This window comes from Melospiza georgiana, chromosome 3 (genome assembly GCF_028018845.1).
Source record: "Melospiza georgiana isolate bMelGeo1 chromosome 3, bMelGeo1.pri, whole genome shotgun sequence".
Lineage (NCBI taxonomy): Eukaryota > Metazoa > Chordata > Aves > Passeriformes > Passerellidae > Melospiza > Melospiza georgiana.
In genome coordinates this window covers 79,622,356-79,687,953 of record NC_080432.1, presented here as the reverse complement: position 1 = coordinate 79,687,953, position 65,598 = coordinate 79,622,356, and the positions used below count along the sequence as shown (strand labels likewise).

At 39.3% G+C, this 65,598-nt stretch overlaps 1 protein-coding gene across 1 annotated transcript; it reads right to left on the bottom strand.

The window, feature by feature from the left end:
* Positions 1 to 31,679: 31,679 nt before the first annotated feature.
* HDAC2 (histone deacetylase 2) lies at positions 31,680 to 55,604 on the bottom strand. The gene is made up of 14 exons (XM_058021044.1): positions 55,414 to 55,604; positions 48,112 to 48,224; positions 47,657 to 47,774; positions 46,701 to 46,775; positions 46,257 to 46,395; positions 44,365 to 44,506; positions 39,983 to 40,075; positions 39,776 to 39,884; positions 38,213 to 38,353; positions 36,258 to 36,366; positions 34,040 to 34,170; positions 33,001 to 33,156; positions 32,210 to 32,267; positions 31,680 to 32,008 (listed from the first exon to the last, which is right to left on the bottom strand). The coding sequence occupies exons 1-14, from the start codon at positions 55,463 to 55,465 to the stop codon at positions 31,978 to 31,980; spliced, it is 1,467 nt and encodes a 488-aa protein (XP_057877027.1). The 5' UTR covers positions 55,466 to 55,604; the 3' UTR covers positions 31,680 to 31,977.
* Between the last annotated feature and the right edge of the window lie 9,994 nt (positions 55,605 to 65,598).

The following is a 65,598-nucleotide window of genomic DNA, read 5'->3' as shown; positions in this document are numbered from 1 at the left end:
AGAGTGACAGAGAGACAGATTAAGTAGAGAAAAATATCACCCCTCCATGGATCCTGACAGCATCCATTTGGTCCTCTTCTTCTGATCTTCCCCGCTGTGAGGGTCCGAGCTTTACCAAAGTGATGGCTGCAGTCTAGATCCAGTGAAAGAAGCCCGCAAAGCACAGCGTCCACTCAGTTTACATTTGCTCAGGTACCTCCTTGGTGGTCTATTGTGTGAGTCATTAACTTTTAACAGTCCAGTCTCTCACAGATATAGATATATAACCCTGTTTGTCTTGCAGGAGATGACTATTGGCATATGGCGCAAGTGAGCATCAAGCATAACTTTGAAAACCAGTATTAAGCATGGCTGCAAACATTTTGGTGAAGGGTGGCAATTGTATTTGTAACTGTTAGCACAGAAAGTGGTGAAGGTATTCGCCACGCCACTGGTGCATTTAAGTCCATTAAAATCATGGCCTTATGCAATGCCAGAGTCTCCTCATCGTTTGTACACAACAAAGGTTGTATTTATAAATTTGCCCTGTGTGTTGTTTCACTGGGTTGCCAGTTTCACCATGTCAGTTATACAGTCCATGGTGAGAGCAGAGCTTTACTGTGTGAAGCAAACTTTTCATCTCTACTGAAGAATGTGAGGTGGGGATGCTCCCTTGCATCAGTCCCAGGAAGGGTTGAAGGGGGATGCAAGTGCCCAGGGTCCTGCACCCTCATGTTGTGTAGTCATGAGGACAGACAGGGATGTGAAGACACCAACAGCCACACCAACACTGACATGCACTGCAGGAGCTGCTTTGGTGGCTACAGGAGGTGAGGCTCCAGCTGCCCTGGACGAGTCTTCTCCTGGGCACCACCCCAGCCATGAGTTACAGCCCAAGGTTCCCCCAGCTGCACACCAGATCGTGCAGCTCTGGGTGGTGACTGCTCTTGGACTCTGCTCAGAAAAACCTCCTCGGGGATGCTGAGTGCTGCCAGCAGTGTAATGCAGTCTGGCTCCTTGCAGTTGGGGAGCGAAGTCAGCTGGATTTTGGCCAAGCCTTTCATAGGAGCCCAGTAGGGGAGTAAGGGTTCCCTCTGCAGAAACATTCTCTGTGGCTTGCTTGTAACTTGATCTACAGCTGTCAAGAGTGAATGTTGCCTATACTTACCAAGTTTCATAAAATAGCATGTATAAGGATGTCCCTTGTTAAGGAACACCCATTAAGTGCATTAAATAATGGAATGAATCACAATTCTTAGGCAGAGAGCATTACACTAAATCCCTAGCATAAAATATTTTGAGTACTAATTGATTTTATCTTGCTGTGCTTTACTCAGCTTTTGCTGTGATGGCCTGAAATAAACAGCAAGGCATCAATTTTGCCCACTGTCAAACCCAAATTCTGCGTGTTTGTTTCATGGGACCCATCTAAGTGACTTCAGTGCCAGTGCACAGAGCTACTTCATGTGACAGGAGCAAGAGCTTGTTCTCATCTACCTCACTGTGGTGGTAAACACTGACTTAAATGCAGCTAATGATACAAATAATGGACAGACTAGTTTGCTCTTCCTTAACTTGTTCAGGTAATAAAACTCATTTCCAAGCTCTAAAGGCGTCAGTGAACATTCAGAAGAGTTGATTTATCAGTAACAGGCAGCCAAAGCCTTCTGTATCCCTTTCAAACAAATATTCCTTCACAAAATTAAATAAGTATATGAACTGCTATGGAATATGTCTGTACAAAGAAAACCACAGGTCATAAGATAGTTTCTGCTGATTTTTCTCCTTTACCCCTTCAGATTTTCTCTGTTGTCAGCAATTTTAAACCTTAAAAAAAAAACCCTCATAAGATTATAAATAATCCAGAAAACTTCACTACAGCTTCTAATTTTTACCAAACTGACCATACAAATTGTCTAGCATGGAAGTGAAACAGCTGCATTGCAAATGTCATGTCATGCTATTGTACAAAATAGGAAGCATTATCAGAAACAGATTTTAGTCTCCTTTCAACTAAATTTTTTTTTTTCTCCAAAATTTGTGTTCTTCTGTTTATGAATTCAATGAAGCACCTTTGGTAATTAGTTATATGTGTTCAAACCAAAAGGCAAAACCTGTGAGAATAGCATTACCCTAGTGTGCTATGCTAGCCTTTTATATGGGAAAAGCTGTCTCTGTCTTCTTGAGATGTTTCCATTTTGACTTTCAAAAACCACCAAACACAATTATTTTAAACAATAAAGCACTTCAGACATATTTCAAACAGGGAAACTATTAAATTAAAATTCTCAGAATCGCAGGTCATTTTTTGAAGTGTAGATCATTAAATTTAATTGTCCCTTACAAGAACTGGGCAAATCAACCTCCTAGGATTTAAAAAAAAAGATCCAGCTGCTGTGCTTGAGGAAGATATAACTATTCCCATTATTTATTTTTTATTGCACAGCAGTAAAGTATTCTGTGTAGTATTTTAGACAACTGTATTAAATATAACACTCTCTGACCATTTCTGAAATAGAGACGCTGTCATTTTCTTTCAAAATAATTTAAGCAATGTAGACCTGAGTTAATAGAAAAATTTTTCAGGATCATAACACCTATAATAATTATCTTTCACAGAACCAGTATTTTATTTCATAAGGGCTTTGTAGCTGACGTGCTCAGCACAACAAAAGGAGTTGGTGAGAGGTTTCAAAGACACTGTGAGCAAAAGAAGAGCCACTGTCAGCAACCCATCAGGTGAGCAATCCCTGGCTACTGCAGGGTTTGTGTCCCCCTCACGGTGGGGTCTGCCCAGCTGCTCACTGGATTGCTGCTCCAGCAAGGGTATCACCCCTCCAGAAATGAACTTTTCTCACAAATTCAATCTTAGACTGACACACACAAGACCCCCTGCACAGTATTTGGGTTGCCCTAGGAAAAACAGCTGCCCGCAGCTTTTTACATCATTCTTCAGAAAGGCTCTGCCTCTTTGTACTTGCAGTAGGTTAGCAGTCCCATGCACAATCCCTGGCCTACTATCCTGATTTTTTTAACACCCCCACATCTCATAGGGCTAGAGAGGAAAAAGAAGGATCCCAAAGTTTCCCTGTTATCCACAGAGAATAGAGAAAAATACTTATGTGATACTTAGTGCCTGACCCCTCTCAGCAGGGTCAGTGGAGTGGTGAAAAAGCCTTTGCTGTAGTAAAGAACGGGGCAGACCCCACCTCCTGGGCACTCAGGGTTAGCCCTGCTCCTGGGAGCACAGTGCTCTCAGGATGTGAGGTGATCAGCCTGGGGCTGAGGGTTCAAAAAGCAAAAGGCCTCTGCATGTCCCGGTGTCAAGGTGAGCTCTAGCCCTGAAGAGCAGAGCGCTGCCTTCTGACCCAGCATGGTGTGCTCAAATGCCTCTTTGCCCTTCCTCTTCCTCAAGTGATCAGCCTCCTTACTTCGGCCCCTAGGCATGGGTGGCAGAGGCTGGGGGTAAAAGGGGTGAGCATGGGGGGATTACATTGGAGGATCTGTACCTAGCCCACAGGAAAAACAGCTATTTGACTCCTGCTTCTACTACATCTCAATGCCTCCTCAAAGACCACCCTTCACCCATGAGTTATCTGATCTCAGAGACAAATTCCACATTCCCAGCTTTTTTCCCTCCTTTGACCCCTCCTAGGTCAGTGCTTGGAAGCAGCTCCTCTCCACCCAGTTTGTAAGCCCACCCCAATGTCTATGGCAAGTGACCATGTTCTAGAGGCAGGGCATGAAAAGGTGGTGTCTTCAATCTGCATGGGATAAAAGGGAGGGATAGACCTAAGGGCCTTCCCAAACAGCAGTTAGTCCCGAGGAGACACACTGTGAAATGCAAAAATACTCTATTGTTGTCAAGTGCAAACAAATTTTATTGGCCTCACACAGAGAGGCTGCTGGCAAGGAGTAAGCTCTGAAAGCTAGTCCATGCTTCATAGCCTTTCAGGGACTGTCTTCCCCACTGGGACACTAAAAGAAGAGAAAATATGTATGCACAAGCCAGGCTTTCCAACTAGTCTCAGCCTACACTGCAATGTTCACAACCAGGAAATATTTCCAGATAGGCCACCCTTGTTTATTGGGGCCATTTGGATACCCTTGGAGTCCAAGCAGATTAAATGCATGTGGAGATCCTTCTCAGGCCATGGCATAGCTGGGTTACTCTGAGAAAAGCAAACATAACACCAGCAGGCTATGTTCTGGCTTGACCCATAAAAACACCTGAAAGACAGCAAGGCCCCCATCCTTCTGAGGACCACACATCCTTAGAAACAGAGTAAACAAAGGCAAGTGCCAATAGCCCTTCCCACCATGCAGTTCTGAGGCACAAACCCAGACAATAGGCTGTCTGTCCATACACTCATTAAAAAGCATCTGTTATTTCAGGCTATAAAAACACAGACAGGGCACTCTGCTCCTGGAGATGAAAGCAGGCAGAAGGCAGGAAGAAAAGAACTTTATATCCCACAGTGATCCTCTAGCACCCTTCTTCTGACCTCCACACCCACAAGCTCCTCTGTTCCTCAGGGCTACTGGTTCCTCTGCTCCGAAGCAGGGGCACACACTGCCAGCATTCAGGAAGCTGCAGCCTCTCCCAGCAGTGCCTGCAGCACCACAGACACTCCCACTGCTTGGCAGCTCCAAAGGGAACATGCTGGGAATCTCTGGCAGGGTAAGCCCTCCTCCTCATAGCAAAGCTTTGGCACTCTGCCCTCAAAACACCCCTCTTACCAGCCCCATCCTCCCCCCCTAGATACCAAGGGGTCACAATATTCCCACTTAACCCAGAGTGGCCTGGAGGAAGTGATTGTAGACGCATGTAACACCTACAACAGCTCTGCAGGCAACATGTGAATTGCTCGGTGTGAAAGAAAGTGAACAGGCAAGGTCTGAGCTGCTCCTACTCTTGCTCTGTTCATTCAACTGAAATGGGAATAGCTAGAAAGGATAGCACAGAAATGTTTTTGAGGGATAGCATAAAGACAGCTTGTCCCTCTCTACATATTGTGTGACCTAGAAAGGAAAGAGAAGCGAGTCCTTTCTTTGGCTGTTGCAATTATACAGCTTGAAGCAGTCAGGCTGTCTACCTTCCTGCAGGAGATGTGACAGCTCCCAGCGCCAGAGAGCTGCATTCCTCCACTTTGAAGAGCAGATTTATAATCCATGAGCTGCAAAATCTAAAGGGAGTCATAAAGGTTTTCTCAAATAATAAAAAAGGAAACAACCGCTACAGTCTCAATTATGGAGCCTTCGATCTGTTTTTAGCATTTTCACATGAAAAAAAACATCAGCTGAAGCAGAAAAAGATGACATGGGCCAGATGTTTACATGCATTATAGAAGATTTCTGTCACTGCCCAGGATCAGGCTGTCTTGGGCTTCAGCACATGCAGCCTTTGGTCAGGGAGGATTCCTCTTGCTTCTTCCTCACCACACCCTCAACAGAGCCAGTGTGGCAAAGCCAGGCTGGAGCTGCAGCCAGCCACTTCAAAGGAGCCAGCCTCACTCAGAACTTGCCTCTGGTGGCCCAAAACAAGGAAGAGCCCAAAGACATCCGTTTTACCTTTCTTCCTTAACTGCTCCATTTTGTACAAGTCACATTAATGGATCTCTTTGAGTTCAGCCTACAGTTTTCTTCTTAGAAATAATGGAATTGCAGTTTTAATTTTTTCCTTCCAAAACAGTGTTGAAAATTCATCAGAGAGTCACAAAATCTTCTCTCAATCTGTTTTCCTTGTAAGGGCAAAAGGCTTTTAAAAAATGGGAGCTGAAATGTAAGAACTGGAAACATTCTGGCTGAAACTAGCATCTCATTATTAGAGTACATGCGCAGTGTGAGGGCCTCCCAAAGCTCGTTTATTTGAGTGTTTAGCCTACCTTTTAAATTAATGACATGACAGACTTTTAGCTCGACCTTTTCTTAGTGATCAGACTAGAGATTTATATCTTGATTTTCCTAATAAAAAGATGACTGTAGGGAAATTCTTCCAGCCTCATCATATGCATAAGGTACAAAGTAAGCATTGCTCTTTGCCCTGCTCCACCATTCCATGGGATCAAGCTCCTCTTTGGTCCCTGAAGATTTCTGTCCCTCTCCTCCCCAGAACTTGCATGGAGAGAATGGACAGTGAGAAAAGACAGGTCCTTCCAGCTGGCTCCCTGCTGTTCCTTCCTCAAGGCACGTGAAATACACAAAACTCCAACAGCTTCACCATCTGCCCTGACTGCCCACAGCCAGAGAGGAGAGCTGCAGTAACCCAGACACTGAGACCCTGTCAGGGAGGCACAGCTGTGTGGATAGCCAGAACTTTCCACACAAAACCACGTGTGATTTCTCCAAACAGCACACACACAGAGTCCACAGAGACACCCCATACAAGCTTCTTGCCCAAATCCTGCGTGTCAGGAACACTGTTCTTCACAACTGTGATTTGTCCAGGAAAATTAGATAGAAATATTAATAAATCTCAAATAGTAAACAAGGCATCTTAAATTGTACCTAAACAAACATTCTTTTTTTTTTCCTGGAAATACTATAGTTCTACTACAGACTCCTTATCAAGAGCTCAATCAAAAGAAGTAAAAGGACAATATATTTCTATTTTCTGCTTTCCCAGCTTGTCAGCTGTTTTCTTTTTATTAGCTTAGACAATTTTGCTTGACCTGAAAACTAGTCCCAGCAGCCTGCCATTCCAGGACTACCTCCATTGCAGCTGGTTTTAGGTACTCATTTGATCGGGGAAGAGGAAAGTAATTAAATCTTTAAGTATTTATTCCCAGCTGCTACCAAGAGCCTGTCTTTGTCATTTAAGCTAAAAGGAAGCAGCCACAAATTAAATCTGCCTTTCCAGAGGAAGAAGACTAGACTTTCATGACAACTGCTTGCAGTCTTCATAAGAAAAACCTAAAAAATAATGTACCATCTGGGTGTTCATCTATAATATAAGGCCTGGTAAGTCTGTAGTACAGTGGGGATAAAGTGTGTGTGTGGTCCCTGGGTAAGCCTTCTTAAATGGAGATGTGTCTAGGATTCGAAAGATGAAATGTAATATCCTAAAATTTGTATGGCTAAAGAAGAAAACATAGATGTAGCTGCCTTGTAGATATTTTCCAACCTCAATGGGACCTAGAAATGTTTTTTGGGCATTTCTACAGAACCTATTGTTACATGCAGGTATGATACAACCTCTCTGTGGCCTGTTCCCCCCCTGGAAGTTGGAAGTGGTCTCTTTTCCCCATGGTGGAGTGTTTGCTGGGCTGGTTTCCTGTTGGTGGCTTTATGAATGCAGCATGTTGGCTGGTCTGTGTGTCTGCAGCGATGGCTTGAGGCTGTCCTTCGTGTGTGTCCCCTGCAGCTGTTAAACTGATGGCTTTAACACAATGCTGAGCAAAGGGGAGGAGAGCCCTCCAAAGTGTTTGTTGTGCAACCCTACAGTGAAGGAAATGAGGTTCTCTGGTTTCTCCTGCCCAACACCTCAAGAGGGAACGGATCCTGTCTTTGCAGTTGTTCTGTGCATAAGGAAAGCCTGTCTCTCCCTATGAACAGTCCACTCTCCACAGATCCACCGAGACAGAGCAACCTGATTTTCTGCCTTTTGTTACACTTCATTGCTGTGGATGTCTCTCAGGGGGCAGTGCTCAGGAACATCTTAATTCTTTTGGTGTCAGTGACTGTGCCTCACCTCTCAGGCTGTCCCTGCACAGGACCAAACTAATACAAGAATACAAGGAAAAGCATAATAGAGATTCTTATGTATTCAGGCAACTTTACCTGCTTATAATCTCCTCTCCTCTCTCCAGATGTTATTTTCATCCTTGCATGTACTTCTGCTGTGAGTTTCTTCCCGCTGAAATAGATCCTCTCAAACTTGGGATCTTAAGGGATAAATTTGCTGATATTTGTGGAAGTTGTGGGGCTGAAACTGGTGCTGGGTTGGCTCCATGCTGCCAAGCCGCTGCATTCCCCACCCAGCAGCCAGAAGAGCTCCAACCAACCCTGCATCCCAGGGAAGATTACCACCCTCCCCATTCCATTGGGAGTATAATATTTTTTGATATGTAGCCAGAAAGGAGAGCCTGAGCCCTAAGAGTGTGAGAGGGACTGTACTATTCCCTTCACACTTAACCTCAGCTGTGTTATCTAATTACTATTTCACTCACATAACACTGTTTATTAGACTGGGGCTGAGTAGATGCAACTAAAATAAAAATTTGGCTCTTATTAAATTCTTTCTGCAGTCAAGAGAGATAGTTTGTGGTCCCAGAGGATTGAGAAGGAATGATCATGGAAACAAAAGAGTAAAGCTGGGTCATAAAATAGCCCAAAAAACTTCTATAGTTTTTCTTGGGTCATTCAAGGACAGGAGGATGATGTGCATAAAGAAAAATTGATAGAGACCTAGATAAAAGAAAGAGGGAATTTAGTCCAACCTGCATCTCAAACTTGTTGTCCTGGGAGCAAATTGCAAATGTATGTAGTCTAAACCTCTATTTGTTTTGATTGAAATGTTTGCACAACTCACTGTAACAAAATGCACCTTTGTGTAACTCTGCAAATGAGTTCTCAATTTTTTTCTCTGTTGCTACTTTAACCTCATTACTTCTGTCCTGTTTTCATTAACTAATGGTAGGAATTTGATTGTAGCCTGTTTTTTCAGTCTCTCTTAAAAAAATTCAACAATCCTGTTCACTCCTGCTTCACCCATCAAGGTAAACCTTCATTATGAGGCAATTAAGGTTGCTCAAGCAATATGCCACCACAACAATAACTGAAAGGAGGGACCTCTCCAGGTCACCCTGTCCCCATAGGTGTTGGCTTGTTTTCTCTGGAGCACCTCATCTGCATCCGCTGCTCAGAAGTTGCAGGCTTTCTGCAAGACCTGAAGTTTTTCAAACTTCAGCAAATGGCATTGTCTGTAATGATAAAATTGTGAGGTTTTGGATAGAAATGGCTTCCAGGTTCACTGAAAAGCTAAAGCCTGTCTCACTGGCAACAGAGGTCTGCCTTTGCTAATGGACCTGAGTGGCTGTGCTGGTGAGTGCCGTGAAAATCCCATGGGATGAAGAGGAATAGAGGAACAGCTTTTTATACAGAGTATTTGTTCATTTGGGGTGTCAATTAGTGTAGCACTCTGGCTGCTTCAGGCTGAAAGAGAAATGGGCTAACTGCTTTCACTACTGGGGTGGCCAAACACCTCCTTCAGCAATGGTTTTGTAGAACATTTGTACATTTAAAATTTACCTTGCCTCTGGCTGTTTGGCAAATTCCATGGTGGAAACCAGAAGTCCATAAAAAAGAGAATTTTACAGGAAAAACCCCATGTGTATTAGATAGGTCTTTTTATTTTATATATTTAAGAGATTTATTACTTCTTCTGGGAACATTTGGTGGCTACAGAAAGTTGTATTTCTCTAGTTATCTACCTCAGCATAATTTATCTGGGTAATTAATTTTGGGGGGCTATAGAGCCCCTTGGGGAGCCTCTGCTTTTGCTGTTGGGCACATGAATAATGATATCTTATCTTCAGCTTTGGACTAAGGTGCCTAAAGAAGGACCTTCCACAGAACAGGAGTACTAAAGTCCAGTTCTGGAGCTACTGCTAAAGATGACCAAGTTTAAGACATAGTCCTGTTTCCCAGTTCCAGTTGTTTTACAGGTCTGCATCCTAGCCTCAGACTTGCTTTTGTGGATGTGATTCTCTGAGCTCCCAGGGACCATATACAGACGTCTGAAATTCCTCCTAAAGCCATATTTTCTCGTGGCAGTGTTGAGCTCTCAGATGCCTTTTGTTGGCAAGATACTGCAAGCTCAGGTCAAGGCTGGAATTGAAGTCCCCGAGTAAGGCTCTGGTGGCTCTCTGTACAAGGTTCTTACTACCTTAAGAGAAGGGAGGGGAGCCTAGAAGTTAGGGCACTACATGACCCTACATCAATATATTACCTTCTTTTTTGCCAGATGTCTAATAAAATAGTCTGTGGAATGATATCCTCATAGATCAGTTTTAAAATTAAATGAAAATCTCATGTTCTAAAGAAGAAAAATGCTGATCTATTACCTACTACTGCAGAAATAAGAACCACACAGTGTTATAGCTAGGGCATATATATATGAGACTCTGTATCAGAAGAATTCTAGATTCAGCAAAAAAACCCCAAAAATAGATATTGCTGGAAACACTTTGAGTGTTCCCAAAGAAAAATACTTTCATAATTATACTTTATCTAAATCCTGTCAGTCAGAGAAGAATAATTTTCAAGGTAGGGTAAAATACTGATCTGCATGAGCTGTTTCTGATTCCCTCTTGTCCCCCGAGAAGCACAGGTAATACACAATTACAGGTACTCTTCCATGCTGAAAGTTCAGTGTTAGATTACTGGTGGAGAAAGTGGGGAAAAAACCAAACAGACTTTTGCAAGACTCACATGGTGAAACTAGAGTCAACTGAAATACTTCCAGTCTTTGCAGACGTTTTCCTTCTGGAGCACTATTGTTACAAGCAGTGTATTTTAGTTTACCAAAAGGCAGATTGTTTGCCTTTCCCTTTTAAAAATATGCTCAGATTTTTTTCTTCCATTTGCAATTCCTAGTTGCATATTTTGCTGTGTTCTTTTTTAGCTGCTACTTTATTGTTAAGCCTAAAAGACTAGAAATTATCAACCACAAGATAAAATTGTGTTAGTATTGATCAGGTCAGCCTGTCTATTTAAAACAGACCAAATGGGCTGTAAGGGACATCTCTGCCACTCTGATAATCAGAAGCTTCTGTAAACAAAATTATTTTTGCTATAACTATCAAAACATTAATTCAGGAAAGCTGGAACTGAATAAGTGGAGTTAACCTGTATTTGCCCTCCTCTTTACACATACATATATTTACAGAAAGTTTCTGTCTCTTCTGGTTGTGAAGATAACCTTTCAAGTATAAACTGAGAGGAATGCTGGCTTGAGTCTGGAGCCAAACACATGGAAACAATAACACTAGACATAAGCTGCCTTCATTCATCTCAGTGGGATTCTAGCAATGAAGTCTCCTTGTGACAATGTAAAAGCCAGACCTGTTAACTCTTTCAGTGCTACATTTTGGTAGTGGAAAATTTCATGTTGCTGATGTATCCATCACAGCCTAATTGCATTTTCCTTTGAAAAGATATGCAATGTAATATGACTATGTATTTGAAATATGTACATAACCCATCTCTATTTTTGTCTTGACCAAACTGTACTTTGACTGTTTTTATAGCTGATGTTCCGAAGATCAGATTCTGCTCTGTACAAAATGAGAAATAAAATCCTTTCTTGAATAAGTTTTCTTTTTCAAGAAATGTTTTTTTCCCCAAGGTTTTCATTTTGTTTTCTTTTTTCCCTTCCCTCTCACCCAAAAGGCAGCTGTGGCTGAGCAATCCAAAGACTAAACTTAAACCATCTTAAAAGCATATGGACAGATCATCTGCCCAATGTCTGTCTGCCCCCTGTTTTTATGCAGAAAGCAGTGTGTCAGTTCCTACAGAGGGTGAACATGGTGTGCTCATTCTATCAGCAAGCAGGCTTGGTCAAAGGAAGACTTACAGGCTTCACTAACAGGATCTGCAGGATCTGATATCAGTCTGCCTTAAACCCTGCTGGCTAGGGCCTTTGGCTGCAGTTACCAAGCTGGGAAAAGTGAAGTGTGACAAACCTCGAGGCTGAGCAGGAAGCTCCTATGTCAGAAGAGAAATGTAGGTCAATGTGCTTTGCAGAAGAAAATCTCTGCTTTCAATTAAGTGCATCACAAGAAGAAGCAACTGTCAATTGTCCCATCTCTGCTGCTCCCAAGCAGGCATCTGCTCTTGCCCTCTCTCTGCCACAACTGGCAGCAAGGGCCATGGTAGGAGTCAGTAGTGGTTCTCCTTATCACCTTGCTCCAGTTTGTATTGAGACTGACAGGAAAGAAATGTATTTACTAATATTATCATTTAATGTTATTTACTTTCTGTTGCTATCTCTGTCCTCCTTCCTCTGTCCCTTGCTAGGGAAACAAAGTTAAAAGAGAACCTGATAGCATCACTCCAAGGACTGGGCTGGGTAAGAACATCAGAGTGATACAAGAACTTGGAATAGTTAATGCTACAGCAGGACAAAAAAATGCACCCTGGATTTCTAAACTATACTGACTCCTTAATGGTGAGGAATCAATCCTGTATAGTGTTTTGCAGTTTGTTCCTAAGAAATCCTTAATAATCTTTTGTTTCTTTCTTGGCTATTTGTTCCAGTTGCATAAAATGTTCCATCCAACTCAGTCCCACTGGAAAATGAGGAGAGGTTTGGGTTTTTTATTTCAGTGGATTTGTGATCAAGCTTATAATTGAGATAAAGACTATATGAAAATTGTCTGAGCAAAAGTATTGACTTTTGCTAAACCCCATGAAGCTGAACAAGTTGTCATAAGAATAAGAAAATTTGAAGTTTCTTAGTCTTATCAGAGATGTCTGGTACAATAGGTCTTGTTTCCAAAATCTGTGAGTGAGTTTTTTAGAAATTTTTATTCGGGAAAACTGCATTTTCTCCTCATCAAACTGTTTAACATAATTCCTAAATGATTATACATAAATGTTGTGGCATCCTCTTTCTCCAGCTGTAAGCCGCTGTATTTCAGAAAGTGTTTAGGTCTGTAGCAAGCATTTATAGAAGAAGTTTACTTTCTTAGAAGTATCACTTATCTAATTGTTTTTCCAAGCATGAAACATAATCATGATCATTGTTTAGTTCTGGGTTTGTGTTTTTGTGAAGGCTGCTGTTGGTGGGCCTGAAGGAGGTTCTTCACTTTGGGAGATTTAGAAGATTTCCCCTTCTCTTCTTTTGGCTTTCAGCCTTGATACATTACCTGCTGAAGATACACCCCTGAATCCAGTTTAGCATGCTGCTTTAAAAAGTGAATATCTGGATGGCTGGGGAAGACCAGGGAGGTTGGAATGGGGTGTGATGCCTTCCTACACTCAGGCGAGTAAAATCCTAACCCTCCAGCAAGCCACTGAGAGCTCTTATCTACATGAGGGCTCTTCAGCACCTGGTGTGAAATATGTAAGATGTGCTCAGCCTAACTCTCAGGGGAAACCTGTTTCTCTGAGAAACACATGCTCCTTCTCACCCCCTCACTCAAGACAGATGGGCAGGGGGACGGAAGGTTTTACTTCCAGCTGTGATTTCTGTTTGGGAGTCTGACGGGTGGGTCATCCTCTTCTTGGGCTGCCAGGGGGCTGACTGCTCACATGCAAACCCCCACAGAGGAGCAGCACCTTTATGGAATAAGCTGAAGCACCTCAAGGTTGTTGAGCACAGCCTGTTGGAAGCAGAACACAGGTATACTGATGCACAATATGGACTTGTATCTGTTGTTTTCTTTCAACTATCTCCTTGGTAGAGAACAGAAATTGTAATTTCACAAACATTAAAACCACATTGTTCATTCAAATAGGTAAATGCAGGCACAAATACCAATCCTAGTGGCACAGACTTACTAGCTTTGCACCATGTATAAACACAGTTTCTTACATTTGCAAGTAATATTGAATCCCCTGTGCTCCAGTTCCACTACTATAATTACCACTATACACCTGGATAGAATGCCAGTGCTGACACTGTTGGAAAGGTTCAGGTCTGTTAAGCTGTCAATCAGTAAGTGATTTTCTCATCAATCCTGGGCGCTGCTGTAAAGAGCCAGATCAATGGGTTTGTTCCATTTCAATTTTCTTTTGTTTTGTACTTTCTCAAATCTTTTAATGGCTTATAGGAAGTTAAACTACAAACTTGTCCATCTAAAATGTGTACTATAATAATGCAGTCCTGGCTCAAATAACCATCTTCAGTTTGATTGTGCTGGGAGAGCAGCATATGTGTACACACATAAATGCACGTTTATGGATGACTAAAATCTCATCCATAATACTGGTTTTACAATTGCTGTGATGGGAATAACAAAAACTCCTACGTCCCTCTAGACCTTTAAATGAGGAGAATGCAACAATGTGGTGTTTTCCTTCCCTATCTCCACCCTTGCTTGCAAATGTGATTTGTCTTCAGCAGCAAATCACTTACCACTTTGTCTGGAAGAAATTTAAAGCTCTGGAAGTTTCAGGGTTTTTTTTTATTTCACAAGGATGAACATCTGAGGGAAGTACCTTACCTTCCCACATAACCAGGTTTGGCTAAATTAATTTCTTCTTCCTCTCTCCAGCTTAGTTGCTTGGGTTTCTGTCCTTTCTCCAGCACTGACGTCGATATTTTTACCCTGAAACCCAAGCTCTTGTGGTTGAATGATCATTACTCTTTTGTTTGTATATACATTAATTTGTGATTCTCTTGAGCATTTTTTCATGCTCATAATTTTGGTCTCTCTCACTATTGGGGCTTTCAACTAATGCATTGCAAAGAAACAGTATTACCTCAGACTAAAAGAACTGGGGTCTACAAATCCCCCAGGCCACTAGATGCTCCCTTAGCAAAACTGAATTAAACAAAATTGTATTTCATAGGGTCAATGTTTGTTAGCTCAAGGCCTGGTCATTACACAGTATAGGAACAGCCATTCATTCTTATAATTCTGGGCAGAAAAGAGGATTTTGTTAACTGAACCACCTTGGAAAAGGATATCTTGACTGTGTTTCTGCATATTTTCTTCTCTGCAGTATCCGTGCCTTGGTGCTGCCCACCTGGTGAACCTGGTTATCTCACATCAAAACTAGCAGACAGCACAGAGCAGTTCCTGGGGCTGCTGTGCATGTGTGTGGTGATGCACAAGCAGAAAGTGCTCTGATGCAGGACATGGTGATAGTCCTGGGACAGCCTTGGGAACACTTGGGTCCTCTCATGAGAATGCTGCGAGCTCACAAGGCTGGTGGCAATGCTTGAGGGGTGTTTTTCTCCCGTAGGTACAGCACTAGAGGAAACTGGGAGAACAAAAATATTATAGAGGCAGGTTGTTTACTTTCAACCCATTTATGGTTTGCTTCTCTGAGCTGCTCTGCTAAACACTGGTTTTACCACCTTGAAACACTGCTGTAAAAGTCAAAAGCTCTGTTGCATGGTTAAAAACTAACCTCCCTGTCCCTGCACCCTGGTTATGGCATTGCTGCAGCTAAGGGAGAGAGCAGGAGCAGGACTGAGGGCAGTGTGCTTGGGGCACCCTGGCTGCCTGGCTGACAGCCCAAAAGCTGCCCACAGCTGGGCTGCCTGTGTGTGCCTGAGAGCACCTGGGGGCACCTGGCGGGGTGCAAGGGGGTTTTGACACGGGGAGTCCCACCAGTGCTGGGGATGACTTCACCTGTGCATGGGACCAGGCTTACCCAGGCAGAATCCTTGGTGTGAAAGGAAAACATACTCTTATTTTTGTGTTGTTTTGTTTTAGTTAGAGAGCACTTTGGAAAGGTGACGCTCCTTTAGTCACCCTGAGTTGTCTCTTTGAGTTCCTGGCACTCTGCTGGGGACAAGCACATCCACTGAATGCATGTTGCTTTGCAGATGGATTGCTGCCCACCAGAGTGTGTTGGGGGACACCTGAGGGAGAAGAGTGGCTCCAGGACCTTCTGCAGACATTACTGCCACGGGTAATATTCCCTTCCTCATGAAATTAAAAGCAGATAGATGTAGAAATGGGGTGCAATATATTAACTGCAGTTTTTCATAGCAAACAGGCACTTCCAACCCCTTGTGTTAATGATGAATTGTGAGTGAGTGTCTTCAATTTACAGGGCAGACCTTGGCTGTGTGGATATGGCTGGGATTAATGAAAAAGCGTTGGCAATCCAGAGGTTGGTCAGCTGCAATACACACATCCTGGGACTCAAAAGTAGCTGGGCTTTGATCCAGAAGCTTATATCTCTCTCCCTGTGACAAACAGAATGAGGACACACTAATGGAGGAGACTTTAGTCTGCCTCAGACTTCTTCATTTTCAGCTAAATCAGAGGCACACACAGTTTGAAATGCCAAAGTAAGTAAAACTTCATAGTTACTGCTATCTTTAAAATTCTCTTCTCATATCTTTGCAGAGATAGGGAATGTTTCCTGTCACCTCCATGCAGACAGCTTTTATGTAGGGGAAAAAAGTTAAAGAAGCAGTAAAAATAATCCTCTGTTGGGATCTGCATACAACATAGTTTGTGACTACAGTTTAAACTTTTATTTTTTTCTGTTTACATAAGTAAAAGGAGAACTGTGACAAGCTCTTTAAAGCATGAATATTGTATGCTCCTGGGATTCTGTAAAGACCTATTGAAGTTGTAAGCTTTTCTCCAAGCTCAGTATTATTCCATAAAGACTAAAGACTATGGATGGCATTCTTGTTACTGAGGGGAGAAGCTGTGATAATCTATTACGTTTTCTCATTTTGAAAAGAAAATAGTGAATCAATTCTGTTACATCTTTGGATCAGTTTGAAAGCTTGTCAATGGTAATGGCTCTTTCCTTGTAGTTGTGTGCCCAAGCACATTATAATGTCAAATAACAGGCAGTGGACTTCAAAGATGTTCTTCTAGATTTAAGAAGTATAGAAGTGTATAAGAAGTGGATTTTGCTTATTAAATTTAATACCAATAAATCAGTAGCTCCTCATCCAGTATCATATGTCGCCCTTGGTTTATGTTTAAAGATCTCCATACATAATTTGATCACTGCCTTTATGAGGTGTGAAAGCCTGCTTTTGAATTCAACACTCGTAGAGTTTAAATGCTCAGCCTTGTCAATGCACATGGCTCACCACTGCAGTCCCTGTTTGGCAGATGAGACAATCACAGTCCATGTGGCCACAGGCACAGGTAAATTCAACAGCTCACTGAGAGCCTGGTGGCTTCAGAGCTCACCAGGGCAACTTGGATTTCAACCTTACCCCCAAAGAAACCCTACAGTGTTTAGTAGACTAGCATAAAAGGGAGGAAATAAATCTATTCCAGCTCTAATGAGAGAGCTGAAATCAACATCCACCTTGCCAAATTTAAAGGTTTGAAACACCTAAATACTGGCATGATACAGGGAAGTTGTGACTTGTTTCTCACTCCTTTTTTGGGGAATAATTTTACTCTGAACATCCCTAGAAAGTGGAACCTAGATAGGGTAATGGTTTTTCCAAGGCATAGGTTTATGGTTATCATTAAGCTACTCAGCAGTGCTGAATGCTGGGCAATTCTGCCTCAGCAGAAATGGGGTAGTTAGGATTTATTTTTTTTCTGGAATAAATTTAGGAATTGAAACTTAAACCAACTATTTATATACAAAGAAGCAGAATGGTAATTTTTGCAAATGCTCATCTCAGTTTCCCATCTTGCAGAAATACGTGCAGCAGTTTAATGCATGTGGCCTCAACAGAGTTCCCTGCTCAGCCTCAAAAATGGGGCTACTCACGTCTCAGCAATCAGCTGTATTCCTGCAGAACACACTGCCAGGTGTTCAGGGTCACTGTGCCAGACTGTCCTGAGGGAAGGAGACAAAACGTAAGGGGACAGAGCTAGAACGACCATGGTGCCAAACTTTTCATCTTTTAAAATATGTTTGGTTTCAGGACATTCACCCATAATAGGTGCCTGAATTAACAGACCTGCTACCCTACATATTCAGGGGTTAAATCCTTAGAACAGATTGCTAAAACATGTTTTTCATTTGGCCTTAATTATGCAGGAAGGTCAATGTAATCATAGTTATTATTTACACATCTCCTGGCATCTGCTCAAATCTATCTTTTTTGCTACTTCCTGGAAGAAGTTAAAGTATTTTAATTTCTTGGTAGGGTGATGTTGTGTTAGTACATTCAGTAAGAATGGATGTTCAGGTTGCTGCCAGTGCTGTTTTGGATACGTGTATTGCTGAAGCATCCCTTACTGTAAGTACCATTTACCCTCCCATCCCAAAAATTAGTAGCCTACTTCCAGAAGTACCACTCTACTATTGCACTCCTATGAAAAGCATGATAATGAACCAAATACTTCTTTTGCAGTTACTGTTTTCCAGACCTTAAGAGGAGGATGAGATTTACACTTGACCTCTTCCCCTTTCTTTGGCTAGAAAAACAGCATGATCTATTTCAGCATTATAAACCCCAAAGTCCCATTGCACTGACAAATATTAAATCCATCCCATAATTTATCATTAGGATAAATGAATGCAGTTTAAGCAGATCTTGGAAGACTATTCAGGATTCTCCTGGAGAGCTGATTTCAAAGGAGTTCTGCCCTTCCACTGATAGTCCTGTCTATTTCTACAAGGTGGTTAATTTCAAGTGTAACTGTAAAAGTATCTACCTATCCATAAAAACATTCCTTTCCCTCTACAAGGAAAGACCTTTTGCTGGCATAGATTTTCAGCTCTCAAATCATGAGATTACATAACATCTAGAAATCATGTCATATTTATGAACATGCCTCCCTTCCGCTCCAGAGGCAGGCCGGGTCGACAGCATCTGGAGGGCTGGTGGATTTGTATGCAGTTAAAAAAGACAGCAAGGCAGCAACCTGGAAATGAGGTGCAGCTGCACAGATATCCCCATATAGCCACTACCCCGATACCCACATCTTGCATATAATACTGCATTATATTTGCCCTTGGGCAGATCCTCATATGACAAATGTGTCCAATTCTTAACTGAGAGAACAGAAAAAGGAATGATCCCAGAACTGAGATAAGTGTACAGTCTTCAGCACCAGAACTAGGATGGTTCACAGGTGTTCTTGGGTTTTGTTTTTTGATCTTTTTAAAACATCCAAAGCATATTTTTCCTTGACAATAGAAATTATAAAAGCAGTACTCAACACTAATTCAAGTTTACTTCTACATTCAACGTTTACTTAAAGGTAGTTATGTTGTTGGAAAGAATTTTTAAAAAGAAAAGATTTTTCAAATTATATATTTGATTATTCTGCATAGTTTTAGCTTTTGGAAGTGCTCAAAATGGTTTCAGTTGATACTAAGTGACATATTTTGGGAATAAGATCTGAAAAACTTAATCTTATTCTAACTCTGAATGACCTAGTTTACAGCTGGAACCAGGATTAAAAAAAAAAGTTAAAAATCTGGAAACAGTTGACAAGTTTAAGAGCTTAAGTGAGGACTATGAGAGTAGATAAGTCGAGCATGTCATGGTACCAACAATGAGAAATGTAGAGCAGTTTTGCTGTGTGCAGAGGACTGAAATCTGTAACTTGTAGCATGTCTAAACAGTCCACTTGAAAAAGCAAATGAAAGGTTTGCTGAGATAGCAGAAAGCCTGAAAAGAATTGGCTCCAAAGCAGGAAGAAACTGCAAAGTGTTTTCGATTTTATGAAGAAAAATGAAAGAAAACCGAAAACGTTTTGAAACACAGAATTCTGGGCTCTGTTCTTTAACTGAGAATTATCAACAGAGATACTGGAAAGCTGCATTTGCAACATGTGGTGTGTTCTGCAAATTATTATCAGGCAGAAATCATCACATAAAGAAACATGCATTCATATGTGAAGCACTTTCACAGCAATGGAAAGTGTTTCATGTATGAATGTGTTTCACGTATCCTTTTCCTCTCAAGAACAAACACTATAACAACAAAAAGAAACAAAATTGTGAAGATCATCAGTTGGCCTAAAAATTAAAGCTCCCATTTTATGGCTACCATTTTATTTCATAAAAGCAAACTTCCTCCTGCCAACACGGATGAAGTGGTGGAGAATTGTACAACTTCTCCACTAAGTCTCTTATTCCAAGCTCAGTGAGTGAACTTGATCAAGGATGTGCTGCTTCAGTAGTGCCACAGCATGGCTATCAGAACAGATGTATTTGTGTGTGTACACACAGACACACACACAAACAGAGCTATATGAAGCTACAGAAAACTTGGTGTCCTCCAAAAATGTACAAATCCTCTTTTCCCATGCAAGGCTGTAGAAGGTAATAAGCACCATGTGCTAAGTTACCAGGCTATAAAAAAGGATATTGTGGGCTTTTGGCACAGATCAACAGAGAGCCTCAGGTAGATTGGTAAAGCACTGAATGCCAAGGGTTTAGAAAATCAAAACCTCCAGCCAACAGAGAAAAAAAAGAAGAAAGAAAGGGGTATTTTTTAGGATTGTGCCAGGACCTTAGGATTTGCTAACATAAATTGATTTTGAAGAGGGAAAAACGTGTTTTCTGAATAGAAGGAAAAGTTATATGTAGGACTTCGGTATTTTGAAAGCCTTCAGTTATTTGCCAAGCCTGGAATGAGAAGAGAACCCACCAGTAATGCAAAGAATTATGTTGTCCATAGATATCCATGTGAAGTGCTAGCATAAAATCACATATGGATCATTCTTTCTTAAAACAGAGGGTATAGTTTTCTCTAGGCTGAGGAGCATTTCTTCAGTACCTACCTAGATCAAGTTTGTGTGTAAAATAGACTAAAGATGAGCTTGAGGTGTTCTTCACAACCAACACACATTTGCACCCTTACAGCCTTGTTTCAGTACAACAAGAAAATATTACCTGTACATGCAAGCTCTTGCAGGCACTGAGTGTTTTCTGGGAAAAAAACAGTCCCATGAGAGCATCTCATAAGATATTTGCATCCAAATACAGTCTTGTGTTAAGAAAGATCTTATTTTGCTAGAAAAAAGAGCAGGTTATTGCACATTCCACTAAACAAGACCATTGATGATGGATTGGTAAGATAATTAAAGCTTTTATCCAGGCCTTTAAAACCCTGATCTACTGTAGCCTACAGAGAAACAGTGAGTACAAAGATTCTCACTGAATCCAAGATCAAGCGGTCTCAGACACCCACAGGATTTTCACATGGAAGAAAAAGTTTTCATGGAATAATCCTGAGCTAATACACAGAGGCCAGAAGTGACACCTAGAACGAAATGCACCTGATGGAGCTGAGTTAGTGCCCAATGCATGGGGGGAGGGAACCAAAGGCACTCAGCCCATGTGTGTAGCAGAGTATTGCCCCCTGAGAGTTCTGAACAATGCAGCTTCACTGTCTTCTGTGGAAAACAGCACACCCACACTCTGCTACCAAAGTGAAGACCTGTGTATTTGAGGGTAATAAATAGCTATTTAGTGAGCAGATGTATCAATATATTTGAACAGTCTGTAGCAACAGAATGGTTTCAACAGGCCTTCTGAACAGTCTGTAGCAACAGAATGGTTTCAACAGGCCTGATGTCAGTATGGCTGGGTTTATAAGCATCAGCTGAGAATTTTCCATAATGACTGTCATTCAATGCACTTAACCACAACTTCCCAAATGAGGTATTTCCTCATCATGTCTGTTTGACCTTTTAAAAGATGTGTCTCTGCAGTTTCTGTATTACACAGACACTTAATTTTGAATTATTTGTCCCTTTTTCATGGATAATTACTTTGAAATATTGTGATCAGTTAATGCAGAACATCCTGTATGTTAAAGTAATACATATGCCCTTAGGGTGAATTCAACCTGAGCATCAGATTGGTAAGATAATTGGCAGATGCTTTAATTGAATTGTTCCTCTGTCTTAATACTACATGAGGTTTATAATTTTCTGTTCTTTTTTTTTTTTTTTTCAAAAAAGTGTTTTCTTCACCATAGCCATTCCTAGGATGAAAAATGAAAAGCAGACTATTGAGTTTATCAACAGAGTTTCTACAACAATTTTCAGAAACTGATTTTTAAAAGTGTCTGTTTAAGCTTGTTAAGACTTATCATTCTGATTTCAAACATGAACTGAAGGATCCTACCAGCTGTGCAATGGAGAGCCAACAGAGATGTGCAGCTACAGCACTGCATGGGGACAGTGTTTTTTCAGCTAAATACAGATCAGCCTGATGCAGAACATGGTTCTGCATCAAACAAGTCCTGTCCTTCAGCAGAACTTAATTCAGGGGAACATGATCCAATATGATTATGCTGCACCTAGCTCCAAATATAGCTCAGGAATTCCTCATCCTCACTCTAGAATGAGATGCTTATGCGCCCTAAATTTTTTTTCTTGAACTCGAGACTCTTTAGTAACTACAGGTTTCCAGTCCTATCCCTTCTCAACATCTAGTTTTTTACTTTTTTAAAATTCAAAACTTGAGTACCTACTTTCAGAAGGTCCAAAGTAAAGAAATTGAAGGGAAAAGAAGCATCTCTTTGTATCTCCCCAGGAGAGCTTGAGAAATATTTCAAAAACAAACATCAGCTTTTATTAAGGCCTCCTTTAAGAAACTCTGTGTTTAGTGGGCATCCAGTGGAATTGCCTCACTTGTATCACAGAAAAGTTGGGAACAACACTTCAGAATCTTCATTCCTCTGAGCAATCAAAATTGAGGTACAGTCATGCTAAAATTCACAACACTTAGATCCAGTTTACCCATGTAATCCTCAGCTACCCCATGCAGAGCACAGTTTCTTGTCTGCTGAACAGAAAGGAGTAGTTTACCTGAAATAAATATACATAGTTAAAAAGAGAAAGTCTTAATTCTTTTTTAGTAGATTTTCATAGGGAATTATTTCACTAGAGCATCCCAAAGGATGGATCCAAAGCACACAAATAGATTGCCATACCACTTTAGCTCTTTTGGTCTGCTAGTTTAATATGAGTTTTCCAGAAGACTTTGGGTCATGGAGAGAAGAGTTCAGTTTGTCTGTACCAGACTTTTTAAAATCTCCAAAATGCATTCCTACTCCTGTGTATAGTGTGTTTCCATTTCAAGAAAATGACAGTGGGACAGTGGGCTGGAAGTGCTGCTTTTTTTTTAATTTTTTTTATAATGAGGGTGAAGTTAACAAGAACTGATTTATTTCTCAGTATGCTTTCTCAGTTTTTGAGCATCTTGGAAAGGAAAAGGTCAGCATGAATGTATGTGTTGCTAATATTTTTTACCCAGTGCAATGCATGCTCTTTCAATGTCTGTCATGTCATGTGTGCAGCTATTTTCCCTGGATCTTTATCTATTTTCTGCTTCAGATCACAAAAAGGACACGCAGTGGTGGTATGAAAACTTAAGGGCTGGGATGGAAGGGAAAATAAAACAGTAAAAGAATGTCTTCAATTTGCACTGGCTTAGTGCTTACTAACTGTTGCCTCTGATTTTATCAGTAAGAGGAAGCAATAGAGGTCAGTTCAGAAGGGCTCATTCAGAAGTACACAAAGTGCCAGTTTATCCAAAGTTCTACAAAGAAACAATTTAAAGAAGGGACTTTACATTGATAAGTAAATAGTTCTGCATAGTCTCCACAACTATTACATTTGGATTTTATGATGAATCAGGAAAAACTGAGCAGTAAAAGTAGGGATAGGGAAAAAAACACCATAAAAGCAGCTGTAAGAAGCCTAGGACAATAAACATTTGAAGAACATATCCAAGTATCTTTGGCACTCACACACTGAACACCCCACCCCTTGCAGAATTCACCAAGCTGAGAAACTCCAAAAGAATTTACAAACAAACCCTCCATCCTCAACAAAACTTCAGGCAGAAGTGAAACAGTAAACAGGATTACATGTAGGAGCAGGACCACAAGTTTGTGTTTGTAACAGCTCTTCAGCTCCTTACAGGTGATGTGCAGCATCATTTCCCTGATTTACCACCTGGAGAACTGACAAAATGAAAAAGAGCTGAAATACTGAGAAGATCAAACAAGACAAATTATTTTGCAGTAGACCTCTTTTTTTTTTTTTTTTTTTTTTTTCCCTTTATGAAGTAGGTAAGGTTTTACCCTGATAAAGTAGTCATGTTTTTATCGCAGATTTGACAAGATGCCCTTGCTAGAGCAGCGGCCTAGGAACTCAGTGGGAGTTAAACAACAAATGTTCAAGTCTGCTTTAAAATGGAAATAATAAATTGGAAAGGAGAAAATCCTTTTAAAAATCAGGTAGTATTTTCCAGTAGTATTATTAAGAAGGACTCATTTACTCCCTATTTGAACATTAATACTGAAAAGACTGACCACCTTCAGTATGGCATAGCTCCATAACACTTTTAAACTGATGTAATTTGTACCCTGGGAAGTGAGCCCTACGTGTAACAAGGAGAAGGAACACCAAAGAGAAACTATTAAGGTTTTCTTTCAGTACTGGTACCACATTAGGTAACCTTTGCCTCTTCCCATTTACCATCCTCGCTACAGTGGTGGCAGCCTTTAAGAGAATGAGCGCACAGAACCTTTTTGCTGGGTCCTTCCAAGTCCCAGAACAATTTTCCAAAGCAGCTTATTATGTCACCTTTGACTGCGTTACTGGCACAGGCTGAGGAAGTGTAAGGGCAAGAAAAAGAGCAGAAATAAAGAACACAGTGCTGGAGCTGACACTATGGAGATGAATGCACTCATCCAGTGCTCTCAGTCTCTGGGACTGGGGTCTTATTCCAGCAGGGTGAGATGGGGATACTCTGAACATATTTTAGCCTTGAGAAACACACTTCAAATTCCTTAAACAGGGCAACAGTGATTTTAATGACCGTTCAGGAGTTCAGGAAAAAGACTGCAGGATTTTACCACATATTTTCTGAGCTTCTTTGCAAAGAAATCAGAAGTATGTCAGTTAAGTGCTTGGTAATGAGGCTTTTGGCTCTGTTCTTTTGCTGAACGGTTTCTCTAGGGCCTTGCACATCTTTTATATGAGCTGTGTTTAGATTAACAAAGAACTATCACATGCAGGCAGCCCTTGTTTACGGCATTTCATTGCAAAGGAGCAGAGCTGACTGAGGTCATACCTCCTCTGTTTGTCCTGGAGGGCAATGTCCCCACCAGGGCGAGAGCCTCCCATATAACTTCCTGCACAGGGAGGAGGGAAGAGGTGGAGCCCCTGATTCCTCTTTTGCAGGCTCCCATCCCCTCAGAGGCAGCAGTTCATGCTTCCCAGAAATGACTCCAGGTTCTGGTTGGGCACAAAAAGCTGCTCATGTCCACAGGCTCAAACAGCACAAGGACTACACACAGAACTAAGCTGCTCTCTGCTCTATAAAGAGAAGTGATCCACCAAAAGAAAGGGAACAGAGGAGTGCGCCCTCCCCAGCCTGCAACATCTGAAACTCTGTAAACATCTTTACCCAAAGGCCCTTCTTGCAGGGTTCTGTGCTCCTGGTAGCCAGGAAATCCCATGGTTGGGCTTGCACAGGCAGGACTCGCTTGTATTTAAGCAAGCAGAGATGAGATTGCTGCAGGGGAGAAGGAGGCAACACTGGTGGAGTGAGATCTCCAGGACTAAAAGTGAAAGTCCCATTGTTGCACCCTCTGATAAGACCAGCAGCAGCAAGATTTCCTTTCTATTTCCTTTCTATCCTGCATAACTCAGCCTTAACTGAATTAACTGTTTCAGTGTTAACATTGGAGTTCAATGCCTGCTGCTGGAACTCATTCGGGCAGCACTGTTACACTTATACACAAGCTCAGCCTACCTGAGACCTAATTCTAAATTAAACCCAAGCTGAACTCTGTCCTGGCAAGACTGCTGCTGAGAGCTGAGCGAGGTCGTTTCAAGGCAGTTTCAAGGCAGCGTGTTGGAAGAGACGCGCCTTTGTTTGCGGTGTGTCTCAGTGCTTGTCCCTGCAGGAGCTGCCCCAGCCATCCATCAAGGTTTGTGTCACTCTGGGCTTCAAAGAGCCCGAGCAGCCGTGCTGTCGTGCCCTGCTGCTCCTCTGTGGCGTGCCCAGGCCTGCTCAGCACACGCTGCCAATGGGCCCGGTGGGGACAAGCCAAGGCCTGCGCTGCAGCTCTCCTCGCCCGCCTTCCGGAGACAGCTTGGCAATCTGAGCAAGGAAAACAAACAGCAAACTCCTACCACAGGGGATTCGTAACAGTACTGGAAATACTTCTGGTGTTTAAAATAGGAATTTGTAAAGGAATTTTTCATGTCATCGTGTAGACAAGATTTACCTTGATAAGCAAATATGTAATAGATAATCATTGTTGCTGTCACATAAAGGCTTAACTCATGCTCCAAAATTTCAGTTCATCAATTTAGCAACTACAAGATGTCAGGCTCTCCATAGTAACGTTCATTTGGGGATATTAATTTGCAGAAATGCTGTTCATCTGCCTCTCAACGCCAAATCCCAAGCAGCTCTTCCCCTTTAGGAACTCAAAATAACTCATAGTTTGAATTTACCTCATGTTTTAAGCCTTAAGGCACCATTCATCTGAGAACAGGAAATACTAGTAAGGTAAACAGAACAGAAAACACTTTTGTCAGACTTTACAGATATCAGGGGTTGGATTTTTCCTTTCTGCAAGCCTATTTCTCTCTAATACAACAAACATAGCTTTAGGCAGAGGCATGTAGAATGGTTTCCAAACTAAATAATTTCAGAGGTTATGTGAGCCTTAGAAATGTCTCTCAAATGCAGTCCAGGCTAAGCAACACCTGCCTGCGAAAAGCAAACAAGAGAAAGTCTAAATTAGGCTGAACAGAGACCTGGATTACTCCCCTTGGACTGCTTCTGAAAGCTGAGCAAGTGCAAGTGCAAGTGCACTTCCCTCAGGGCTGCAGAGAAGCACAGCCTTGCTGGGGTGCCACTTCATCCCATAAGTCAAGCACAATTCCTTACTTCTGCAAAATACCAAGCTCTGACTGTTTTTGCTCTGTGTGTGCATGGTGTCATGGACTCCTGCTGGTTGTGGATAGAGAGATTGAGCATCTGTGTATTATTCCCATGTTGCTAATGGTTTAGACCAACACTTGGTTTGAGGAAAATCTACCATCTTTAGTGGTTTTTATGTTTCTCTCAGGTGGAAGAAGCATGTAAAATTCTGCAAGGCAATTCTAGAAACATTCTGCTTTTTTCTTTAGGAAAAAAAAATTAAAAAAGGAGACAAAAGGCTTTTTTAATGTTCAGGTGCATAGCACAATTTTTTGGACTGGTAACACATGTATCTGCAGTTACAGAAGCACTGGCTATTCATGGATTCCTTTCGTGGTATCACTCACTGAACAGAGAATGAAAAAACGCTGCCAAAAATAGCAGGGGAAGGGGATGAAGGAGGGAAGGGAAACAACACAAAAGCCCTGCACAGTAAGTAGGGAGACATGGCCCTTTCACTCACATAATGAAAAGGTTAACATGAAGACTATTAGCACAGAAAGGTTCAATTTAAAAATCCATGGTGTTTAAGTATTGTTCTTCCAATCTCAGCTGTCAGAAATCTCCCTCATAATTACATTCTCCACAGAAAGGTACTAAGCAGAAACTTTAGAAGTATGTTGCTATTGTGTTTGAAAACCTTCCTGACCAAATGAGGTCTCAGTCTGCCACACAACAGCATGGCTTTCTGACTCATAACCCTTCTCTGATCATAACTAACTCTGATCTTCCCTCCACTCCAAGCCCAAATGTCGATTTCTCTGTCTTCAATTGCTCACTAGCCTGAAAAAGACTGCTTTTAAAATACTGAGTCTATTTTGTTCTAGGCTTAATACAGCAGCACGATACAATCCGCAATGATACAGATTTTTTCTCTCCACTAGCCAAGTCTCTGGGGCATTTTATGGAATCAAATATTGCTAAAAGAGCATCACATAAAGAAAGTTTTAAAAATAGATTTAAAAAACAGAAGAACAATTCAGCATATGCATTACCCATGTGGAGATGGTTTGGCAAATGTGACATGGAATTACTTAAAGTTTGCCCACACCTTTTTTCTTTTCTTTCTTTTTTGGGGGGCTTTTTTTTTTTTGGTTTTTTTTTTTTTTTTTCTTTTGGTTGGTTGATTGGTTAGGTTTTTGGTTATTTCTACTTATGGCAACATGACCATAGAAAACATTAGTCCTAGACTGTTATTAATACAAGTTTGTAATCTAGGAAGTTATTCTTTATTTCTGCCTGCTGGTATCCAGCTGAAATAGGTTGTTTTTTGCCAGGTCATCTGTCTAAAATGAATGCCATTTCAAAGAGGTGGTATTTTCTAAGGTAAGATGGAAAGAATGAACTCTTCACTAAATTTACTGCTGAGCATGGTATATAACATATTTTAAAAAATAAGCTCATATAATTCCCTGTTGTGTGTACTCTTCCAGAGATGATATGACTAAACAAAATGACACAAGTGAGGCAGAAAAAGAGATAAAGATTTTGAAGGTTTCTTTTTTCCTAGCAAAAAGTAGCAAACCTCTCACTTAGAAGACAGCATTTTCAAATGGCTGCATCCATTAATACTTTTAGTTAGCTAAAGAAACATTTTCAAAAGTGAAAAGTTATCTCATTAAAAAATTAACAGAGAGCTGGCTAAATCAAGACACAGCCATAGAGGGGGAAGAGAGTGCAGCTACCCTCTTGCCATGGGATGGGGAATTTGGTGGGGCTGAGGAAACAAGGGTGATGGCTGCATTTCACCAAATCCCCCCCTCTGCAAATATATCATTCATGTTAGTGCTTCAACCATATCCAAGCACAGATGTTTACATTGCATTTACAATTCTATTTGTTGAAGTCAACTTTTATACATTTGGAGTGAATTATAATATGACCAAATATGGTCACACATTAATCTCCATGTTCTATGTCTTCACCTCACAAGTAGATAATTATTACAATTACCCTTAAAAAAAATCCCATGGTTGAGAACTATATTGATAATAGGGACTTTTTTCTGCTGATATTTTCTAGATATTATCTTACAGGCTGTATGTTTGCAACATCTATTAACCATAAATTACAACCCTTTCTAATATGGTTCATTTACAGATTTCTAAATCACATTGAAAACCTGGCTAAGAACAGCCACATCAGCCATCTTCAACCACTAGCATAGATATATGTACACAAGTAAGCAATTCTATGCTCTGAGCAAAAGAAATTCTGAATTCACTTTCAGTTTTTTCTTTCCTCCCCACACATTCATGTTCCCAAAATGCAACTCATCAAAAGAATGTGAAGCTGCAAGCACATGAATTGTATTTTCTGTGGGGCTTGCAAACACATAAAAGCAAACCATGTTATAAATTCAACTTTTTTTGGCCACAATTACAAGTTCATTTTGAAGAAGATTTGCTAAAAAGGAATGACTTGGGTCTGAATCCATGGTTCAGTCATGAAAAGGAAAATGCAGCAATTCTTCCTCAAGATTGTTAAGATCAAAAGCATCTCTGAAGTTCTAGGTGCTCAAAGGGGGCATATATGATTCACTGAAAGATTAAATAAGTTAATTTTCACAGCAAGCATTCAATCCTCTGCCCAAACATTCTTCCCCAATACTCACAGAGGTCAGGCATAGACCATGACCCTTTTACAGCACACAAAGGTTGCAGAGGGAATGTTCAAAATATTAGATAAAGCACCTTTCCTCTTGGAGTGGGTTGTATTTTTTTGGTGGTTTTATTTGGGGTTTTTTTGAGGGGGAGCAATATGTTTGGTTTTGTTTGTTTTGTGTGTGTGTTTTTGGGTTTCTTGGTCTGCTTCTTTGGGTTCTTTTTCAGAAAAAGTGAGCTGAGAAGTAGCATAAGACAAGAGGAAGGCAAACAGACCATTTGGCCAGAGCATGGTCCTACAGCATTTGCACCTTATGTACTTCCATTCAAATGAAACAAAGAAGCAACACTTCATCACATGGGTATGTCTGAAGAGGTTCTCAGTCTAACAGAAACATGTCATAGAGTCCACTGCCACCAAGTCTAATCCATACAAAACTCCCCACTGTTTTGTCCTCTTAAATACCATACAAATTCTACTCTCAGTCTTCATTTCCAACAGAACCAGCAATTAATCCACAAATTATTTAAAACTGACAGCATCTTAAATTACAAAGAATTGCCATCCTTTTCTAAACTTCAGACAAAAGGGGAACAAACACCTGAAGCAGGAAATTAAATATTAATTTTTGTAGAACTGAATTGTAAGTATTCTCTGTAGTCATATTTAGGAACAAGTTAGCATAATACTTAAATCACTGGGAAAATGTACTTTTTAAAAGATCATGCAAATAGCAGGGAATCACCTGTCAGCTACACCAAACTGCAGTAAAATTTTAAATGTGATTTTCCTTTAGAGTATGACAAACCCTAACGGGAGTCTTATGGGTACTTTCCTGGAAGAAAGAACATAGCAACATGGGTGTTGAAAAAACTTTTTATATCTCTCCCTACATGTTTAAGAATATAACCCTTATTAAGTTTACCTAAGCACCCAAATTAAATGTTAAGAAAGATCCAAGACTAAAAAAACCAGAAACCAAAGCATATACTAAAAAGGCATTAAGAAAATAAAACTTTCTTCCTCACACAATATTGAAAAAACATCTGAAAGACAACTCAGTCAGTGGTCACAGCCAGCATGGCTTCATGGCAGGAAAGTGCTGCTTATCAAACCTGATTCCTTTTCACAAGGTAACCCATCTGGCTGATCAAGGGAATCCAGCTGATGTAATATTTTTTAATTTCAGTAAAGCTTTCAATACTTCCTTTCACAGTATCCTTCTGAACAAAATGTCAGGCACACAGCTGGATAACACATCATGCCATGGGTGAGCAACTGGCTCACCAGTCAGGCACAAAGGGTTACAGGGAATGGGGTGACATTGGACTGGTGACCTGTCACTGATGGGTTTCCCACAGGGCTCCATCCCCAGCCCTGTGCTCTTCAACATCTCCATAAATGACTTGGATGCAGGACTGGAAGGGACACTAAGTGAGGTCACAGATGATAAAAAACTGGGAAGAGCTATTGATTCCTTCGAGGCCAGGGAGGCCCAGCAGAGAGACCTTGACAAATCAGAGGATCGGGCAATCACCAACCATTTGAAGTTCAATGAGGGAAAGTGCTGGATACTGCACCTGGTTTGGGGCAGCCCTGGATGCATGGACAGCCTGGGTAACAAGAGGCTGGGAAGCAGTGCTGTGGAAAGGGACCTGGGGGTCCTGGTCAATGGCAAGTGGAACATGAGTCAGCAGTGCCCTGGCAGCCAGCAAGGCAAGTTTTGACCTGGGGTGTGTCAGGCACCATATCAACATATACCACAACCACAGAGAGAAAATAGGTTAAAAAAGCAGCAAGAAAAATTTATATTTGAAAAAAAAGGAAAAAGACTGAGTGGCAGTGCAGTTTTGCTAACTTCTGCGTTCACTGCTCTGAAATCTTGATTTCGAAACTTATATATTTCATTAAATATCAACCTGTAAGACAATTGTAGATTGAGAAAAAAAAAAAGGGGAATGGAGACACTGAGGTCTTTATTCAATTCAGGCACCAGAACTAACTCATTAATCAATGAACGGGGTAGGCAGTAAAATCCTTTCTCTGTAAGGGTGAGAAAGTTTTATGTTGCTCATATTTGTAGAAAAACTACAATGAATTTTAAGTTAAATCCAAATGTTCTCCTGCTATATTGCAAGCTTTGCAAGATGACCATATACTGATTTCATGAACAGCAAATGAATCATTTTTTTAGGTGGATTCTGATGGTGGGGAAGGTTCTTAGACAGTACAAGGCATGTGACTGCAAAGCTTTAAACATTCACATTAAAATGTGAGTTCATACAATGAGGTTATTCCAGCATCCCTTCACCAGTTTATTCAGCCTGTTCAAATCTCACTTGTATACCCATACATGTGTTTGCATCTCATGTAGGAACTGCTGGAATGTGTGGAGTCAAGGAAAGCAGCACAGCTCAACTTGCCTGTTTGCCAGCTGTCCCACAGATAAGTCTGCCTAATTTATACAGTTTTTCCTCTTTGGAGGTCAATGATGGACAAAAGACAACCACGTGCAATTTTTTTTTTTTTTTTAATAAAGATAAAATTACAAAAAAGGTAAAATCAGCTCAGGAAAGGCAAATTACTTTAATAGATCAGTTTAGACATTTAACATAATAACTCACATCCATTTTTAAATACTATTACATAAAGCATGGTGAAGAAAGGAATTTTTGCCTCATAATTAGAAAACTCACAATACAACTTGCCAAAAAACAGAACAAAGCCGTTTGAAAATAAATACAGTCCATGCCAAATAGTACAAAATGAAATCAGCAGTCTCTCTCCATACGAAAACTTTTCTCCTTTTGGGTATTCTCAGACTCTAGTATTATGTTCTGCAACTGATGAGAGGCTATCTTTTGTTCAAGGGTTGCTGAGCTGTTCTGATTTTGCTCTGTACAAAGGTAAAAAAAAAGTATTGTTTTATTTTTTAATTAACTGATTTAGAAATGCAATTTTAAATTACTAGTCATAATTCTAAAATATTTAGTATTATGAGGAACTGAAAGTGATCTCCACAGAACTGAAAAATATGACACAGTACTGACTTAACAAACTCTGCACAAAATGTCATTATTAATTAATTAGTGCTTACCCTTTGGCATCTGTCTTTTCACCACTGCTGTCCTTGGCTTTATCCTCCTCCTTAACATCTGAAAAATCACAAGATTTTAAATATACCAAAAGATGCAAGAAAGCCTTAAAATACTTAAGAGGTAAAGACCATGACCACGTTTATTATTTTGTTTGTATTTCTAGCCAGAGGAAACTGGCTTTTAAAAGAAGTCACTAGTTACATATTAAAGTGTAGTGTTAAATGCACCCATCCAAAGGAGAGGTCTGGGCACAATGCCAAGTGATTCAGAATGCCCCAAGGCAAGGTCTCTCTCACTGGCCATAATGATGGCATGCAGTAATGAGATCTGGAGTTCCCCTGAGCTCAAGATGTATCCAGTTCTTAGAAAAATCAAGAGTCCTTGGAATTACACTGTCCCCAGAAGCCTATCTGGTTTCTGTTCCAGAGAAAACGAGCTGGCTCACCCCACAAAAGCAAACAGGAACAAATGTTTTGTCCAATGTATATTTTTTCATCTCTATTTTCATTAAGTCATACAAATCCCTAACTCTAAGACTTCAACTTGTGGGGAAGAAACAATAACCCTTGCCTGAAAATATTGTACTAGTCTGAATAACTGTATCTTGAAACTGATTAATTTAAAATAGATGATTTGAAAATGATGGAAAAGAATATGTCATCTCAACAGCAAATTAACTGTTAACCAGATAAAACATCTCTCTTCTTGTTACCAGATAAAACATCTCTCTTCTGGCAGGACTGACATTTGCAGTTCTAAAATACAGGATGAAACCTCACTGCAGTCCTACCTGCTTTTTTGTCCTCAGTCTCCTTTTTGTCTTCTTCTATTCTGGCTTTCTTCGCTCCTTTCTTATGATCTGCAACATTTCGTCGTCCACCTTCCCCTTCATCTTCAGAATCTGAAAACTCTTCATCACAGGCTATGCGCTTATCAGAGGCTCGAACTAGGATTCAGATTTATGGCATTAATTAATCAAAAAGTCCAACTACAACAGGCCTAATAAAAAACTATCAAATTAAGAATGAGTAGTAATATACTGTAATCATTTAATGCTGATAAACTAAATTACAGTGAAATCCACTTATTTTTCAAGATACCCTGGGACTCACACAATAACTTCCAAAAAACAGGTTTGCAGAAACACAGGGGGAGGGTGGGAATATTTTAACCATTTATCAGATAAAACTTCAAATACTGAAAACTAAATCACAGGAGAAAAAATTATTTCAACAGTCCAGCAAATGGATGGTGCACTAATAAGAGGTTATAGAATTATTCTAATCTCCATCAAAAAAGACTAAAGGTAGCAGCAAACTCTTGGCCATAGCTCAAGAAGAACTCAAAGTTCATGGAAGGGGTATGACTTATAAAGTCAAGGATAGTGTCGCAAATATGGAAAATCTGTCTCACAACAAAGAAAATAAAAGGCTTTTTTTCCCTTTAAACATTGTATCTCATACTACCTCAAAGGGAAACATAGTTTCTGTCTTTTGTTAGTCACAAAAGAAGTAGATTACTGTTTCTTTAGTTAATACTAATGAAGCCTTCTGAAATATCTATTATAGATTTGAAATAGCCATGCTGTTCCACAAAATGCAAAAACACAGGGCTCTTCCAGCACTTCATTAGACCCTTTAAGAGGTTCAAATGTGCATGTGGATGCCACCTTAAAAACACCAAAAGTGGCAGATCAGAGGCAAATTTTTTTATTCAGGAAACAAAAGGTCCAGTCTTCCAATACTGCACACTACTACAACTTAGGTTCTGAGCAATTAAATCCATAACAACTATAGACATGTTCTATCATGAAGAGCATAATTTCTTACTAGAAATGCGTTTGTCTGGATCTTCTCCATCCTCATCTCCACTGTCTTCATGAACAGCATCTTCAGGAATGGCCTGCATCTGTACGCCAGGTGCGTGAGGTAACATGCGCAAGTTCTCAAATAAGCGTTGCCTGCGAGTAACAGACAAGAAAAGTTATTACTACACAGAAGTAGCACTTCCTTGGATTTCTATGAAGGTCTGAACTCTGCATTCAAAGTTAACCTGGCTTTGCTTTAGAGTCAGCTTCATTTTTAATTTAAAAAAATTAGATTGTCAAGTTCAGGAAGTTTTCCATCCCTATGAGATCATTAGTATCCACAGTGTACTTGAACATCATTTTCTTTGTACTTTACAGATACTTATTTCAATCAACTTCCATTGTTAATTCCCTACAGGGTCAAGTACAAGTACTGCCCACGTGGGCTAAACTGGTGTCAGCACTACTCTGTAATAAGCTAGAGTATTTAGTTAGATAAATGCACTATTCTCTAGTTTCTTAGAAAACAGTCAGACACTTAAAAGCATGAAGACTTCCCAACTGTGAGCAGCAATGACAAAATTAATTCATCTGGATATGTTTCCTTATTGGCTTTTTCAGGAAGAACAGAGACAAGTTCTATCCTGTCTAAGCAGCCTGATAGAGTATATACTCCAAAGCACCATGTGCCAGAAAAGAGGATACTGGGCTTCTTTTGGGACTCAAAACTATCATTCCAAAGTACAAGTAGAAAGGCAGGCTTGGGAAGCATCAAATATCAGCATTTGCAACAATTATCTTAGCATTCTTCTGCACAATTTGAAGGGCTAAAGGGTAACTGGTGCTTTTTTTGAATCTTTAGAGTCTCTGCCTCTGTTTAAATCACATGACCTGGCAAAGTAGTTTTGCCATGCATGGGAGCTCCCTAAAGCCAGGTGTCTGTGAAAGCACACAATGAACTGAAGGAGGAGTCTCCAAAATGAGTCTTTGATCTTGTGGGTGCTAGTACAAGACAGTGAGACTGTGTTTTTTCTATTGACAGAGAGCAATCTCTGCCTGGGATTGTAGCAGCAAGTTTTGCAGCCTACTTGTACCACAAAAGTTCAACAATATATGCCATACAGCAAGCAGCCTGGCAGATCACCAGCTGGAAAACTACATTACTGCTGAGAAATTTTGAACAATTGTATTAACAAAAAATAAATGGGCTTTTTCTCCCATCACACATTTTAAACTCCTTTCATTTGATTGTGATTGATATAGTTGTGCTACGAATACCCATCATAGTCTGTATACCAATCACTTAAAAATTAGTATTTTAACAGCTTTGGTGAAATTTGCAATTTGACAGTTTTAAAGGTTATAGCAGGTGTTGGCAAACTTATACATGCAATTTCACATCTTTATTCAGCTATTTTTCATTATCAAAAGAATTTGTACTATTAACAGCCTGTTAAAACTTGGGGCAGGGGTGGAAGTTCATTCTTTTAAACCCAGAGCAAGGACAAAGCACAGTAAGCCAAGAGTAATTCAGGCTAACCAATTGCATCCTACCAGTTTAGCACAAAGTTGGTTTTATGTATGCATTACTTCACCCCTGAAGTAAAATATTTGTTTCCAGTGAAAATGTCAAGATGAGAGAAGGAAAAAACTAAGCATCAAAAGTGGCACAGCCTAAAAATACACAACCACCATAGCTTATCAATGAGCACTGATCAAACCTTGTGGATTTGTCAAATCAAAGCCACTCGATTGCCTGCACACATATCACTGTCTTTCCAGAGTTTTGGATTTTCGAGCTTGCATATGGCTTTTTATTTTTGCAACTGACAGCTACAAAGAATAACATTCTCAGTCCATGTTTAGATATGGAGCTGAGAATTAGAAATCCTAGTCATCATGGCACACCAGCTTCTTTCCTGGCAGGATAAAGTTTCTGCAAAATTAGAATAGGAATCTAAGTAAAACAGTCATCTTTTCATATGCTGGAAAAAAAAAATCCAAGCTGGGTCATAAATTTTCATTTTTATAGTCATAAGACTTCATAAGGCTGCATTCTGTTGGAAGAAGAGACTTCCAAAAAACCCCTGACAGAAATGAAAAACACGTCAGCTCTATTCTGGTACTTATTTTTAGTGAACAGGGAAAGGCATTCAGTTTTCAAAACTGCCTAATAATTAAACCTGTGGAGAAACATGATCCACATGACCTACTTGATAGATAAGGTAATCATTACTTACTTGATCTTCTCCATATATTCTGGTGTATTCTGATTAGTCATATTTGAAGGACTAATATGAAGCTTGAAGTCTGGTCCAAAATACTCAAAGTAGTCATTGTATGGCAACTCTATAAACCAAACACCAGGACAACTTTGTTACCCAAAAAGAGATTTTAAACATTTTAAATACAACAGTAGATTTAACAGGATTTTACTTAGAGAACCATCAAACCCTAAGCATTCAAACAAGCAATACTTATCATCAGGACTCCTCAGCACTATTCCTCTAAATTATTCAATAAATGAACTTAAATTTGCTGGCAAAATGCAAAGAGAAAGATCTACTGCAATTACACACTGAAAAACTCAATAAAATTTTGAAAAAATAATTAAAAATTATACTTCTGCAGGAAAAAGAAGATTAATTGATGATTTCTTGTAGATGTTTTCACAGTTAGTCCAGTTTGAAAGGTTTAAGTGAACCATTCAAAATATTCCTTCAGGACAAGTTTAATACTTGTTATAAGGCAGTTCAATATCCTTGCTAAGTGCTGGACATTGGTTCAGTGGTGCTGACTGGTTCAGTCTGTTTCCCTCCTTACCCCGCTTTTTGCATTTTCACAGAAAAAGGTCCCCTGACTAGAATGCTGAACCACCAAAATGAAGTTGATGAAGACTAGATAGCCAAGACAACAGCTATTTTACACTGCTATATTTTGCAGTATTTTGTATTGAATATATCTGTATCTTTCCAGATAAAGTAAGAGAAATATAAAAAAAAATCCAGAGAACCTTTAAGCAATAAGACACTGAAATCCATCTTTAATTATGTCTTCTGTCTTTCTTCCTTTATGATTGTTACAGGATAAATCATATTGGTTAGTGGATAGAAAGCAGACATTGCAGCTATTGCAACATTTAGAAATGCATGGTTATTTCTCAGAACAGATTAAAGATGACAGGGACACAAAAAGTAGAGAGGAATGTTAAAAAAAAAAAATCCAAAAACCGTCATATATATATGTAATCCACTGAAAGGGAGATGCTAATGGAAAAAAAGTCCCAAGATAAGGAACTACTACTGAGCCTTCAAAAGCTTTGGCTGACAAAGAATATATTTTGACATTAAAAATATGTATCTTGAAAGGCACATTCCAAATAGTCTTTTCTCACAGACAGAAGCATTCTGCTGAAGTCAGATAGAAACACTGAATCCACCAAGAGATACATGAATAGCAACAAGTTATCAACAAAAGTTGCGGTTCAACATGCAAACCGGCAGTGACTCATTTGCAACAAATCACTCCAAACAGCAATTTTATGTAAATGGCATTCCAAAAGCATGTCCAGGAGCATATTTGCTCAGAAGTAAAAGGAGTTCAGGATCTTTAGGGATCTTCCTCAGAGAAATTACTTCAGTATTTAAGTATTCTAAAGCAGTCTATTTGTTTTATGTGGTTTTAAATTTTAAGACAGCTTGTATAGCTAAAATTGAGTAAAATGGAAGAGTGGAAGTCAATACACTTTCACAGCTACTTTTGTCAGATAAAATGAAGAAACAGTACTTTTGCTATGTAAAATGGACACTTGCACAGTCAATAATTTCTTAGGTACACCATATCTGTGTTATAAAACTTACAGGTTGACACCAGTACAATCAAAATGCAGTATATATTCTTTCATAATGATGATATTCATACTAGAAATACTTACAAGAAAGGTTCCATAAGTTTTGTATTTTGAATTTTCGAAAAGTGATTCAGTCATTTAAAGCTATTGCTAAGGCATAAAAAAAAGCTCTAAATACTTAACGTTTATTTAATGCATAAGATACTGAAAATTTATTGGCTAAATCCTAGCAATAATTTTCTACCTAGTTTATTCTAAACTGATGCTTTACAACCAGATACACAAATATCTGCTGTTTACTTAAAATCTCCCATGATTGTTTATATATAAAATATTAATATTTACCATTAGGAATTTCACAATCTAAGGCAACAGCAGTTTCATATGTCCAGCATCGAGCAACATTACGAATTGTGTAGCCTCCTCCTCCCAACATCAGCAATGGCAAGTTAAAAGTCTTTACAACTTCCACACATTTAGCATGACCTGTAAAACAAAAAGAGGGTTGACAATACATGCAAGATATCTATTAAACAGAAAAATATATAACAAACTATTTAATTAGACATATGCAGTCACACTTAACAAATAAGAACTGAATTGATTCAAACAGAGATGTCTCCCCCTAGACCTACAGATTAGAAATGCACAAAACACAGTGAACATCACCCATCCCAGGCTTCAGAGACTTTGCATGATGGTTTATTGCTGTTGTTCTGAAATGCTCCTAGAGTAACTGTTTTGTCTTTTCATAACTGATGTCATACACAGTGACAAATTTAGGGACAACTTCTCACTCAAATGCCATGGGGGAAGAAGGGAAAACAAAATCAGTACTTGGTCCTTCCTACTTCTAAACTTGAACCTGTATTAGAGGTTGCTAAGTCTTGCTTACAGAGTGAACTGGTGCCAAGACAGTACACACTCCAGGGAGATACAGCATACTGAAAGGCATCTGTAGGAGGCAGCAGCTCTCTTGCTTTCCAAGATATGTAAGATGGGAAAAAATCTGAGCTGTATGGGCAACTGAAGTAGCTTTGCCACCTGGTGCAAATCAAGAAAAGAACCCTGAAACACTGCAGACCCAACAGATACTATACTGCATTTTGTTGCCTACAAAACTCTAATTGTCACATTAAAAAAAAAAAAACCACAAAACCAAGAAAACTCATGATTTAAACGGGCTGGATTGAAGGCATACCAACAGTTGGTCATACATTTAATATTTTGTCATTTAAAATTATAATAACAATGATAATAACAATAATAACAACAACAGTAACAGTTTTGCTACTTGCTAAATAACATCCCAATTTAGAGAATTAAAATTGCAGACAGCAACTTAGGTAATACTAAAATAAATTAATTCCATGAGAATTAATTAAAATTATGGTTAACATATAGCTCAGTATAACAAACACCATTACAAATTTAACAATGCAGTGAAGTATTGTCATTTCAGTAATACCTATTTACACCCAACAAGGTGTTTGATGTTTAGCACCTGTAGTTCTACTAAGTTGACTACTAACTAGTTTTATTTGCCCATCATTGTAAGTGTTGATGCCTTGTAAGTTGTAAGATGACTGCTGTCCTGTCATTCCAGGACACTGTTTAAAAGCTACAGAAAGCCTGTACATAGAAGAAAGGGAATCACTTGAGTGGCCAGGAAGCACATGGAAAACCATGCTCCTTAACTTTTTTAGATGGACAAAAAGAAAGAGGCAACTTCTGCGTTTCTTTTGGCCATCCCTGTATAGCAAAGAAAGAAGTGATAAATCATAGTAATGAACAAAATCTTTGTGACTCCAGTCCTCATCATGCAAGTATCTTGAAAAACAGTATGAAGGGCAGAGGTTTCTAATAAGTAAAAAGTTACAGACAACAAACAGACACTTCTCTGCTTACCTTTAACAGTAAGATTAAAGCATCCCAGTCTGTCCCCAGACAGTGAATCTGCTCCACACTGCAATACCACAGCACTGGGCTGGTACATCTCCATTACTTTAGATATAATCTATAATCAATATAAAACAGTGAGTCACTAACTGACATCATGAAAACACAAAACCAGTAGTTTTCAGAGAGTCTAAAAACAAAAAACAAAGCACTCACTGGTTTGAATATCTGTCCATACGATTCATCATCTATACCATCCCTCATTGGAAAGTTGACAGCATAGTATTTGCCTTTTCCAGCACCAATGTCCTACAAGCAAAGATGATAAATGCTTTAATACAAACACAAAAATACATGGTATGGTATCATGAAAAAAAGCCTACACAAGTCTGCCGAGCTATTCTGTACCATTACACATGTCTGCGAGGGATAAGAGGCAGAGTTTACTCAATTCCTGTTCTCCCATAAAATCATTTTAGAGTGTAGTAGTTGGACACCAAGATTAAAATAGCAATAAGTACACTCAATTTTTTAATTCAAAGATTTAAGACAAAAAGACAAATCATAACCAATCAGTTTAATCTGGTAATAATAGCTAAGCAAACAAAAGTAGGAAAACCAAGAAGAGTAAGGTCCATGTTTTCTGTCTTGCATAGAAAATTTGGTCTTGGATAGGTTTTTAAAACCATGTTATTGCCCTAAACATAGGATGAGGAAGTAGCTGCATCAAAAGGGAGAGAAGAAAAATCCAATAGGGGCCACTTACAGAAGCGCTCTTGAAGAAACTGAGATGACTTAAATGAACAACAAACCCCAAAAAAACAAACATGCAAATTATTTTCAGTTCCATCAGGGGTCAAGCCAGGAACTGCAGTAGTTTATCTTATCAGCTTTCCTAGACAAACTATGTATTAAGAGAAAGGGTTTACTGCAAAAAAAAAATCAAGTGAATACACTCTGAATCCCACCACCCCTATTTTGATGATTGCCTTAAAAGCTAAAGATCTCAGCTTGACACACATTCCCATTTCTTCCATATATTTCATCACCAACACATACACAGACAGCAATGCAGAGCAGACAGTGAGAATTAACCTGTTCAGTCTGATTGTAAACTATTTCTGCAAACAATAGTTCTGCAGAAATATCCTAGAAAAACTACAGGTCATGTGTAGCATAACCCAACAACACAAATACTAAACTTCTCAACACTACCTATTGAAAGTTATTGACTTTTCCCTATTCCTGAACAAAGCCTCCTTAGCAGAGAATGTATCAAGAATGTGCCACTTCCAGTAACCAACTTTTACTGAGGGTGTGAGGGGGAAAGGACAAAGATGAGGAGGGGGACAAGTGGCCCAGTGAAACACAGACACAATATTAACAGTTGACTTTTTTTAGCCATAACACATTAGTAACATTTCATAGTATTGCAAGATGAGTGACACTAAAGACCCCTGCTGAACTCAACTCTGGCTGATTTGAAGTACAAGTTACCCAGAATTTCCCAGAGTGAATCATCTAGACTTTCACATGCTGAATTTTCTGAGGTGATCACAGAATGGCCAGAATTGCAGAAAGGGACCTCTGGAGATCATCTAGTCCAACACCCTGATGAAGCAGATTGCACAGGATCACATTCAGGTGGGCATTCAGTATATGCAGAGGAGACGTGACAACCTTGCTGGACTACTTGAGTGCTTTTGTCACCCTTAAAGTAGTTTTTCCTCATATTCAGATGGAACTTCTTGTGTTTCAGTTTGTGTCCATTGCCCCTTACTCACCAGATCCCATTCTTTTGACACCCACCCTTGAGCTATTTGTAAGTATTGATGAGGTCCACTCTGTGTCTTTCCTTCAGGATAAACAGGGTCAACTTCTTTAACCTTTCCTCCTAAGAGAGGTGCTCCAGTTGCCTCATCATATTTGTTGTCCTCCACTGGACTCACTCCAGGAGCTCCATGTCTCTCTTATACTGGGGAACCCAGAACTGGACACAGCACCCCAGATTTAGCTATACCAGGACTGAGCAGAGGGGCAGGATCCCTTCCCAAAACCTGCTGGCTATGCTTTTCCTAATGCACCCCAGGATACCATTGGCCTTCTTGGCCACAAGGACACAACTGGCTCATGGTTAACTTGTGCACCAGGAGCCCTCTTTCTCACACAGCTGCTTTCCAGCAAGTCAATACCAATGGTTCATGAGGTCATTTCTCTCCTCGTCTTGTTTTACAGATTAAAAAGCCAAAAATCATTAAATTGATCTTATCCTAAAACACAGCAAAGTCAAATGTTCACACAACTACCATCTAAACAGAGTAATTGTTTGAGCTACTTAATGGACCTTTGTTGTAGCTGATGCTTGCATTAGTTTTAAAACCTGAAGAAACAATTTAGCATTCTGGCAGCCTCCCATTCACCAACAGATCAAACTGCTGCCTCACAGAGCCTGGGCCACTGTGAAGAACTATGGTGTCAACTGATCTGTGTGTACAAATGGCAAAATTTGTGCTATCATCCAAGATATGCAAAAGGCCAAATAACTTAATGAGGACATTGGAAGTTTAGACTGAACAACATATTCAGTAGAAAATGGATGAAAGCTGCTGAACTAGAAAACTTCAGATTCATCTACACTGACAGAGCTGCAATCACAGTACCATCCTTTGACACATGATATGTTCCTGCATCAAATAAATGTAACCTGATCAGCAAACTAGATCAGCTAACTAAAGAATTATACAAACAAGCTGTAGAACAGCCCATTGGAAAAAACCAAAGAGATTTGGCTGGAAAAGTTGATAAAAATAACCATCAATGGCAGATCAAGCTAGGCAGAAGTAAGCAACACAATACTGGCCTCCAGAAGGAACACTGACTTTTCAGAGAATTAGCTCTCCCTTCAGTTCAGTTAGCTTTGCAATCTCTGGAGATAGGAAAAATCCCTATGGCGATGCAATAATCGCACTAAAGCCAGCTAGAGCCTGCATGCTGACAATGCTCATTTCAAAATCCTAACTAGCAGCTCAGGAAAAAAGTTTCCATGCCTGAGATACTGTTTTTCACTGACACTGCTGAAAAAATAAATCGCAAACCCCATAAAATAGTCTTCCATTTATTTCAACTATGCTATCTTTTAATTCTTTGTTCTGGGTGTGGTGAGGTGAAGAGTCCACAAACTTCCCTGTCAACGGGAAGTGCTGCTTCTAAAAAGCCAAGATATCTAACCCTTCCAAAAAAAAAAAAAAAAAAAAAAAAAAAAAAAAAAAAAAATCTAGCCAAATTCAGCAACAACAGCTTGACATCATAAACATCCTGGTCTGAGCTGCTTTTAGTTTGAAGCACCACTACCCCACCTTGTGGCCAGTCGAGTTAAACCACCCAAATAAAAATAATCTGATTTCTTCCTAAATCAATTTAGAACACAGTTTAATAGAATCTAACAACCATAATAACATTCAGCAACAACAGCTACACTGAACTGAATGCTTTGCATGCCACTTCTCAACTTCCACTCACTCCTGTGCCTTCTGGGAATCATCAACAGGCTGGGAAATACACTTTTCAGGAGTATTAGCTGAAATACGAATATTTGTTATCCTATGAATCAGTTAAAATATATTAGAAAAACAGTGAATTCTCTCCCAGAACAGCATTTTTGCAGGCCAACTTGTTAGAAGTGTTCACAATTTTTAAAAAAGGTTTCTAACTGTATGCACAAACTAATGTGCAAAGTTGCTAACAGCAGAGGAATGCCATATCCCAGGAGTGCCTCTGATAAAAGAGATTTAATTTATGAGTTTGAAGCTAGGAATATATTAATTCTAATACTTCTAATACTCTTTCAAGCTGTGAAGTGGAACAAGTTCCTGTTCTAACAGACAAGTGTCTAACATGAGCAATGACTAACTTAAAATTAATATGAAGGGCCAGGAAAATTGGTTTCCTGTCTCAGCTTTGCCAGAGATTCTACAACAGCTTTAATGATAATTCTTCATGGGCAAATGCTCCCTCCTCTCTCAATCTAGGTATAATGATCAGTACGCAATTCCACATGGGGCACGCTAAAGTTCTTAGGTGGTGAGCATCATGAGAACTCAAAACACACTTCATGACATAAGAAATATTCCCAAAATGAGTCAACTGTATTACTAGTCAAATAGAACACAGTAAATTCAAACTGTAGCTTAAGCCTTGTGACTGTTAAAGGGTAATCTGTAAACAGATACTTTTCACTGTAGCTGCAGAATTGATATGCACAGATAATCATAAATATACCACACTGTCTTCTTAGAGACATCTCCAAAATCTGTGTGAATTAAACTAATAATAATTGAAAAAATATTTCAGCATATTTATCCAGAAGTGAAGGTGTTAATTTCATGTAGAAATAAATATTTTATTTCTCTACTATTCCGTATTCTTTTTCCTAAGATTCCCCAACTCTACATCACTCCAGGCTAACATTTCTTCTGAAAACTTACTGTTGCATACCATTATTGGACATACTTATTTTAGTGAAGTGCAAAAAAAAGTATCTACAAGGAAGGCAGTAAGAGGGAATTTATCACCTAATGAAATTTTATATTCAACCTTACCCTAAGGTCCCCTGTGCCTGGAAAATATTCACCATACTTATGGAATGATACTGTCATGACACGATCTGTGGTATAAAATGCTTCTTCAACACCATCACCATGATGGATATCAATATCAATATACAACACTCTTTGGTGATACCTAGAAAGAACATATAAGAAATCATCATTATCTGTTATACTGAGAGCAAACAAGAAAAACACTAACAAAAAAACCCCAATCAGACACAAAAATCCAAGATTATGATCACAGTGATGATTTTGGTTGATGTGACCATACGCTCTCAGAATTCTTGGCACATTTGAAAAACAATAAGTTTATCTTCATCAAAATAAGGAATTTAGTATTCACCCCAAACTATCTCATTCTGTAGAAACTATACCTCATGCTTCTGCTGACATTGCTTTGTTGTTCACATCTACTGAACTCACCCCCTTCATTAACCCCAAGGCCTTTCTTTCTGCCTTCTCAGTAATTACCAAAACAGTCTGTGTTCCATAAGCTCGCAAAAAATAAATACTTATTTTCCACTGACTTTTCTTCTTCACCTCTCTAGCTTGTAGAGAGGCACATTCTTATTTTCCAATGTATTGCACTTTAATTTGCATAAATTTATTACACTACTGTTTATTGTTTTCTTAAATACTGCAAATTTCAGGACAGTTGGAGATGGATAAAGAAATCAGTGTTTTATTTTAAACATTGGAGCACTAGAAACAACAAGTATCCCTTAAATTTTATGTTTTCCAGTAAAGAAGAAAGTCTGTCATCAGAAGATGCATTTTCATCATGCTTTGCACAGTACTGAGAGTTTGAGCATCCATAATTTCAGGGACAGTTTCCCATGGTTACACAACCCATAACTATTAACAAGATTCTTTCCTTCCTTCACAAGCACATTAAGCTAAAAATTCAAGACTGGACCACAGAAAATTATATTTCATAGACTGTAGACAGCTCCTGAATATATGTTGTCCATTAAAATTAATGTCTTAATGTGCTAATATTAACTAACCTTAGTGTCTTTAGAAACATTTTCCATCTCTAGATTTCCAGATTATAGCTACTTCCCTCATTCCTCACCAGCAAAATCAGCTGTCCTACTCAGAAGAGTGAAATACCTTAAACATTTTTTCTAATGAATGGGATTTATGTGTTATTAGTAAGGATACAGTCCTCTGAAGCAGTAAAAGCAACACTCAGGACTTGAAATTTTAGTGAAGCATTATTGTTTCAAGTCAGCTATATGATCACTCTTCATTATTCCTCATTTCTTATTTTGCAGTCACAGCACCACAGCTGCTACTTCATTATTTATTAAAACTAGCCATATTAATTTATGTAATAATCCAAGGAAGCTCAGTGCAAGATCTTCCCTGAATATTCCTGTTTGATTCAGTAACAAATCAAGTGACAGGAAACAAGAAGACATATTGTGAAACCAAATGGGTGTAAGATTATGAGTACAAATGACTGCTTTAAGGGATCAGGGTAGTGATCCATCTAGCCCACTATTCTATCCCCATGTGTAGCAACGGGAGACTTTACAGAAATATTTACAGAAAGCAAGTAAGCCTGTCCACTTTCTAAAGTCCACTACTCTAGTCCTTCCCCACCATCTAGAATTACAGCATATGGTGTTTTACAGGGTGCATTGTTGCTTGGATTTATCTCCTATTAGTTATCTTTTCAGTTTGTCTGTATTTTATTTTGAATATCTTGCTGAAGTCAAACCAGGAAGAGTTTGGAGCTTTCTTAATTGAAACTGTAAAAGTTCAACATGGGCTATGAAAACTCACTCAAATAATAACTATAAGCCATACCTTCAAACATTTAAATAGCTGAATTTAACACTTTCTTTAATTTTAACTCGTGCCTATCACAAACTTACTTCAGTAACTCAAGGATGGCAAGCACAATATCATTGACATAACAGAAACCAGATGCCTCCGATTTCTTGGCATGGTGAAGTCCCCCAGCCCAATTGACAGCCATGTCTGTTTGTTGTCTGTTCAATTTTACTGCCCCAGCTGTAAGAAGACACACAGAAGAATAAAAGCAAATGGAGTCAGAAATTTCTGATTGCCTTTAAATTTGCTACATAAAACAATATTTTATTTTTTAAATAAGTTGATTTAGAACAAATCTCTTATTGATATTGAGTGAGATACTTGACATGTCTCATATTTTACAGTCTGTAACTGATAGGATTATTTTTAAAATATATAGAAAACCCCTTATATTTACTTCATTTTTAGATGCACAATCAAAATGTTAAGTTGCTGATATCAACCCAGTAAAGCTATAAAATAGTTGGCAAACAACCTATACTCACCAACAGAGCCTCCAGTTGACAGCTGACAAAACTCAAACAGGCCATCAAACACAGGACAATCTTCTCCAACATTAACTGTATAAGAAATGTAGTATTTTTTTAAAAATACCATTGCAACAGCATTGATATACACATGGATAACACAGCTGTCTAATTCATTCAGCATTTTAATTACTTTTCCCCCATCTCACTTATCAGGCTATTTTAAACACTGAAAACAATCCAGAATCCCAACAGCATAACTCCATACTAGATTTTTTAAAATTTTATTTTAAGATTATTTCTAGTTTCTATTGGAAGATTTGTCTCCTCGTTGAAAGAAGAAGTTTGATAATTTTTAGATTTTTGAAGAAATGCTGATTAACATAGGTCATGTTAAAAAGAGTACAACTACTTAAAAAAATAATTTGCTGGCAATAAGGCATCATAAAGAGGTTACAATACTGCCTTTAAAATTGATATAATAGCTGTCAAACTGCATTCCTAACACTACTTGGAGCTCATTCCTATAATTAAAGGAATAAATTAATGAAAGGGAGAACATGAATGATGTACAATTTTTACTATCTCCCTGCAAGAGGAATGAGTCCTTTTCTTGACATAAACACATTTTCACACATTGCTTTTACTCCTCTAGTATTCTAAAAGCCATTTTTTTAAGCAAGATTTCAAGGCACTTTGACAAACAGTTCACAATCTGCACGTCAAGCCTTAGCATTAGCAGCAGTATTTCACATCTAGAATACACCCTGTGAAAGGAGAGGCAAAAATCCTTACATATGCTTAAAGAACATTTTTGTCAAGATGACTGCTTTTCATGGAAAAGTGCAGCTAAAGGCAGGCACATGCTACTTACTCTTGTTACAATATTTCTCTGTACTGGTGGATACTGAGCTTCAAACAATGCTAACCATAAAAGCATGTACACATAGACTTAGCCTGATGCTGGCACTTACATCTCTGCATTTGCTTGCTGTACTCAGACATATTGTCAGGCCTTATTGATCGGAGAAATTTGATGTATTCATCACTGTGGTACTTGGTCATTTCCTCAGCAGTTGCTTTGTGGGGTCGCTGATAACAAGAACAAGTTAAAGAAACAAATCAGAGTGCTCTGCAAAATCAGCTGTGTTAAAACAGACAACCTGAAAGAAGTCCCACCTACTTTGAAGGGAAAATGGTGAAAGGAAAATTATACTAGTAGTGTTTTACATAAAGCAAGGACTACTCTGTTATGATATACAACTGCATTAAATACTGCTTCACTTCTAAACAAAAGAGCTCTGAATACACTATTTACATATTCTCTATTTTCACTTCCACCTCTCTCCACTTACTTGCGTGACAATACTTGAAGCTCTTGAAAAATAACTTAAAATGCTTCAGTGGACATCATGTTGCCCATACTTACATAAATTTCCATTTTTCTGTATAAGCCATAGTTTAGCAGCAAGTTGTGAGTCATTCGGATTCTGTGAGGTTTCATTGGATGTCCTTGTCCATAGTAATAGTTTCCAATATCACCTGCCAATAATACACAAAAGAATAGCTATTCATTTTACAAAAGAAGTTTCATTGCCCCTTAATCATTCTCAGAAGATAAGTAAACAGGTATGATTCCAGAAAACAAACAAACCCCACAAAGGGAATACTTCAAATGAACACAAGGGAAAAAAACTGCTGTATGTCAGAAACAGAGGAAAAAAAAGAAGCCAAATCTAACACTTTGACTACAAGCAGACAGGAGTGGGAGAGCAAAACTATATGTAAGATAAGGTTTCAAAACAAGAGTGAGGTTCTGGCCCAACACTGGGCTAGAACTGAACAATAAAATGGGAAACAGAATTGAAATCAAGAGGAGACACTGATGACATTGCCACATAGCATCGCAGAAGCCCACAGTATAACAGAAGCCCTAATAAAATCTACCATTTTGCATGAGCTGAATTTATGATACAATCTTCAGCCTGTTCTTAATTACTAACCCTGTTACATCCAGAAGTAAACTCCAGATCTATTGTGGCAACCACATGCACACTTTCACCAGACACCTGCTGCTGGAGATCCACAATAATTTAACAAGAACCTTATAATCCAGATTAGCCTGATACATTGGGGACCAACTAAGCACACAATTAAGATAAAAAATTTCACACTCTTTTCCAAGAAAGGAGTAGCTGCTATCATGGGCTAGTAGTAAGTTTTCTTCTGACCTCAGCTATTGTTAGAACACACAAAACCCCACTTTGAGCACTGACATTCTCAACACATGAACCATTTTAAACAGAACTGTCCCTGGAAATACAAACAAGCTTATAAATTAAGTCCAGTTGTCAATGGCTTTCAGCTGTAGATTTCTAAAACACCTCTTCACTTTTTGACCCAATTTCCCAATAGGATTACTGAACTTTACCTTCTTGAACTTTTTATTTTTCTTTCACATCCTTCAACATGCTCTGCCTTGTCCACTGGGAACAAAAGAAACACTATTTTCACAATGTCATACTACTTTGTAAATTTTTTCAGTCAGAGGTAAGAAGCAGCACTACTACAAAACAACTTTAGTTTCACCTCTTCAGCATGGGCTTCATGGAGGAAGGGTAAATGTCAGCTTGCAGTAGCATCACCAGCTACCAAGAAAAACAAGTATTACAGTAAGATTAAAAGTTTCAAAGCATTCTAAAATCCTTCAAGCTTTCAGTTTTCAAAGAGACAAGGAGAGTAAGGACACTTAAGAAAACAGATGTAACCCCATGTACCATAAGAAGAAGATGTAGAAAAACTACCCTTCAATACTTAGCTCCCATAACAATAGAAATACCAAGTTTTAAGAACTTTGAAGAGTTTGGACCTTCTAACTTGGGTACTAAGTGGAAGAAAAGCACTTTTTGTCAGTTACTTATTGCAAGCCTATAGGTTTGGTCACACGCAGCTCAAGAGAAAAAGTATTAAGAGTATAAATAAACTCCTTCCTTCCAACAAAAACATTTTCAAGCACTTTACAAAAGAATACCTTATATATTTGATGTTTAGGAAAAAATCTATCACAGCTCTTTGAAACTAATGCCTAGAAGATGAAAACCAACCATTTGCTAGCTCCACTTTTTGTTTTGAAGGTACTGTTAAATCCCAGATTTAAAAAAATCTTCAGGCTAGTAAGAGCTTTAAATTTTGAGATTTTTTAGGACAATAATGATTATAAATAAAGTGATATTATTGAGGGAACTTAATTACAAATGCATCTGTGGCTTAAAATCGAGGTTTTTAAGAGATCATTTCAATTTTAACTACTTCAGCTTCTATAGTCATCACTGACATTTTATTCAGAATGCTGATGGATGAGGAAGCATACAATTAAGAACTATTTTATATCTTATGTATGATGTAATTGTATTTTTTTTTCATATGAAATAGAGAAAAAATAAAATTAACAAATTTTCCTAAATACACTTGCAACACATCCTTCAATATACTGCAATTAATCAACTAAACAAATTTTAGCTTATCCATAGTCTATATGCCATACACTGCAGCATACAGTTATTTATATAAATCAAGCACACATTTTAGCTTTCTTTTTTTTTTTTTTTTTTTACCAGAAAAGAGAATTTTAAAAGAATTGGCACATTGGTAGATTTAATGGGAGTTTATTTGTCAAACAGAAGATCTGTAGGTGAGTATCGGGCAGAAGAATACTGATCCTTCTGTATTAGAGGCCAGCAATAGTGACTAACAATAGATATCAATATAATACACTTTAGCAACAGGCAATACAATACCATTTTAATTTTTCAGGTCTTAGTATCACTAAAAAATAAAGGTTTTGGTGTTAGCCTCATAAAAAAAAAATGTTAAAGCATATGGACAAAAAGCCCATCAAGTATCAAGGGATTAGTGATGCCTATGTAGGCAGGGGTGAGGAAGGAAAAGATGAAAGATCCTCTTTCTTCATTAGTACCTTGATTTTCAACTAACATCATGAAGGGGACCCATCATGGAGACATCATACTGTGATGAAGATAAAGTTGTCAAAAGTGTCTCATCCTTTACCTAGTGAAGAATGTGGTGCACTTCCTGGTACAAACAGTCCATCCACTGATCCTGAAATTTATGTATCTCCTCTTCATATGTCACAGCCTTACTAGAGCACATTGGGAAGAAAAGCAAGGTGTAGCAAGAACTAGTATGTGTGAGGATGGCACACCTCACTCACTGATGGAGCTAATTGGCTCTGCACAAACCTCTGCCAGAGTAACTCCAACTAAAACTGTACATAAAACTGTACATATGAGGAATGGGTACAGAGAGGCCAAGCTCACAAGATCATTACTGCAGATAGCATGAGTACTTGACTTTATACTTACTAATATAAAGGTAAACTCTTACTAACATAGAAGTAAAAATCATGCAGAAGAGTTATGAGCACAGTGTATCACCTACCAGTGTGGGAACACATGGAAAATACAAAAAAAAAAGTAACTGAATGAGGAAGAGAAGGGAAAAAATGCAAAGTAAATGTGTAAAATGTGTAAAAAGTCTGCAAATCTATTAATCTTTCACAGTAAGGCTTCAAAAACTGAAATTTAGTGTTTTGTATCAGTAAAAATGCCAGCTAAATGGCTCCCATTGAGAAGTAGCAACATATAATCTCTGGAAAGTTGAGTCCTTAATTAAGGAGAGACAAACCAAGTGCCCATTTAATACTATAGAGTTTACTGCTCCACACTGTTCACTATGTGATACAGAAGACCTACCTGAAAACGGTTACACTCGTTGTCATGCTTTGGGTTCAATAAATGTATTTATTTTTTTTTTTCTTCTCAATTCATGCAAGTTACATGCCAAATGATGAGAACTATCAAATAAAAATAAACCCATGATTGCTTTGATGAGTTTTAGACACCTGCTTGTCTATCCAGGACTTGAGCAAGGCCTACAGAAAATATTCTAACATAAAAAAATACAAGAGGCTACATGTCCTAAAGGAATTTTAATTCTGCCCAAAACCACACAACTAACAAAAACTATGTCCCCAAAAAAAGCATTAGTTTCCCCAGTCACTATGACATACAGAAAAATAACACCATTAAATTTATGCATTACAAAGCAGTCTGAAGTGACTGACTTGAGACAAGAGATGACATCTACACTCTTTTTTTATACTTTGTAACTTGTATGTTACATTACTTTATAACATTTAACTGATAAACTGTTATGTACATGGATCCTGCTTATTTTAGGTATAGTTACCATGAAATGGCGAGGTATTTCAGAACTGTACTATACAAAGAAACCTAATTGCCACAATGGAAACCACATGGAAAAAACATATCTTAAGAGCAGCAGTTACACTGAATTGACTTCAGCGATACAAAGGGGTGAACTCATGTAAAGCTGAATGTAAAATAAAAGATCACCAATGCCTGATGAGTCAAACAAACAGCTATTCAAACAGGCCTAAAATTATGGCACTAGCTTCTGAAGGATTGGGCATTTTGTTCAGGTTTTAAAGTTAAGCAGACAGCAGAAGAGTAGCAAAAATCTGACTTTTGAGCCCTGAGCAGAGACTGGACACCACCACCACGTTTGGAAGGCATGGCAGAAAGTACTGATGAATTTCCAGAAAACACCCAAGTTCATTTTATCTGCAGATGTAAGCTTTAACTAGAAGTACTACTCAAACAGTGCCCCACTATAGTAACACACTGCTCTACTAAAACAGGTTTAGTCTTGTCTTTATGGGTGGAACCAACAAACTGATGCAGATCTCTCAAATTTTTCATGAATGTAGAGTCTTTTGAACACCCACACTAAATTATGCACAAGAGCCAATCTAAACAACACTGCTAGTCCACTGGCATGGAATAAATACACGAACTCACAGTAACCACACCAGTTGCTGCACGATTCTCTAGAGCTGTGCTGGTCTGTGCAGGAGCACAGAGCTGGAAAGACCATCTGGGGCCTGTTCTCACTGCTGTGGGCAGCTGTACAACACCTTGGAAGAGCTAAACTACCTGAGCCACAACGCTGCAAAACCATGACAAAAACCTGAACACACATGGTAAGAGACTAAACTAAAAGCTATGACAGCCTTCCACATCTAGCACAGTTCCAAGCAGTGCGAGGAGCACACTTTGCTAAGCTGTATCAAGACCAGAAGCATTTATGAAAAATACTTTAAGATCACAACAGTATTTTAATTTGTATTTTAGTTTTTCCCATAGTGTTCTGGTTTAAATTTAAGCCAAATTCCTGACCTGAGCATGATCACAAGCAATGAAGATTCTGCAAACTGGATGTGGTTGACTTCCTATTACAAGCAAACTCAAGGTAATGAAATCAGGCTTTGTCTACTCAAAGTTTATTGGTTCCAAGTACAGTATGAATGCTATTAAAAACATAGATTTAGGGAAAAAAAACCACCTTAACAGCAATACACTGCAAAAGTGACAGGCTAATTTAAAAATTCAACCTTAAATGACAATCTCACCAAGTTTCACAAAAAGCAGGAGGAAGTTTATTGTATCTTAGAAGATAAGCATATGTGCTTTTGGAACTTTTCAAGACTTTTTACTCTGTGACTTTTAAGAAACAGTAAAAGTATGTGTGGAGAGCCAATTATGACCCAAAAAGGGGAAATTTACTTCAGACATTATATTCTTTTAGAGATCTACCACTACCTCAGTATTTTTTTGTTTTGGGTTATTTATGGCTTCAAACACTCCCTTCACTCTGATTCAATGGCTTTGCTGGTACAATAGTTAGAAATATTCAGAATTGCCAGATGAACCACATAGTAGCATCAGGGTATTTATTTTAGGTATAAACTCTAAAATTTCTTCTAATAACCCTTTTTCCAAAAGACATAAAATAATTGTTGGATTTGGCAACACAAATAAATGAGACATCAAAAATATTCCAAAACTGTTTCTGTCACATATAAAATATTTATTTTAAGGCACAACAGATACTATTTTCTCTACATTATTAACTACATTTATCCCAGTCTACAGATGAACTGTAACTGCTTTGAGTCACCATTATCCTGCCACCCCCAAACTTGTTCCTCTTGCAGTTTCTCCCCACTCTTCACAAGCACAGGTTTTTTGGCTGTTAAGGGAATCTAATGCTAGCATCGAGTACCAAAATCCAGTAATCACAGAAAAACAATATATAAACATCTAGTACGCTACCTGACTTTATCAAAGAAAAAAAACAATTTAAAAAAAAAAAAACAAACAAACAAAAGGACACTGCTTTTAAAACAGGCAAATATTTTCAGAGAGAAAGCTTCTAAACTACCACTGTTGTTTTTCTTTCAACAAGGCGAAAAGTTATTCTTCTTCCCTAGGAAAAGTAAGATCCCAGCCTCAACAGAAGTATCCCTAACAGGGGCCTCCTTTCCCCTTTAGGCTGAACAAAGAACCAGTGCTAGCAACAAAGAGAAGGGGGCGGCAACCACCACTCTGCCTCCTTTAGTGTGGTTTAAAAAAAAAGCCAAGACAGGCCCCACAAGATCTGCCATTTCCAAAGAATAGCAGGTTTGCTACAGCAACACAACCTTTGTTATCTCGAGTGGGTTTAGCCACTTATCTTCACTTCCAAAATGGTGAAAACACCAAAGGTCTACGGCTGAACATCCTCAACCTCTGTTTCCTGGCTACTACCAAGACCAGCCTCAGATGCAATCGTACAAAATTGTTACAATAGGAGGCAATTTAATCAAATCTCTCAACTAATCTGCCCATCCAGCTCACCTCCCAGTACAAAAAGGGCTAAATAAATTCAAGCTCACGAAGAAAACTAAAAGTTGTTGCTGTTGCGGACCAGAGAAAACCGCAAACAAGTTGCTGAAAATATCTGAAACCAAGCACTTTTTCGCCACGACTGACAATGCAGCTCGCAAGCCCCCGTATCCTCACCATACAAGTGTGCAAACTCAGAGGGCCTGCATGCAACTCAAATTCCACTATTATTAAACACCCACGCACACAACTTTCCGCGTTTTGCGGGAAGGGAGGCCCGTGGGAGCCAGAGCTCCGCTCTGATCCGTGTTGGCTTTGGGGATGGGGGCGGAGCGCCCCTGTCCCTCCGTACCCAGACCGCGGTACGAAAGCCCGAGGCACGGAAAGGCCTCAGCTCAACAATCACCAGGTGCCAGAACTACACATGGCCTGGACTTTCTTTGCAGGGGAGGAGCCAGACACAGCAGCGGCTTCAACGCCTCCCTGCTCAGCGGATGGAGGGGAGTGTCTCAACTTTTCTTCTTCTTCTTTTTTTTTTTTTTTTTTTTTTTTTGGGGGGGGGGGGGGGATGGCGCTCGGGCGGGTGGTGGGTATTTTCGGTATTTTCGGGGTGGGCAACAATGGCCACAGCACCCAGCCCCGGGCCCGGCAGACCGGGCAGCTCCCCGACCCGCACCCCGCCCGACTCCACCACCCCCGGCCCCGCCGCCCCACGCCCGCCGGCCCACGGGGCTCAGCAGAGCCGACGGCGGGAGCGGGGCGCGGCGGCGCAGGTGGAGGCGGCGAGGACCCCCGCCCGCCACGGGGCCGAGCCGAGCCGGCCCGGGCCGGGAGAAAGAGGATCTCGTCCCGCGGGGCAGGGGCGGCCGTGCCGGCGGGGGCCGGGGACACAGCCCGCCCCGGGCGGCCATTAGAGGGGCGCCCCCCCGCTCCTGCACGCGCGCTCCCGCGCCGGCCCTGCTCACCGTCGTAATAATAGCAGACTTTCTTCTTGCCGCCGCCCTGACTGTACGCCATGGGGCTGCCGCGCCGGGGCCGTGGGCAGGGAGCGGGAAGGCGAGGAGAGCGCGGAGCCGGCTCGGAGGGTGGGAAGGAGGGGGCGGGAGAGCGGGAACTCGCGACGCCGGGACCGCCAGCAGCGGGAGCGGGCCGGACCCTCGGCAGCGGGAGGGGCAGCTAGCGGGACGCGCCCAACTAGCCGCCGACAGAGGGAGGGGAGGGAAAGAAGGAAGAGAAGAAGAGAAAGCATGCGAGCGGACGTGAACTCCTGCCTGCTTCTTCGTGATAGCTTTCCTTAGTTATACACAAAAGTCAGGGAAGAAGCTGAGGAGGATTCTTCATAAGCGAGATTTTGGAGAAAACTCTATTCTGGCCCACCCCTATAGTGCGTAGTGGTACGATCCGCCGCGGGTGTCGGGGCTGTATCCCCGCCCCCAAGAGGAGTAGTTTGGCGCATGCGCGGAGTCTCCCTCAGCGGCTGCGGCGGGAGTGGGCATGGGGAGCCCCGCGCTCGGGCCGCAGCGGGCCCGGGCCCTGCGGAGCACCGGGACCACGGCGAAGCCCCTCAGGCACCCCCAGCACCGGCCGAGGCCGCGGGCGCTTCGTACCCTGCCGCGCTGGGGCCCGAACCTCAGCCTCACGGGGCGGCTGCAGATGCTCGGCCGGCTGCGGCGTCGCGTCCTGTCCCCTCCCCAAGTGAAAGAGTCTACTCCTATTCACAACAAAACTGGTTTCTGTTTTGTTTGCTTTTGTTTTTTTTTTGTTTTTGTTTTTTTTGTTGTTGTTGTTTATTTATTTTCAGCACTGCCGTCTGTCAGTACTCAGCCCTAGTAGCAAGTGTTGCCCCTCAGTATCCCTGTTCTAGAGGAAGTTGAAAGCATGCTTCACGTAGCAGTTCTCCCAAAACATCAAGGCATGCCACACAAGAAGCATTTAATATCTGAATAATTTGTCTTCAAGATCTATCAGCCGTTTTCTCTGCTTGCTTCAGCTCAGGCACAAACTCAGGAAGGAGAACCATGACTCCGTTCATGCTTAGCCAGCTTGCTTGTATTTGCATTTACACGGGAGTCAACACTTGTGAGGCCTGATAAGCTGAGTCTGGGGATACACATCAGTTACACTAAACTTTACTGTTTCTTCAGCTGACACCGAAGGCCTATATTTAGAGACTTCCACTCATACAAGGCTTGACCAAGATTTGTTGATATGCTGGAGTTTTTAAAAGTGCCTAAAACCCCCTGGTTATTGCCATATGTACTTCTCCATTGGACAACAAGGCATTTGTATAACCTATGTCACACAACAAAACCACAGGTTTGGTCTTTGTTCCCAGGGTTGAATTGCTTTCACTCCTAGAGGTACCTCATAGGAGTCTGGGTCCTTGTAACTGATATTAAAAAAAAAATTATATTTTTAGAGACAGATAACTGTAAAATAAGTTTGTTAAGCACATGTACGCACAAAGGATAGCCTTAGGGCATCCTGAATTTCCCCCCACCTCTTCACCTTTTAACAAAAGGATACCATATTATGATGTAGTCAGGGAGTATAGCATTTTTAAATAGTTTTTTCATATTCCATTTGGAAATTTCTCTCTTAGAAATAACATACAAAATTGATTTCTACACCTTATAATACAGCTGATGCTTGTTTCTTGGCGCAAAGTGCAGCGAAATATCTGCATAACACTGTAAGAGGCACGACATTATCCACTTACCAATAAATTCCTTTTTATCTTGGCCTTAGTGCTGCCACTATTTGAACAGACTTAGACTGGACTCTAGAAGCTCCATTATTTTGTATTGGCTAATCACTGCATTATATGCTTCTTTGACCATTGAAATTCCATGTGTTTATGAAGTTACTCAACATTTTGTAGTTGCCTGATAATTATTTCTATGAAAACAGTACAATAACACATCAGCTGGCTCAATATCAGAATACTTTTATTGCACCATATAGGGAATTCAATAAAAGCAGTGATGTATCGTTGAAATTTTTATTAGGGACTCCATGTAAGGGAAAAAAGTTAATAATTTAAAATAGTTTCAAATGGATACGCAACCTCATATAGGAATAACATTTTGGTTTAAATGCGCTAAATCAAGAGAAAGTATGTTGCTTTCAGGGCAAAAATGACTATTCCTGGTCTTCTAATATCGAATTCAGGCAATTGCAGCTCTCATTTAGAGAAACTCCTCAAATACCAACTCATACCTGAATTGAGCAAGCATCAATAAGCATACAAAATTATCCTTTAGTCAAAGGGGTAAGAATTCCTTCACTGAATTCACAGTAACTCAGTATGACAGTAAGGACACCATTACATGTAAAGGTCAGTAAAGCTTAAATACCAAGTTTCACAGGTTGTGTATATGAGGGTGATTTCCTAGACCAGTCCCCCTTCTGGAAATGCGGGTTTTGCAGATGTCTTCAAAGCTGCTTGTTAAGGGAACAGCACAGCAGCTGTGCTACACAAAAGGTAATGGTACAGGAGAAACTCTGGAGCATCACTTGCTGGGGTAAACAGGAATGAACACCAGCCAGGCAGGCACAGGACCATTATGGAATAGGCTACATAACAAAGTATCCCTGGGAAAGGCTGCTGTTCCTTTCACTATGTTGCAACATGCAGACACTTTATAACGTAATGATGATATTTTTTTATACCTTCCTGTAATTGCTTGTTTCTGTTACTGGGTGAATGCTAGCTTTATTTCACCCTTTCCCTGCCTCATTATATTAACATTAGCTTGCTCTTTCACACTGAATTTATGTTATGCCTTAGATAGTAGGGTTTTTTTTGGGAAGGGACATAAAGCAGCAATAAGGATCTTTTAAACAGAAGAATGGCTTCCATCTTCAACATATACATCTAGCACTGCAATAGAAGGTATTGCTGTTTCTTACATATTAATCCTAAATGACATCTACTTTAAAAACTCACAAAATTATTATGCAAATAATGAACAAGAAGTTCTCTATAGGCAAAAGTTCATCCCTTAACTGTTCTTATCAAAAAGCAATCTATAATTCTGAAATCCCTTCACTCTCCCTAACCCCATTCCCCCAAAGGTATTTTAAAAACAGAGCTTAAATGGAGGATCTAGAGTACCTATTTTTTTTTTCTGAACAGCTGCCATAGAAAAGTGGCATTATCTTGCACACCACAGAAATGATGAACAATTCACCTTCTTTCTCTCTCCTTACATAATTTAAAAGCAGAATGATACAGCTAGAAAGCTTGCCATCACCTAGCTTATTGCTTATCCAGACTGCTCAAGCCCATGCACACATGCAGGTATAGCCACCTAATTCTCTCTAACAGATCTCAATGACCAATGGAATTAACAGGGAAAAAAATTTAAAATAAAATTGCATCAAAACAGAAAAATGAAATCCATAACAAAGAAAGAAGAAACCCCAAATAACCAACCAAAATTAAAATCAACCACAAAGCCTCTAAGAAGCAACACAGCTTCTCTTTAAAAAGCAAAGAAAATTGTTCACCTAAGAATTGATGAATCTCTGCCTTAGCAAAGGCCAGAAAGGGTCTTTAAGATTACTTTATTCTAGACCATACACTCAAAAAAGAAAAAAAAAAAAAAACAACAAAAAACCAAACAAAAAAATCAAACAACCAGAAAACCAAAACTAACAACTTAGAGAAACTGAATATATTTGCAAATTCTTAAGGGTGTAAGAGTTACATCTTACACCATTAAGCACAACTCAGCATACCCCACCCACCTCCCTTGCTCCTAACCATATTCCTTTCTCCTCCCATCCTCTTTTTGTCTGTGAAAGCAGCATTTTCAAGTGATACCTATTAGCAGCATTCACAGCTGCAAGCTTGTAATCACACACACATAAATTTAAGGAGAAAAATCACAGACAATGCTATTGACTTGTTGTGTTCATGCTGTCGATAGACCTTACATAAGCTCTGGAAAGCATAAGAGTAAATAAGGTTTTGGAGTCACTTTCCTGAGAAGAAAACATAGTTTTCATCATGCAGATACCTTGCTAATGAAGACACTTTGTGCAGAATGTCAAAATCATTGAAGAAAACATAGATAAAGAGAACTAAATAGAAAATTAACTGTGAGGTTCATATTTGCTCAGATTCAGATTGCTTATTTGTGCAATAAGCACTGACAGTATTGCTATCCACTAACTGCTTTTGAATTTCAAGAGGATAGGCTGCTGAATATTCTTTCTTAATTGCTGCTGGAAAGTGCTAAGACTAATAGTGGTTTTGGTTTAGTGCTATACAATGGTCTGGGAGCTGGGGGAACTTGCCCTCCTCCCAAATGCTCATGTTGATAGTAATGGAAATGACTTCATTTTAATTAATAGCAGGCCAGCATATTCTCTTACATGCCTATCATTTTTCTGTGCAGTGTCTTCATGCCTATGTCATGTGTGTAAGTATAATTCATCTGTTTCATGTTGTGCCTGGGACAGATGTACCCACTCACTGGATGTCTCCTGCAATTGCCTGAAACTGGTTCCCTCTGCAGTTCTGTGCCTGGTAGTTTGATAGCCAGGGAAACTCTGTCTTCAGTGCGCAGCACAAAAATGCAAATGCAGGTTTTATTGAAAGTGGCATAGTTCAATAGTTCTAATGCTTGTCTTTAAATAAATGGCTAGAAACATCAATATTCAAATATTTTCTTTTAGAATCTTACCTTTTAAAGAGTTGTTAGGAGGAGGAAGGTGGATTAGAAGAAAACTGAAGTGGTAGGTTATAGTATAATGAGAGCAAAGTAATTAACTTTTCTTATTTGTATTGAAGGTTTTAACAGACCTAAGGAAAATGGTACACATTCACCTGTAGAAGAACTTAGATATCTCACACTATCTTTTTTTAGTTTAAATACCATTTATTGGTGACTACTAAAATGCCTGGTATATAGACTTTTTCAGTGGTCATTGTTTGCCAAGAGAGATCAATTTAAATAATTCTTGCTTTCAGTGGGAAAACTGAATTATATCCTCTGTATCTGGTAATGTCTGAAGAAAGACATATATTTTTTTAAGAAAAATCCAACAGATATTTATGACATTCAAAATGACAGATTATAAAAGTCACCATCCTTTATAATATATTTCCCACAGACACAGACCTGCATGTCAAGCACAGTGCTTGTAACTTACTCTGCTTTTCTTGGTTGTATTCTATCTACTTCTAAGCTAAATATTGAAGTTGAGTTGAAGACAAAAAGTAGCAGATGGGCCTTCTCAATCTATAAATTAGTATGTACTAGTATGCTTGCAAATTGCTTGGGTTAAATATTTTTGTTCTTAGCAACAGTAGAATTTACAGAAACCTGTATGGACATAGGTAAGGGTTTGTTTTCAGTATGTTGTGGGAAACTTATGTCATGCTAGTGGAAAAGAGTCTGCTGGTAGGGAGTCCCCAAATGAGGAGTAGGAAACAGTCTGCTGGTAGGAAGTCCCCAGATGAGGACCATTACAGGACATGGATAAGCATGGTGAAGAGTATCAGTTCTCCAACAAATCCTGAAGAGTGTGTCTTGAACTGGCATAACTATAAATCACTTCCTTGTTTCTTCCGTGTCTCAGCAGCTGAGCAGGTCACAGCTGATAAGACATTCTAGTCCCTGCATGATTCACTCTTCCTCCTGTCTCCTTGATTAACCCTTGATCTCTAAAGCAAGAAAAACCAGTGGGCACTGGTCATTTATGCAAACATCTCATCAGTGTTAGTTTTTGCGTGTCTAGTCTACCAAGTGTAGTGTTAGTAAATAAAGATGTGTCTGCAAAAGGGAAATGCACCAATTTATTTTAAATTTAATTGAAATCTAATTTATAGTGTCATGAGGCTTTGTATAAGCACTATTTCAATTTGACAGGGGTAAGTTATCTTCAGTATAAACTGACTCTAATCTTTGGAGACTAATTGATATGAAACAGTATCCACACAGTTATTTGTATCAATTAGAAAACAATTAAAGGCAAACAGGGGAAAATTTCTCTTAGAATTGGTACCTATCAGTTTGAATTTCCTATTTGACTGAGTCTTGGCAATAAAAAAAATTGCCAATGCATAAAATCTGAAAAAATTACTACTTTAGCCATAACACTACTTTAGCCATAACAATAAAACTTTTGATAAGAGAGTGATCTGAGGATGGATGCATCTGAGGAGGTGTGCAGTTATCAGCATGGAGATGAGGTCCTTGGCAATTCTATTTGACTTTATTTCCTCTATACAGAAATTGCCAGCAGGCTGTGGATCAGCAATCTCATTTTTGCAAAGTCATGAATGTTCCTTCTCTCCTCATCTGTTGTTAGGGTGGATATATCACAGGTGCAATGTACCGCAACATTTCTTTGCAGCACAACAAACCTGCGTGTCAAAAAACAGAAACAAAGATGAGCAAAGGTTTCTTGTTAGTTGTCTTAAATCTAGTAAAAAAGGCCCTAATTTAGAACTTTTTATGCATAGATGATTTTTTTTCCAGAAATTCCACTCAAAAAAACCAAAAAACAAACTAGACATTATCTCTCCCAAATACCAAAATATCCATTCTACAGCACTGACTCAATATTACATTCTAGAAACCACATAAATTTACCATTTTAGGGCCTGTGCTTTATTGGTAGTTTGTAAGAATTTGTCATATTTTACCCAGGTGGAAATACTGCATTATATATACTGTGCATATTTTGTTCTTTTACATGCAACACTGCCTTTGGTAAAGGAAGCAAGTCCTTCTCTGCACCTTTCTGCCATCATTTTTCCTGGAGCCATCAATGTTGATGTGCTGACGGAACACTCACATCTCTGTTAATATTCCTGTTTCCTTGCCTCAGCCTACTAAGTAAGTAGATTTCTTCAGGAATATAGTATTCATGCAGATGGTGTCTGGTAGAGCAAAGCATTTGAAGGGCAGGATGAAACATGTTTCTTGTCACTGGAGTGATTAAGGAGCAAGCTACAAAAAATGAAGGAGAAAGTCACTGTTGCATATTTATTCCCCATTAAATTGCCCATGGCATTTTATATGCTTTTTAATCAAGTTTAGCCCATGATATATTCAATATCAGAGTTAAATAACAGACATCTTGGAAGACTGTCTGACAGCTGGCATGGCCACAATCAATCTTACTTGACCTTACAACCCTTTTCTATTTTCAGGGTTGACTATTTGCCCTAAAATCACACCACCTGTATCAAGAAAAGGGTCTACTTAATGCACCACCCTCACCTCTTCAGTCCCTTCCTGGGTTTCTGTGCAGCTCCATGTGTCCCTAGACACATCCATAAGAAGGCCACTGTGGACAAAGATCAAAAAGCAGGTGTGTGGGAAGTGCCTCAGTGCTTCACCAGTGAGAAGACTGTTGGGACCCCTGTTCTCTCCAAAGAGAAGAGCCATGCAGTGAGTCAGATCTGCTGAATACTCTTAGGCTATTACAGTAATGTCCATTAGCCTACAGCTAAGAAAAAAAGAGTAAATGTAATGGCATAAGACTAATAGAAGTGTTGCCCTCTAAAATGATCAGGAGCGACAAGGAATCAGTGTGCTTTAGTGGGATCATAGCTGAGTAGTTGTGACTAGCTGTGCTTTGCATGTAGCCAGACTCTAAATCTCACCTGATTCTTTCACATCTCCATCCCCAAGAGTGGTCTCCCACTCTTTCCAGCATCACAGATTCCAAAGTCTTCTGGTTGGCAGCCATATCTGTACTTTAGGTTTTCCATTATTCTTCCTACCTGAGGAGAGAAGGCAAGTCAAAAAAATGCATTGAGCTGATGAGAGAGGCAGAGGGAGAAAGCTGGTTCAGGGCCCAAGTATGACTGCTTTAATTCTAAGCTTTAGGTGGCTTCTATCAAGTATCTTTTTTCTTCTTTTCTTGAAATGGTGATTAACTTAAGCCTAACTGTCTACACAAACAGCTGGTTTAGCACCTCAGTTAATTATACAAGCTACATTCCAAATGATTTCTCAACAACTTAGTTTCACTGCAGTTTACTTAAATAGTCAAACCTATTTTGAGAGCATTGAGTAGTTATTTCTGCTACTGAATTCATGTCAAAAGTTTTAACAGTTCCAAATATATATTGAGTTTCCCAAGAGACCTAGACTTCAATAGCAACAAATAGTAGAAACCAAAGATTTTAGTTCCAACACGAAGAGCAAATAACAGGACTAAATCTCATATCTTTTTTCTACTCAAGCATTTAATGCTCTGTCATGGAGAAAATGAAAACTTGAGGTTACTCTGTCATACATAACCTGATAGCCTAGCTCTCCACTACTTTATTCTTCATAGAGTCCTGAAGTAAAACAGAATTTAAGACTGTTAATGAAGTGTTCCTTGATTGAGATTTTTAGGTGGCAATGATTAAACATACTAAGATGTTTATGCAGCATTCACAATGTTGTGAACTTCATTTTTGAACTGTAAGATGGACATATGAAGCTGCATCTGCCTACCTTCTGTTCCAGGTGTGGAAAAGAAGTAGCTACAGATTCTTTTAACAAAAAGCTAAGGAGACAAATATTTCCAGATTTGGTGGTTGAAAAGAAGGGATAATAAATTTGCCAGTTAGGAGAATCCACCCAATTAAGTTGGTGCATTTTGGACTACTGACAGATTTTCTGCACTGAGATTCTCATTAAGTAGAAAATACACCAAAAATTAAAAAAAAACAAAACAAAACAAAACAACAAAACAAAACAAACAAACAAAAAAAACCAACCAAACAAAAAATCCTTAACAAGCAACAACAAACCAAACCAACCAGCCAACCAAACAACCTCCAAAAGTTTAGGTATTTTTTCTTCCAGCCATAACAATAGTTGCAAAATATTTGCTTCCACAGATCTGCTTGAAGGAATTTGTCCTTATGTGAGAAGTAACTATGTTAGTAATTAAGAGCATTTGCTATTTATAAAATAAAAAACTCATTTCATAAAAAAAAAATATTTATCCAGACCCAGGGCTGTCACATGATCACATGAATGATAACATATGCATGATTTCATGAATAAGTGCCCCATCCAAATTAACATTGAGGTTCCTGAACCCAGTCCTCCTTCTGACCTTCATGTGTCCTTGGCTCAGCCTCAGCTTGCAAAGGCAGAATATCATTTGCTAAGTATTTTAAAGCTTTTTCCAGCCTGGGCTTGGGAGAAATTTGATGTTATATTGTAGTCATTCCTCTTCTGTCTCTGATAAGCAGTGATAGAAGGATGTTGACATTTAAACATTATCTATGGGTAGCTAAGTTGGTGCTCACTGAGAAGGATGAGGAAAATTGTTCCTCAGAACATTTTTAGTTAAGGTTCCAAAAGTGCAAGCAGATGCCACTACATCTGTTACATCCTGTTCCCATGTTTGAGAGCATGTCTCCCACCACGTTAGCTGGAAATTTCATTCTGAGGCAAATAGAAACAAACATCGATATTTCCCCTCACCTCCCAAGTCTTTATGATCTGGAGAACAAAGAAATGACATTTAAAAGATACCAATATATTTTACAGCTTACTTACCAAATCTAAACTGTGCATGTGCTTACTATTAATATTCATGCATATGATGCAGAAGAAACTTATTTTTATAAATTTTGGGTGAATAGCTAAAAATGTGTGTGCTAAAAACAATGTGAGACTAGAATCTAATGAAATATGTCTCTCCAATGTGAAAAACATACCCAATGTGAGAAACATATAGGACAAAATGGATTACGTGGTCTATATGGCCATTTTCACGAAGAATTGCAAGAATTGCAAAGGAAACAAGCTGTAAGTGACTAAGTAGGGACCAGCATATTTTCATGATCCTGCTTACAATTATAGAGTACTTATAGGTCATTCATAACAAAAAAATGTAATGTGTTTTTTGTTAGACCTTTTGTAAAAGTAATTCAATCATTTGCATATATGTATTTTTTAGCTAGTTGAATTAGTTTTGCTGGCTTTGAAATATTTATGTATGTCTATAAATAGCATTGTTCTCAACATCACATGCTAAGGACATATAGAATTAGGGTCTAAGGTCTGTGAATCATAATTTAATCATGATTTAAAATAATATTCAAGTCCTGTTGCTGATTTTGGTTTGCCAAGCCAATAATTTTCAATGGGTGCACAAGTTAACTTTTTTTTTTACTT

Excerpts from the sequence above, each read along its gene's own strand:
- HDAC2 (XM_058021044.1), bottom strand. The coding sequence starts at position 55,465 with ATGGCGTACAGTCAGGGCGGCGGCAAGAAGAAAGTCTGCTATTATTAC. Across the intron at positions 48,225-55,413 it reads AGTCTGCTATTATTACGACG|GTGATATTGGAAACTATTAC; the intron begins GTGAGCAGGGCC and ends TATTATTGGCAG. Across the intron at positions 32,268-33,000 it reads GACTGAGGACAAAAAAGCAG|ATGTTAAGGAGGAGGATAAA; the intron begins GTAGGACTGCAG and ends GTGATTTTTCAG.